Source organism: Triticum urartu, chromosome 1A (assembly GCF_056163025.1).
Source record: "Triticum urartu cultivar PI428250 chromosome 1A, HENAU_Tu73, whole genome shotgun sequence".
NCBI lineage: Eukaryota > Viridiplantae > Streptophyta > Magnoliopsida > Poales > Poaceae > Triticum > Triticum urartu.
This window is the reverse complement of record NC_141873.1, coordinates 340,273,784-340,345,872: the sequence shown is the minus strand read 5'-3', so window position 1 is coordinate 340,345,872 and position 72,089 is coordinate 340,273,784. Positions and strand designations below refer to the sequence as shown.

At 44.3% G+C, this 72,089-nt stretch overlaps 2 protein-coding genes across 2 annotated transcripts; one reads left to right on the top strand and one right to left on the bottom strand.

Annotated features, from left to right (window-relative positions):
- The first annotated feature begins 32,399 nt into the window (after positions 1-32,399).
- Positions 32,400-33,614, top strand: LOC147991140 (protein FAR1-RELATED SEQUENCE 5-like). The gene is made up of 3 exons (XM_087538537.1): positions 32,400-32,690; positions 32,814-33,090; positions 33,205-33,614. Exons 1-3 carry the CDS (start codon positions 32,400-32,402, stop codon positions 33,612-33,614), a joined length of 978 nt encoding a protein of 325 aa, XP_087394663.1.
- A 1,925-nt stretch (positions 33,615-35,539) lies between these two features.
- On the bottom strand, positions 35,540-47,483 carry LOC147991139 (uncharacterized). Its single transcript, XM_087538536.1, has 8 exons — positions 47,466-47,483; positions 47,057-47,337; positions 46,760-46,929; positions 46,079-46,263; positions 36,474-36,554; positions 36,244-36,300; positions 35,685-35,891; positions 35,540-35,557 (listed from the first exon to the last, which is right to left on the bottom strand). Exons 1-8 carry the CDS (start codon positions 47,481-47,483, stop codon positions 35,540-35,542), a joined length of 1,017 nt encoding a protein of 338 aa, XP_087394662.1.
- Between the last annotated feature and the right edge of the window lie 24,606 nt (positions 47,484-72,089).

Below are 72,089 nucleotides of genomic sequence, written 5' to 3'. Positions count from 1 at the left end.
GAAGCATATGTTCGGATGAAAGAAGTGACTTCCTCTAATTCATGTGTATTTGATGCAAGTTGCCGCCATGGATTCGAGAAAGATTATTTTTGTTTCCTCTGGAATCTTCCCAAGTTAATCCCGCATATGTGCGAAGTACTCTATGGTTTGATAGGTTGGCCACCTCCATTCTATATGTGTTTCCTAGCACACCAATCCACTGATTGATTTGTTCAAGGAGAAGAAGTTCCTTCTTAAGAATCATGACTTATGTTAGGACTTCGTTATCCTCGATGACGGTTCCCCAACCTAAACTTGGTAGTATTTTATTATAAGACTACCACATGGTCACGCTTGTCTCGGACAACGTGTTCACCTGTTTGTAGCAAAACCAACTCATATTTTGGAGCTTACTACCGTAGTCCATTTCCCGAGAATCTCGCAATGTCGTTTCGTCGATTTGTGTCGCAAACTATCATTTTTCTTTCTAGACTCGATGAGTCTGGAATATCCTGACACCAACCAGATCTGAATCTCAGGCAGATATGATGGTTGGAACGTTTTCCCAAGAACTATAATATTGGTCTCTGTGTAACCCGGTAAAGTGGATGTCGTGGAAGACACACCCAGTCGGAAGACCTAATATTGTAGTATCTTGATTGAAGAAGTTGGCCACCCCCATAAGGATTTCGTAGGATTTACTCCAGAAGTTGTTCCTTATGGATTCTTTGTATTTCGAAGTCCGACCACTACTTGATGGCTATGTTGATGCTTTAAATCATGACCATGGTAACCAGTACATCAAGGAGAACATTAGAAGCGGAGTGCTAAATGTCTCTCGGTCGATCATCCAGATTTCGTTCCCTTGGCCTCGCTAAGGTGAAATCTGAGAAAGGGTTGTCTTTCTATGTATCTACATTGTCCATCACTATTCGTCAAGGTAGTAAGATGTATTGCCAGGATCCTCGACTCGGATGTTGGTAGAACCTTGATGAATATGGAAATGCTCAAGTTCTTGAGAGCACGTGCAAGCAAAATCATCCCTTGCGTTGTCTTCAACAAGGTAGTTCACATCATCCATTCTGGCCCGAGTATGTCATTCTTTCGATCCTTTATGAATTGCCTCAGGATGGTATGGAGAGTTTCAATGATCTATGGATCAAAAGTAATTCTTTTTGCCACTTAAGGGAATAATTCTACGAGTCACCTTCCCTAAGGTGCCCCATTATGGAATCATGGTGATTATTTCATCGCTATCTTGAGATCTTGCCCCACCCTCTTCAGCGTGGGCTTTTTGCCTACCAGTAGAACCTTGTCATCTACCTCTTTCCATCACTCCTGATGTGTGCTTCACATCTCAGCTCGTAAGATGTATCTATGTCTCATTCTGTGAGTTAATCCTGAGTTGTTCGATCTTCGATAAGATCGATCCTTCTAGAGTTTTCTCTTTCCTCTCATTGTCATGTTAGTTGGAGTTCTCGGGGCAAGACATCGAGACAATGATGGTGATCGAATCAACGGTATTATGAAGTGCCACCTGGATCATGAAGATTGTGTTAGTTTGCGTTTCCCTTCCATCTTACCCTATGCTTGAATCTCGAGACGAGATTCTTGCTTAGTGGGGGTGAGTTGTCAGATCCCTAGTTCTGGTATGCTCTGAGCTAGCTAGTCATGTGTTACATCATGTTTAAATTCTTTTGAATTTGAATTGGGGATTGTTAAACCCTAGCACCAAATGAAATGCAACTAGGATAAAAATAAAAATATTTTCAATGACCCCAAAATGCCCTCTGAAAATGTTCATGATTTATGATAAAGGTGAAAACCTCTGCCAAAAATGATGAGCATATTTCTTGGCCACTTATGGATTTTTGAATTAATTCATATTGTATTTGAGTTGGAGCAAATAAAATCTATAACTAATTTTATAGCTCCAAATATTTTGGAGGTAATTGTGGATCGCTGGTATATTGCAGAGAGCTCCCACAAATAATCTCAGAATTTATATAAATGGTTTAGTTTTCAAACTAAATCAAAATAGAGAAAAATAAATAGAAAAATAGAAATAAAAGAGAGAGAGAAAGTACCTGGTCTCACATGTGCAGTCCACTACTGTGCGGCCCACTGGCCCAGCGCCAGTCGTCGTCCTCCTGGCGCTAGTGGATAGGGCGCGTGCCCGAGACGCGCTCGCTCCCCGCGCGCCACGCCACCTACCCGCCTGGCCGCCCGAGGCCAGCACGACGCCGCGAAACACCTCGCCGCTGTCGTCCGAATCGCGTCGACCCGCTCGTCTCTTTCCCCTTGCCCCTCCCTCGTCGTTTCCCACCTCACCGAACGCGCCCTCCGCCATCGACTAGCACCACCGCGGCCATCGCCTCTCCCTCGTCCCCTTAAGCAGTCCAGAAGATCCGCCTCGTCGCCCTAGTCCTCTCCGCCAAGCCACGCGGCGCCAGACGCCTCGAAGCATCGTCCCCGACCCCTTCATCCTTCTCGGGTCGCCGGAGATCCGCCTCGCTGCCCCGCCGCGTCTAGCCTCGCCGGCGTCGAGTCGCTGGCGGGTTTGACTCGTTTGACCGGGGTTTGACCTCCCCTGACATGTGGGCCCAAGCCCCTGATTAGTTAACTCTAGATTAATTAGAGCTAACTAATTTAGTTAACTAAACAAGTCAGTGACATGTGGGCCCCGCCCTGCTAACAGCCTGGTTAGGGTTAGTTTAGCACTAACTAACTCAGTTAGTGGACTGAGTCACTGACCAGTGGGTCCCACTGGTCAGGTATGACCTGGTCAACACCTTTGACCGGCTGACATCACCCCGACGTCATGCTGACGCAATAACTCTTTTTCTGGATTTATTCTTTCACATGAAATTCCAGAAAATGTTTTAAACTTCTAAAAATCATATAAAATCAACCGTAGCTCAGAATGAAATAAATTATATATGAAAAATGATCAGAAAAATTCAATCTATCCATCTGTACCATTTTCATGCATGTTAGACCAACTTATGGCTGCTGTTTAGGCCAAATCATATAAATGGCATTTAAACCCTCACATATGGAGTTTGAATTTGAACCTAGGGTTCAAACCAACCCCATTTAACATGTTGCTAGTTGCATTAGCTCAAAACACAACATATTGACATGTCATGATCATGCATCATATTGTGCATTGCATTGATTGTGCTCTCCTTCTCTGTTGCCGGTAATTGTCCCCTCTCGATAGACGTGCTTCCGATGATGAGTTCGATGACACCGATGAAGAGCTATACTATCTTCAGAAGTGCCAGGCAAGCAAAAACCCCTTGTTCGTTTCGACACCATCCCACTCTCTCGCTACTACTCTCTTTTATTGCATTAGGACAACAATGATTCAACTGTTATATGCTGCGGTAGCTGAACCCCTTTTCCTCTGCATGACCTGTCATTGCCACAGTAAATAGATGAAACCCACTAGCATGAGTAGGAGTTGTTTGATCCCTGATGTGCCTACTCATTCATGCTTGTTTTTCATGCCTGCTACTGCTTAGAGTTGAGTCAGGTCTGATTCATCGGGGATGAATTGGAATAGTGATGAACATGTCCTACTATGTGTGAGCTAAGTGTGTGAACACAATTTGGTAAAGGTAGTGGTGAGAGGCCATGTAGTAGTACATGGTGGGTTGTCTCATTGAAACCGTTCTCAGGAACTGAGTTCTGTGTTTGTGATCCATGAACAGCTACTACCACACATTAGGCCCGAAACCAATGGACCCTCTCGACTTATTAACTGCCCTTGCCCTCTGTCCAGGAGTTGCAACTAGTTTCTGGTGTTTGTAGGATATGTGTTGGTGGCCGTGCGTAGCGCTGACCCTAGGGGTGGGCTATGATGCGGTAGATACACCGTGGCACGGTGTAGCAGACGCCCGTTTGGTGTCTCGGGAACCCTGCACACATTGTTTGGGGCTGTGAGCTAAACTCCGGCTGGATCTCCTCGCGGATGGAACCCGAATAGGCGATAAACCTGGAGTAGATACTTGTGTGGTTAGTCAGGTCATGGCCGACTCCCTCACCAGGCTTCCACTTGAAGGTTGCCGAGATACACAACGTGTACATGGTGGTAAGTGGCGAGAGCGTGTGTGAAGGAGTACACCCCTGCAGGGTTATAAATGATCTATTCGAATAACCGTGTCCGCGGTAAAGGACTTCTGGGTTGCCCGTACAGTTCATAGATAACTTGAAATGGATACTCTAAAACTCGCAAGATAAGTGTGAGTGCTATGGATGGCCTTCTTGTAGGGAGACGGGAGTGGATCCATAGTGGTGTATTGAATGGTGAATATGTGGACTCATGTGCGCCACCTCAAAAGAGTTGCTTGCAGTCGTAGTTCAGGTTAGCCACTGAGTCAAAGCTGGCTTGCTGCAATTAAACTTCACTACCCCTTTGTTGATACTAATGCATATGTAGTTAGTTCTGATGTAAGTCTTGCTGGGTACATTTGTACTCACGTTTGCCTATTTTATGTTTTTGCAGAGAGACTACAGTCTCGCTAGTAGCTCCGTGTGTACTTCGACGTTTAGCTCGTTACCTCAGCTACGATCTTGTGCCCTCGGCAGGATCTGGTAGATAGTCAGGCTTCTCAGCCTTTTTCATTTGTAGATGTCTGTACTCAGACATGTTAAGCTTCCGCATGTGCTTTGACTTGTATGCTTTGAATGTTGGGTCATGAGACCCATGTTTGTAATATCTGGCTCTTCGGAGCCTAGTGAATAAATACTTCGAGTCGTAGAGTTTTGTTGTGATGCCATGTTGTATTTGCACATACCGAGCATATTGTGTGTATGTTATTGAAATGCTTGGTATGTGTGGGATCCGACAATCTAGTTGTTTATCCTTGGTAGCCTCTCTTATGGGGAAATGTAGTCTGGTGTTTCCACTGAGCCTTGGTAGTCTGCTACAGCCCGGTTTACCGGAGTCCTACTAGCCTAGTACTATTGCTCCGGAACACTTAGACTGGCCGGCATGTGATTCATTTGTTCCTATGTCTGTCCCTTCGGGGAAATGTCACGCGGTGACTTCTGGAGTCCTGCTAGCCTGCTACAGCCCGGGTTCCCGGAGTCCTGTTAGCCCAGTTGCTACAGCTCGGATTCACACGTTGATGACCGACAAGTTCGATGTTGTTTCATGTATGCCTGTCCCGGTAAGTTAGTGCCACTTTGGGTTCACGACTAGTCATGTCGGCTCGGGTTCTCTGTCATATGGATGCTAGCGACACTATCATATACGTGAGCCAAAAGGCGCAAACGGTCCCGGGCCAGGTAAGGTGGCACCCGTGGGAATACCATGCGTGAGGCCGCAAAGTGATATGAAGTGTTACATGCTAGATCAGTGTGACTTAGGATCGGGGTCCTGACACCAGTTTCGACATTGATGGCCTTGTTCACCAAGGTGGCGAAATCAGCAAAGTCATGCACTAGAATGCGAGCTTGATGTCAGCTTGAAGGCCATCACAGAACTTCTCCTGTCTGCGTGCATCAGTTGCAATGTCTTCTTCAGCATAGTGGGACAAGTCCAGAAACTCCCGCTGATAAGCTTCCATGGTTTTGTTGCCTTGGGTGAGGTTGCGGAACTCACGCTTCTTCCGGTCCATGACTCCTAGAGGAATGAAGTGGGCACAGAAAGCAGCTTGGAAGTCTGATCAGGTGATGATTGTTCCAACCGACAGAGTACGCCTATGGCTGTCCCACCATTGAGCAGCGGTGAAAGTGCTAGTGATCGACTAGAGCGGGGGGGGGGGGGGGGTGAATAGGTGATTTTTATGAAAGTCTTCAAAACATGGAAGTTTTGAAGACAAACGATCGAAATAAACCTATTACCTTGCAGCGGAAGGTAGACTACACTAAACAAGCCATAGTCAAGTATTCAATGAAGTGAAAGCATAATGACTAATAACAGCTAGGCAATATAGATCAGGTAGGAAGATAGTGTGAAGCCAATCAGAACAAGCAGTCACTCAGTGAAGACAAAAGATAATGCGATCATACAATGACTTCACCAGGGCCAACAGTAAGTAAAGGAAAGGGGAGGATGAAACCAGTGACTCGTTGAAGACAATGATTTGTTGGACCAGTTCCAGTTGCTGTGACAACTATACGTCTGGTTAGGGAGGCTGAGATTCAACTCAGAAGACCGTGTCTTCACCTTATTCCCCTTGAGTTAAGGACACCTAGTCCTCGCCCAATCACTCTGGTAAGTCTTCAAGGTAGACTTCCGAACCTTCACAGACTTCGTTCACCGGCGATCCACAATGACTCTTGGATGCTCAGAACGCGACACCTAACCGGCTGGAGGATTCACAGTCCTCAAGTGTAATAAGTCTTCAGATCACACAGACAGGAAGACTCAAGTGATGCCTAACACTCTTTGGCTCTGGGTGTTTAGGGCTTTTTCCTTGCAAGGAATTCTCTCTCAAAGGCTTTGAGGTGGGTTGCTCTCAAACGACAAAAGCCGTACACTAACTCTGAGCAGCCAACCGTTTATGGTTGTAGGGGGTGGGCTATTTATAGCCACTAGGCAACCCGACCTAATTTGTCAGAAATGACCCTGGGTCACTAAGGAACTAACACGTGTTCCAACGATCAGATTTCAAACACACATGGCAACTTTACTTGGGCTACAAGCAAAGCTGACTCACCCAGCTCTGGATATGTTTTGCTCTCATTGTCTTCGCTCGAAGACATAGGATTTTGGTTAAGCATCACTTCAGTCATTCTGACTGGTTCACTTGGACCCCACTTAACAGTACGGTGGTTCCTACGACTCAACAAAGAAGAAAAAGAACGATGAAACAACTAAGTCTTCGCGCTCCATAGTCTTCACACGTTGTCTTCTCTTGTCATAGACTTCAATGTGAATGTCTTCACATCCCACCTTTGACTTCAATGTCTTTATACATTTTTAGGGGTCATCTTTGGTAGGAAAACCGAATCATTGAGGGACTTCTACTTGTGTTATCCTGCAATTCTCACAAACACATTAGTCCCTCAACCAGGTTTGTCATCAATACTCCAAAACCAACTAGGGGTGGCACTAGATGCACTTACAATCTCCCCCTTTTGGTGATTGATGACAAACTGGTTGAAGTTTTCAACGGGGAATAAAATATGTGAAATTGTAAAGGATAGGGTATTGTCTTCATAAGTTGCAAGGGCTCCCCCTGAAGATGTGCATATAAGTAATTTGCTTTTGGAATGCAAATGCACATGGAAGGTTGTTCTTGTGGAGATCCTCCTCAACCTATGATGACAATTCATCATGCATGATATGATGTAACGAAGATAATGACATCTGCAAAATGATCTAAGTGCGGAATTTATCGTCGCACATGCGGAATTTGTCATCGCATCACAGAATAGCAAATAAGTAGCAGACGACCATCGAGTTTAAGTGTTACAACTCAAAGAACCAAATGTATCAAAAACAAGAGTTGTAAGCACTTGGCAAAAGTAGCAAAAAGTAAAGCATCCACCCATATTGACCTGCTTGAAGAATATCAACTCATATGCTTCTCCCCCTTTTGTCAGTGAGGACCAAAAAGGTTTGAAGACATAGAGCGCCTACTCGTTCCCATGAGGTGTAGGTGAGGCAGCAGGGTCGTCGTTGAGATCCGGTGGTGCAGAAGAACTTGGTGTAGTGTTGACACGCGCTGAAGTTGGAGGAGGTGAAGTTGCATCATCTTGGTCATCGATGACTCTGGCATTGACGGTCGCAACTGAGGACGAGTAGCCAGAGTCTTCAAGTGAGGGAGTCCGACGCAAGTGAGCATTTCTGGGAGGAGTTGAGTCAAACTTGAACCGTTCGGTGAAGCCATCGTCTTGCAGATCGGCTTCAGCAGTAAGTAGGGTCAAACTCTTCCACAACCTCCGACATGTTTCATGAGTGACAAAGGCATTCTTGGTGGCAAGATTGCGAATGCGGTTGACATCCACCAAGAGGCTTTGCATCTGACGCTTAAGCCAGTCGTGATGTTTGTCCTGTTTCTGATGCAGCGCGACGAGAAGCTCTCGGTCATTTAGGACACGAGACCGTCTTCGAGGCCTTTGCACAATGGTGCTACCAGTGGCGTCAGTCTGAGCGCGAGGGGCACGTGTGTTACCAGCAAGAGGATAAACACGAGAAACTGCTGGAACTCCTTCAATAGGCTGGGTGAAGCTTTGGTGATCAGCATTGTGAAGATAAAGGGGATCCTTAGCCGGCTCTGGGTAAATAGCTTCAACTGACAGATCAACCTTTGGCAAGAATATGAGATGATTGCGCGCAGACGGCTGATAGTTGAAGGCGGAGTTACGCTTGATAAGACGCATGACCCATGGAGCATAGAATTTCAACCCAAAGATGTCGGAGCCAGATGCAGCCAACTACCTGATGAAGAAGTCTTGAGCATTGAAGCTGATGCCATTGAAGATATAGAAAACCAAAGTCTTCATTGCTCCTTCAAGCTTCGCTACAGATGAATGTCCTTTGACAGGCCATAGAGTCTTCCTGATGATATGGTAAATGGTGTGAGGCAGGTACTCTAGGTCTTCAACAAAGAACTCAGATGGGTATTCAGCGTCATGAGGCAGAGGCTTCATCATGCTCAGCATTTGACTCATGTTGGGTTCGGGCTTCTGAAAGATGCTTTCCAAGGCATTTTGGTGTTGTTGACAACCTGGTTCATAGTATTCACCAGGAGTGGGCAGGCCTGTGAGCTCAATGATATCAAGAGCTTTAGCTTCATGATGGACATTGTCTGTCATCCACTCAAGGACCCAAGTCTTTGGATCCCTGTTGCAGCCTCGAATGTGGAGAGTTGCATAGAACTATAGCAGAAGCTCTTCATTCAAGTGCTCCTTATCTGTGACAAACTGCAACAGTCCAGCATCTCTGAAGCAATCCAACGCTTCTTCAAGGCAGAGCAGGCCAGCTATAGCTTCAGAGTCGAGGCGCATATGTGGAAATATGTGCTCTTGATTGTATAGGATGCATGAATAGTAGTTGCGCTGCTGATAGCTCCAGAACCGATCTGATGAAATGCGAGGTCTTGTATAAGGGTTCTTGGAGCTGTTGAAGAAGGTGTTATGTGCCACGAAGCCATTCACATTGAAGACCCCAGGAGAAGTGGTAGTGCCTGGGAATCATGGAAGTCTTGGCTTGGGCTTTTGGACTTGAGGTCTATGCTCGACATGGTACTCAAATTGTGGACCCGCAGCAGGTGGAGGAACCAGAACGGGCCAGCGGACCATAACTGGCTGACCACGATCAAATACCAGCTCAATTGTATGAGGTCTTGGAGGGGGAACAAGAGCATTGGCATTGTCTTCATGGGCTTCAGGGGCCACATTGGGTTCAGGTGCTTGTACCTCAGGTGCTTCAGCATTGACTTCGGGTGCAGCAGTGGCTTCAGATGCTTGGACTTCTAGCACCGTATTAGCTTCAGCCATGACGACGTCATTGGCTTCAACGGTGATGTTGGTGGTCGCCTCAGGGCTGTTAACCTCCACTTCAGGAGCTGGAGGGTCGGACACGTTCTCCTCTAGAACAACATCTTGGTGGGACGGGGGTGTAGCAACTCTTTCAACTCTTGGTGCTTCTTCTTCATCGGTTGATGCAGCCGGAATATCTTCAGCCATTTTGGTTTCGGACTCAGACACGTGCATAGTGGGAGTGACTTGGGGCTTTGGTCCTTTGCGAAGCCTGCATAATGCTAGCGACGCTTGTGGAGATGGAGTGTGCTGGTCCTCAAAGTCATCGTCTTCTTGCACTGGTGGGGTAGCTTGCGGTTGGGGAGAGCTTGGAGTGTCTTGTCGTTGTGGGTGATCAGCCCATGATGCATCCTGAGCAGTTGGCGTCAGAGGACGACCAATGCTGATGAGTTCGCTGTGCGTGAGCACAGGCGATGATACCAATTGGTGCTCGATCTGAGGAATGACTTCATCATCTTCAACATTGTCGTGAGGACCAATGTCTCCAGCTGCGGTGGGGTCAACAACTGGATTGTCTTTAGCTTCAGGAGCCTTTGCAGAAGCAGGCTCATGAATTACCACTTGGCGTTCTTGATTTTCAGACACAGGACGAGCCACTGAGATTGGCTCGACATTAAGGGGCTCTGTGGGAGCAGCCCGATCTCTCTTCTTGGTTTTGCGTTTCTTGGTTGGAGGAGCATCATCAGTAGTTCCCTTGGTTTTGCGCTTTCTGGCTTCAGCTTCAGCAGCCCTTATTTTCTTCAGTTCAGAAGCCACTGTGGGGACCTTAGGCTTCGAGCCTGTCATACTAGCTGGGAAGACAATTGGATGTACTTCCTGCCTTGGTGCTTCGGGTTCAGCCACTGCTGGCTTCTTCTTCTTCTTCTTGGCTGCCATTCTGGGGTCGATTCCTGGTCGCCCCAAGGCCTTGCGCTTTTCAACCTCATTGTATCCTTGGACACATTTAGCGGCAAGATCCTTCATGCGCTCACGAGAACCTTTGGCTTCTTCTCGTTTGGTTCAGAATGCTTCCTTAAGCTCATGCATCATGGTCTGGAAGTTTTGAATGTCTTCAACATTGAGCTTGGCCATGTGCTTCTTGAACCGAGCCTTTTCATAATCTATCTTATGCTTCAGTTCAACAATCCTCTGAGCTAGAGCCAGCTCAGCAGCAATGGCTCCGTGGAAGGCGATGCTTAGGCCAATCGGAAGCTGAAGATCATCAAAGCTGACATTTGGGCTGTCAAACCACTCATCAATGAACGTGTTGATGATTTCAACATCAAAGAGAGGAAGGTCATTGAAGATTTCTGCCTCTTGCTTGCTCTTGATCAACTGCTCAAGAGCATCATCGCCAAGATCGTCGTCGCTGGACAGATCAATGGCGTCATTGCGCAGAATAGCAGCAGCAGTCAGTGCTTGGCTAGTGGGTTGCAAGGGCATCTTCACTTTGGAGGGCTTGGAGATGCATGACAAATCTTCAGACTGCACACTGTGTTCAGGAGGTGCAGTGGCCAGAGGCTTCGCCCCTGAGACCTTTGGTGCTGGGGCAGGCTTTGAAGCTTTAGGCTTCTTCAGCTTCTTTGGCTTCAGTGGTGCAGGTGCTTCGTCAGATTCAGCATTATCTGTAGGTTGATCCACGACTACCCCTTGAACCATAATATGAGTGATGAGACCTTCTAGGTTGTAGAAGGGCCCAACCAGATTGGGTTCAGCTTCTCGTGTGCCGTCAGCACGTGGCACAGAGGGGTGTGGGTTGAAGTCTAATCCCAATGACTTCTTGTTTTCCTTGGCAGAGTTCTGTGCAAACTGATAGTTGCGCTTGAAGAGATTGTCTTCGCGACACCATAACAGAGAGGATGGGTCGGCATTAGCAGGCTGAGGTCCACAAAGCATGCAGGGGTAAAGGCCTTGAGCAATAGCTTCAGATTGTGATTTGGGCTGAAGACCTTTGTATATGATATCTCCCCAGGGGCCCTTGATGGCACTCTTCTCAGCATATTCGTCGGTCATGAATCTGTACTTGAACCATTCCTCTGCCCAATGTCTTCGAATCCATTGGATTCGGTTCTTGCGTTCTCCATAGGTCTCTTCTAGATCTGACTTGTATAGCTCATAGAGATCTGGTGGCAGGTCCTTGGCAGTGTTTCCACGGCGCTGTCTGCCTCCCTTCCTTGCAGACTTTTCTGATGCCATGAAGTTTAAACTGAAAGGCTTCAAAACTGTCAAAGTCTTCCATCTACTGGTCAGACAAGAACTGGCTTCAGGAGAATTTATATGATGCTGTAAGAATTCGTATAGGAAATATTAGACCCAGACACGGTGCACAATTATCGTGGCGCTCCGAAGTCAAATTCCACGTTAATATATTCACACTCAGAATGTAAGTCTTCATTGTTTGAAGATATACTTTAATTCGTGTGTTGCACATCTAAGTCGTCAACATGCTTAAGTGTTAGGATGTGTGCCTGATCACAGGACATTTGAGGATTCCAAGATATTTAGCTCACACCGTAACTTGCAAAACCTCTTCTCATCCAAGGGCTTGGTGAAGATATTTGCCAATTGCTCTTTAGTGTTGACGTGAATGATATCAATATCTTCCTTCATAACATGATCTCTGAGAAAGTGATGACGAATTTCAATGTGCTTTGTCTTCGAGTGCTGAACTGGGTTGTTGGCAATCTTGATGGTGCTTTCATTGTCGCAGTAGAGTGGCACTTGCTTTAGATGAATGCCATAGTCTTTGAGTGTTTGCTTCATCCATAGAAGCTGAGCGCAGCAAGATCCAGCAGCAATGTATTCAGATTCAGCAGTGGAGAGAGATACACAGTTCTGCTTCTTTGAAGACCAACATACAAGTGATCGTCCTAGAAAATGACATGTGCCTGATGTAGACTTGCGATTCACCTTGTCACCAGCATAATCAGCATCCGAAAATCCAACAAGATCAAACTCTGAGCCCTTTGGATACCATAATCCTAATGTTGGGGTATGAGCCAAATATCTGAGAATTCGCTTCACAGCTAAGTGATGCGATTCCTTTGGTGCTGCTTGGAACCGGGCACACATGCAAACACTAAGCATGATATCTGGCCTAGATGCACATAAATAAAGCAAGGAACCAATCATGGAGCGGTATACCTTTTGATCGAACTCTTTACCATTATCGTCGGGACCCAGATGGTGTTTGGCTGGCATTGGCGTCATGTAGCCTTTGCAGTCTTGCATTCCAAATTTCTTCAGGCAATCTTTGAGGTATTTCTCTTGAGATATGAAGATGTCGTTGCGTTGCTGACGTATTTGAAGACCAAGGAAGAACTTCAACTCACCCATCATGGACATCTGATATTGCTCTTGCATCATATATCCAAACTCATCACTGTATTTCTGATTAGTGCAGTCGAAAATAATGTCATCCACATATATTTGGCACAAAAATAGTTCACCATCATATGTCTTCGTGAAGAGAGTGGGATCGAGAGAACCAGGTTTGAAGCCTTTGCTCTTCAGGAAGTCTTTGAGTGTGTCATACCAAGCCCGAGGGGCTTGTTTGAGGCCATACAGTGCCTTGTTGAGCTTGTACACCATGTCAGGATGTTTTGGATCTTCAAAGCCAGGCGGTTGTGCAACATACACTTCTTCTTCAATCTTTCCATTGAGAAAAGCGCTCTTCACATCCATTTGATACAGAAGAATGTTATGATGATTTGCATAGGCCAACAGTATGGGTATAGCTTCAAGCCTAGCCACAGGAGAAAATGTTTCATCGAAGTCAATCCCTTCAACTTGAGTATATCCTTGAGCAACGAGACGAGCTCTGTTTCTGACAACTTGACCATGCTCGTCTTGCTTGTTGCGATATATCCATTTAGTGCCTATTATATTGTGCTTGCGAGGATCAGGACGCTTAACCAGTTCCCATACATTATTCAGCTCAAACTGTTGAAGCTCTTCTTGCATAGCTTGAATCCATTCAGGTTCCATGAAGGCTTCATCAACTTTCTTGGGTTCAGATATTGAGACGAATGCGAAGTGCCCACAGAAGTTTGCTAGCTGTGTTGCCCTTGAACGAGTGAGTGGACCTGGTGCATTGATGCTATCAATTATCCTCTCAATCTGTACTTCATTTGCAACACGAGGATGAACACGACGAAGATTTTGCTCTTCCTGATCATTGTCATCGTTAGAAGGATTGTCTTCAGGCTGAGCATTGTCTTCAGGTTGATCAGGTGCAGAGATGATAAGTTCCTCTTCAGGCTGAGCTTCAGATGGTATGATTTCTCTAGTTCCCATAAGTTTGATTGATTCACTGGATGGAACTTCATCTAGCACATTTGGCAGCTGCTCTCTTTGCGATCCGTTAGTCTCATCGAACCTCACATCCACAGTTTCAACCACTTTATAGTGAAGGAGGTTGAAGACTCTGTAGGAGTGCGAATCCTTTCCATATCCAAGCATAAAACCTTCATGTGTTTTCGGTGCAAATTTTGAAGTGTGATGTGGATCCTTGATCCAGCACCTGGCGCCAAATACTCTGAAGTAACTGACATTTGGCTTCTTGCCAGTAAGGACCTCATAGGATGTCTTGTTCAGAAGCTTGTGAAGATAAACACGGTTGATGATATGGCATGCAGTATCAATGGCTTCAGGCCAGAACTTTCTTGGAGTCTTGTATTCATCAAGCATCGTCCGGGCCATCTCAATAAGTGTTCTGTTCTTGTGTTCCATGACGCCATTCTACTGCGGCGTGTGCAGAGCTGAGAATTCATGTGTGATGCCCAAAGTATCAAGATAAGTATCTAGGACAGTGTTCTTGAATTCAGTGCCATTGTCACTTCTGATGTGCTTGATCTTGACGCCATAGTTGTTCATGGCTCGATTGGCGAAGCGTCTGAAGACATCCTGCACTTCAGTCTTGTAGAGGATTATATGCACCCAAGTGTATCTTGAATAATCATCAACAATGACAAAACCATACAGACAAGTAGTACTAGTAAGAGTTGAGTAATGAGTGGGACCGAAAAGGTCCATGTGGAGCAGTTCGAAGGGTTGAGTCGTTGTCATGATTGTCTTCGAGGGATGCTTGGCCCTTGTCATCTTTCCTGCTTCACAGGCACCGCATAAGTGAACCTTCTTGAACTTGACACCCTCGATGCCTATGACATGCTTCTTCCTTGCAAGAGTGTGCAAGTTCCTCATGCCAGCATGCCCTAGCCTCCAATGCTAGAGCCAACATTTAGAAGCTTTTGCTAGAAGACATACGGCAAGCTGTGGTCCTGCTGAGAAATCTACCACGTACAAATCATCTTTTCGATACCCTTCAAAGACTAGAGACTTGTCAGATTCCATTAGAACAAGGCAACGATATTTTCCAAACATCACAATCATGTTCAAATCGCAAAGCATTGAGACAGACATTAAGTTGAAACCAAGGGATTCAACAAGCATGACTTTATCCATGTGTTGATCCCTTGAGATTGCAACTCTACCTAGAACCAGTACCTTGCTTTTACCAGTGTCAGCAAATGTGATGTGACTTTTGTCAGATGGACGTAAGGTTGAGTCCATGAGAAGACTTCGCTTGCCAGTCATGTGATTAGTACACCCACTATCAATAATCCATTCTGAAGCAGCTGGTGTCGTACCCTACAGTGCAGTTAGGGGGATAGGCTTCACGAAGAGAATTTTGAAGCATAAACATTTGATGAGCAAGTGGATTATGAAAGCTTAGATCGAGGTTAGGACTGATAGGGCAAGTAGCAAGCGACTCAGGAACAAAATACATAATAATACCATTTGGGCATTTGATCTTGCGCCCTACAAGAAGTTTAAGGTCCCCAGCAATAGCTTCAGAAGAATCTGGTTTTCGGCTGGAGACCTTTCCCTGCAAAAGAGAGTTAAGCTTTCTTAGCCACCCACATCTTCAAGGGTGGCTTCGAAGCAATGAGTCTAAGTGCAGCATCTGAGAATTTTGGCTTTGGAGCCCTAGCAAAAAGTCTTGCAGGTGGACAATAGTACTCATAAGAATAAGTAGAGTAGTTCTTGGTCTTATGAACATGGCAGTTTGATGAAACGCGCTCATATTCACAGGCCTAAGTATGGCTTCCCTGCAAAACATTTGCATTAGTGCGACTCAGGTGAGTCCTTTGTCTGTATGAAGCCTTTGGACCATATGAAGCCTGTGGTCTGGGGTTTGTCTTCTTCACTTGTGGTGTCATGACGACATTCACATGAAGATTCTCCAACACCCTTTTCGGCACCCAGACTTTCTTCATAGGTGTCCCATTCCTGCAGTTAGTACCAATATACCTGGCAAACACTTCACCATTCTGATTCTTAAACAGTTTATAGTTTGCATCAAAGGATTCATCAATAACAATGGGATTAGCACAATTGAAGCCTGACAGAGTGGATGGATCCATTGAGGGTTCCTTTGCAGCAACCCATGTGGTTTTGGGGTACTGCTTAGGTTTCCAGTAAGAGCCATCAGCATTCATTTTCCTTTCAAACCCAAGACCCTCCTTTCTAGGGTTTCGGTTCAGGATCTGCCTTTTGAGGACATCACATAGTGTCTGATGCCCTTTGAGATTTTTGTACATCCCTGTTTCAAGCAATGTCTTCAACCTAGCATTTTCATCAGCAATTGCAGTGGTATCCTCAGCAGAGGGGTTAGTTACCACATCAACAGTTGAAGATATTACAATAGTAGCAGCAGTAGAACATCCAGGAACAGAAGTAGTGTTGTCACACTCAATGCATTTAAGACATGGTGGTTCAAATCCTTCCTGAGCGGGACTGATCTGTTTGGCGCGAAGTGACTCGTTTTCCTTTTGAAGATCTTCATGAGCCGCTCTCAATTTCTCAAGATCTTGCTTCCTTTGAATATAATCATAGGAAAGCTTTTCATGAGTTGTTGAGAGCGATTCATGACGACTTTCAAGTTCCTCATACTTAACATGAAGATTTTTTATGTCTTCAGTTAAGGACTAAGATCGAGTCATTTCAGCGTCTAACAGGTCATCGCTTTTGTCTAATAGTTTTTGAATATGTTCCATAGCTTTCTGTTGTTCATTTGCAATTTTAGCAAGTGTTTTGTAGCTGGGTTTGGAACCACAATCAGAGTCATCTTCACTGGATGTTTGATAGTGAGTAGTGCGTGTGTTTACCTTGGCACCGCGTGCCATGAAGCAGTAGGTGGGAGCGGAGTAGTCCTTGTCATTTGCATCGGTGTCGGTGATGAAGTCATTGTCTTCAGTGTTGAAGATGGACTTGGCAACGTATGCTGTAGCCAAACTCGCAACGCCAGAATCGGACTCCTCCTCAGACTCCACCTCCGCCTCCTCAGAACAGGACTCCTCCTCTAAATCTATTTCCTTGCCAACAAACGCACGAGCCTTGCCAGATGAGCTCTTCTTGTGTGATGAAGACTTTGAGGAAGACTTGGAAGAAGACTTTGAGTATTTCTTCTTCTTCTTGTCGTCAGAATCATACTCCTTGCTCTTCTTTTTCTTCTTGTTTCTCATTGTCCCACTGCGGACACTCAGAGATGTAGTGGCCAGGTTTCTTGCACTTGTGGCATGTTCTCTTCTTGTAGTCATGAGCAGAAGCTTCATCATTCCTTGAGCTTGATCGTGAAGACTTTCTGAAGCCTTTCTTCTTGGTGAATTTTTGGAACTTCTTCACAATCATAGCAAGCTCCTTTCCGATGTCTTCAGGATCATCAGAACTGCTATCAGATTCTTCTTCAGATGAGGAGACAGCTTTTGCCTTCAAGGCACGAGTTCGCCCATAGTTGGGACCGTAGATGTCTCTTTTCTCAAAAAGCTGAAACTCATGTGTGTTGAGCCTCTCAAGTATGTCAGACGGATCGAGTGTCTTGAAGTCAGGACGTTCTTGAACCATCGGAGCTAGGGTGTCAAATGAGCTGTCAAGTGATCTCAGGAGTGTCTTGACGACTTCATGCTTGGTGATCTCAGTAGCGCCGAGGGCTTGAAGCTCATTTGTGATGTCAGTGAGTCGATCAAACGTGAGCTGGACATTCTCATTGTCATTTCTCTTGAAGCGGTTGAACAGGTTGCGAAGGACACTGATTCTCTGATCTCTTTGGGTTGAGACACCTTCGTTGACCTTGGAGAGCCAGTCCCAGACTAGCTTAGATGTTTCCAAAGCACTCACATGGTCATACTGTCCTTTGGTCAGATGACCATAGATGATGTTCTTCGCAGTGGAGTCTAGTTGAACGAACTTCTTGACACCAGCAGCGGTGACACCTTCACCAGCCTTGGGAACGCCATTCTTGACGACATACCATAGGTCGACATCATTGGCTTCAAGATGCATGCGCATCTTATTCTTCCAGTAGGGATATTTAGTTCCATCGAAGACTGGGCACGCAGCGGAGACTTTGATTATCCTTGCAGTCGACATAGCTAAAACTCCAGGTGGTTAAACCGAATCACACAGAACAAGGGAGTACCTTGCTCTGATACCAATTGAAAGTGCTAGTGATCGACTAGAGGGGAGGGTGAATAGGCGATTTTTATGGAAGTCTTCAAAACATGGAAGTTTTGAAGACAAACGATCGAAATAAACCTATTACCTTGCAGCGGAAGGTAGACTACACTAAGCAAGCCATAGTCAAGTATTCAATGAAGTGAAAGCACAATGACTAATAGCAGCTAGGCAGTATAGATCAGGTAGGAAGACAGTGTGAAGCCAATCAGAACAAGAAGTCACTCAGTGAAGACAAAAGATAATGCAATCATACAATGACTTCACCAGGGCCAACAGTAAGTAAAGGAAAGGGAAGGATGAAACCAGTGACTCGTTGAAGACAATGATTTGTTGGACCAGTTCCAGTTGCTGTGACAACTGTATGTCTGGTTAGAGAGGCTGAGATTCAACTCAGAAGACCACGTCTTCACCTTATTCCCCTTGAGCTAAGGACACCCAGTCCTCGCCCAATCACTCTGGTAAGTCTTCAAGGTAGACTTCCGAACCTTCACAGACTTCGTTCACTGGCGATCCACAATGACTCTTGGATGCTCAGAACGCGACCGGCTGGAGGATTCATAGTCCTCAAGTGTAATAAGTCTTCAGATCACACAGACAGGAGACTCAAGTGATGCCTAACACTCTTTGGCTCTGGGTGTTTAGGGCTTTTTCCTCGCAAGGAATTCTCTCTCAAAGGCTTCGAGGTGGGTTGCTCTCAAATGACAAAAGCCGTACACTAACTCTGAGCAGCCAATCGTTTATGGTTGTAGGGGGTGGGCTATTTATAGTCACTAGGCAACCCGACCTGATTTGTACGAAATGACCCTGGGTCACTAAGGAATTGACACGTGTTCCAACGGTCAGATTTCAAACACACACGGCAACTTTACTTGGGCTACAAGCAAAGCTGACTCACCCAGCTCTGGATAAGTTTTGCTCTCATTGTCTTCGCTTGAAGACATAGGATTTTGGTTAAGCATCACTTCAGTCATTCTGACTGGTTCACTTGGACCGCACTTAACAGTACGGTGGTTCCTATGACTCAACAAAGAAGAAAAAGAACGACAAAACAACTAAGTCTTCACGCTCCATAGTCTTCACACGTTGTCTTCTCTTGTCATAGACTTCAATGTGAATGTCTTCACATCCCACCTTTGACTTCAATGTCTTCATACATTTTAGGGTCATCTCTGGTAGGAAAACTGAATCAATGAGGGACTTCTACCTGTTTTATCCTGCAATTCTCACAAACACATTAGTCCCTCAACCAGGTTTGTCGTCAATACTCCAAAACCAACTAGGGGTGGCACTAGATGCACTTACAAGCGGGTCCTTTCAGGAAGAAGGAAGCAAAGGTGACATAGTTGGCAGGGGCTACATCAGCAGACTCCATCTCATAGGTGATGTCACAGAGCCAGTCATCAGCATCCAGGGGCTGAGTTGAGCTGCGGTACACAGTTGGGTTGAGGCGCATGAAATCCTGCAGAGTCACTTGGGCTGGCTGCTAGTTCATATTGGGGCGAGGAAACTGAGCCAGAATATTCTCCATGAACTGGCGATTCAGCTCAATCTATTGCATCATCCCAGCAATGTACTCAGGCGGTGGTGGGGGATGGCCACCACGATCACGACCACCTGGTCTAACCATCCTGCTAATTTATAACATGGGTAGTTCAGCATTGAGAAATTGCAAGGACAAGAATCATTCATGATGAAACATGCATAATGAAAGGAACACGATAGATACTACATACTAGTTGGCATTTCTTACAAAAGAGATCATGCATAGAGTTCGATACACAGAGTTCAGTACATAGCCTAAGAACATCATAGGCGGCACGCAGGCTCGCGGTGAATGCATCTAACAATAACAAGCAAGACTACATCAGTCCCAGGAGGAACTGTGGAGGTAGGTGTAGCCTGACAGCTGGTAGCCTGGGGTTCACGGATGCTCTAGCGCGGAACCCGATGCGCAGGTGGCAAAAGAGGACCAAGTGCGGGAGAGTAGCCTCCCACATCTGGCCAGCCGACGCCCTGGGGCATCACGATCCTGGCAGGGTAGATCACAGAACGCGACAGATCACCAGATCGGACAAAGGGTTGCAACAGTGTCAGAGCATGGTACAGGTGCTGACGGGTGGTGTACAACTCGTGGCGAAGAGCTCGGTTAGCTCTATCCAGCCCATCAGCATGGAGAACCAGGTTCTGATGGTAGAAGGGCTCTCGGGTGACAGTGGAGTAGGCAGCAACGTAGTATCCCTCCGCACCAACATCGGATGCGATAGCAATGTGCCTGAAAGGGGAGGTGTCTAACTCCCGATACTCCCCACGAAGACGTGTCAGAGCAGCATAAGCAGCATCATGGACCGCCATGTCGATAGTCACTCCAACACCATGTGCCGTGTGCAGCACGGTAGTGGAGTCATACTCCCGACAGGAGAGGTGGACGATGGCACGGTACTGCTCCTGGTTAAACTCCTGGTACTCCTCGTAGACGGTGTACTTAGGGTGCCAGCGATAACCCAGATAGGTCATCATCTCAACCAACACATCAGGTGATCCCGAGGCACCAATGGCCGTCGTGTGGCACACGACCTGTCTCGTGGGTTCCATCTGAAAACAAAGATGTGTTAAAGGAGTCAAATGACAGTGTGGATAATGTCCAAAATACCACTCTAAAGAATAACTAGGGCTTATCCAACTTTGGTGTGAACGTGGTCACAGGATCCTAATGTTAGAGTTAGTAAATTCGTTTAACCCAAGTAGAAGAGAGTTCAGAGTCCCAGAGCAAGGATCGAGGAGTAAAAGATCCTAATACCACCCAAATGGCGACGTGGGCCCGTAAGACACACAGCCATGTTAGTAAAAGTTTTGTAATGTCTAGACTCAACTTAGGCCAAGGAGTGTGGAAGAGGGATTCCTACAGACAGTCGGCTCTGATACCAACTTGTGACGCCCCCGATTCAATCATACACGCAAACGTGTACGATCAAGATCAGGGACTCACGGGAAGATATCACAACACAACTCTACCAAATAAAATAAGTCATACAAGCATCATATTACAAGCCAGGGGCCTCGAGGGCTTGAATACAAGAGCTCGATCATAGAAGAGTCAGTGGAAGCAACAATATTTGAGTACAGACATAAGTAAACAAGTTTGCCTTAAGAAGGCTAGAACAAACTGGGATACAGATCAAAAGAGGCGCGGGCCTCCTGCCTGGGATCCTCCTAAACTACTCCTGGTCGTCGTCAGTGGCCTGCATGTAGTAGTAGGCACCTCCAGTGTAGTAGGAGTCATCATCGACGGTGGCGTCTGGCTCCTGGACTCCAACGTCTGGTCGCAGCAATCGGGTATAGGAAGGGGAAAAGGGGGAGCAAAGCAACCGTGAGTACTCATCCAAAGTACTCGCAAGCAAGGAGCTACACTACATATGTATGCATTGATATCAAATGGAAAAGGGGTAACATATGTGGACTGAACTGAAGAATGCCAGAATAAGAGGGGGATAGCTAGTCCTATCGAAGACTATGCTTCTGGTAACCTCCATCTTGCAGCAGAAGAAGAGAGTAGATGGTAAGTTCACCAAGTAACATCGCATAGCATAGTCCTACGCAATGATCCTCCCCTCGTCGCCCTATGAGAGAGCGATCACCGGTTGTATCTCGCACTTGGAAGGATGTGTTTTATTAAGTATTCGGTTCTAGTTGTCATAAGGTCAAGGTACAACTCCAAGTCATCCTGTTATCAAAGATCACGGCTATTCGAATAGATTAACTTCCCTGCAGGGGTGCATCACATTTCCCAACACGCTCGATCCCCTTTGTTCAGACACACTTGTCTGGGTCATGCCCGGCCTCGGAAGATCAACACGTCGCAGCCCTACCTAGGCACAATAGAGAGGTCAGCACGCCAGTCTAAATCCTATGGCGCAGGGGTCTGGGCCCATCGCCCATTGCACACCTGCACGTTGCGCACGCGGCCGATGAGCAGAACTAGCCTCCCTTATACAAGAGCAGTCGTTCCAGTCCAACCCAACGTGCGCCGCTCAGTCGCTGATGTCACGAAGGCTTCGGCTGATACCATGACGTCGAGTGCCCATAACTGTTCCCGCGTAGTTGGTTAGTGCATATAGGCCAGTGGCCAGACTCAGATCAAATACCCAGATCTCGTTAAGTGTGTTAATTACCCACGGACGCCGACCAGGGCCAAGCCCACCTCTCTCTTAGGTGGTCTCAACCTGCCCTGTCGCTCCACCTCAAAGTAACAGTCGGGGGTCGTCAGGAACCCAGGCCCACCACTACCTGGGTGGAACCACCTGCTCCTTCAACCCCCAACATCAGAATCACTTGCGGGTACTCAACGAGCCGACCCGACTTTAGTCACAACATGTAATATGTATAAATTATATAATATATACCTGTGATCACCTCCCGAGTGATCACGGCCCGATAGTATAGCATGGCAGATAGACAAGAATGTGGGTCCACTGATGATGAACTAGCATCCTATACTAAGCATTTAGGATTGCAGGTAAGGTATCAACAGCTGTAACAACAATGATAGGCTATGCATCAGAATAAGATTAACGGAAAGCAGTAACATGCTACACTACTCTAATGCAAGCATTAGAGAGAAGAGTAGGTGATATCTGGTGATCAAGGGGGGGGGCTTGCCTGGTTGCTCTGGCAAGTAGGGGTCGTCAACAACGTAGTCGGATGGGGCACCAACAACGGCGTCAGTCTCGTAGTCTATCGGAGAGAAGAGGGGGAAGAAACAATGAATACAATGCAAACAGATGCATAATGATGCATGACATGTCAAGTAGCGGTGCTAGGTGTGCCCTAACGCGGTATGAGGTGATACCGGTGAAGGGGGGAAACATCCAGGAAAATATCCCCGGTGTTTTGCGTTTCCGGACAGATGAACCGGAGGGGGAAAGTTGTGTGTTCGCTATGCTAGGTATGTGTGGCAGACGAATGGGCTGCGTATCCCGATTTGTCTCGTCGTTCTGAGCAACTTTCATGTAGAAAACATTTTAATCTGAGCTACGGTTTATTTTATATGATTTTCTAAAGTTTTAATCATTTTCTGATTTTAATTATTTATTTAAATCCAACATTATCCAGAATAGTGAACAATGACGCAAGCATGACATCAGAGTGATGTCAGCGGGTCAACCGGTCGGTTGACCAGTCAAACCGGACAGGTGGGTCCAGTGGGACCCACATGTCATTGTCAGGGTCATTAACAGGGGGTTTAGACTAACTAAATGGGTTAATTAGCGGGTGGGTCCCAGCAATCAGTGAGAGATTAAGGTTTTAATTAACTAATTTAATTAATTAGCAATTTATCTATTTATTTTTATTCATTTATGGTGTGGGGCCCGCATGTCATAGACACAGGGGAGCCACGTCGGCGCTATTGACTTCGGTCAACGTGGCCAGTTGGGGCCCCTAGGCCCACTGGCAGTGGCCCAGGGGTGGCCCCAGGTGTGCCAGCTCAGCGGAGCCGCCAGAGTAGCTCTGGCGAGCTCGCGCGCAGCGGCCAAACACCGGCGAGCGTCGGGATTCGCCTATGGGACACCAAATCGAGCGCCGTCTCTTGCCTTTGAACAAGGAGAGTGCCCCGCATCTATCTATGGTGTCAGAACATGCAGGGGTGGCCGAAAACAACGCCGATGACGAGCGCGGCGGACAGCCATTCGGGCGCGCACGGGGATCGCGCTACGGGGCTCCGTTTGATGCGTGTTTGGGACCGAAAAGACGAGCGCGTTGAGGCACGTCAAACGGTGGAGAGGGCTTGGCCGGAAACGGCCGGAGACAGCGGTGGCGAGCGGCGGAGCGGACACCGGAGCTCGGGCGAGTTTGATGACAGGGTTGTGGGGCACGGTTCGCTGTGGGGCTAGGTGCGTTCGAACGCACGTGACAGAGCGCGTCGAGTGGCAGTGGTCGCAAGCACGGGGGTGGCCGGGGTTGAGCGGTGCTTCGAGATCCAGCGACAGCCGGAATCGGAGCTCGACGGGGACGGAGCCAGGAGCAGCGAGAGGATGCGCTAGAGAGAGCACCGGTGTTGCGGCGTTGTAGGGAGCACGATTATGCAGTCGGACGCGAGCCGCGCGTGCGGTGACCGCGACAGCGAGCTCGACGCCGGAGCCATAGCTTGGCAATGGTGGTGCGTTGCGCACGACTAGCTACGGCACGGAAACGGAGCAAGAACGGGGAGCAGAAGGGGGTGGAGCTCACCGAGCGGCACACACGGTGGCCCTTGGTTGGTTTAGTAGCAACAGGGGATGACGAAGATGGCGGTGGTCACCGACGACGAAGAAGACGGAGACGAGCTCGATCCGCGTGATGTCGAGCCCGTCGTCTCAAGTGGCTCGGCTCAGGCGACACAGCGGAGGGCGGCGAAGCTCCGCGACATCTCGCCGGGGCTCGGTGTCGTCGGAGAGCTTGGGATCGACGGCGGCGAGCGGCGGAGGCTAACGGGCGAGTGGGGGGAACGAGGGGAGAGGGAGAGGCCAAGAGGGAGCGCGAGGTGGAGTGGGGGAGGAGACCCGAGGAGGCGCGGCGCTGGAGATCTTATCATCTCGACATGATCGGCGAGGTGGTGCCACGGAGACGCGCCCCTGTTCCTCTTGCTCATGGCACGGTCGGGGGAACAGGGCGCGGGGAACGGGGGGAGTGGGCCGATCCGGCTGGGCCGGTTTGGCTGTTGGCTAGCTGGGCCAGTTGGCCCAGGGGGTTTGGGGCGGGGTTTCTTTTTCCTTTTTCTTTTTTTTCTGTTTTGTATTTTCTTTTCAAAACAAATTACTTTTGTAAAATATACAACTTGCACCTAAATTGGTATTTTAAATTTAGGCCACTGCCACAAAAAGGTTGGCACTCCAAATATTAGTTTATATTTTTATAACTTTATAAAAGGCATTTGATTAATTGTTTTTGCTGTTGTTTTATTTGTTTTAGGGCAGTTAAGCATTTTATAAAAAGGTGGTTTCTTCACCATGTATAATTATAGTTTATTTGGCAAACCAGAACATTTTGGTTTTAATGTGTGAAAACTTTTACTGTTTGACTTTATTTTAAATTTGAATTTGAATTGGTTTTGAACTAACCCAAGATGGACTACAGTGACAGAGGTGACGTGGCATCGTTAACGTGGGATTACTGTAGCATGATTATCCGGGCGTTACACAAGGTTATATATGTGAATCCCTTAGTCCTTGTGCTGTTCTTATTATTCTAGTGCCGAAAAAGGATGGTACATCGCGTATGTGTGTTGATTGTAGAGGCATTAATAATGTTACTATTCATTATCGTCATCTTATTCCTAGGCTAGATGATATGCTTGATGAATTGAGTGGCTCTACAATATTCTCCAAAGTTGATTTGCGTAGTGGATACCATCAAATTCATATGAAATTGGGAGATGAATGGAAAACAACATTTAAAACTAAGTTTGGATTGTATGAGTGGTTAGTCATGCCTTTTGGGTTAACTAATGCACCTAGTACTTTCATGAGATTAATGAACGAAGTTTTACATGCTTTCATTGGATGATTTGTGGTAGTCTATTTTGATGATATACTAATTTATAGCAGATCTTTGGAGGAACATTTGGAACATTTACTTGCTATTTTTATTGCTCTACGTGATGCACATTTGTTTGGGAACCTTGGGAAGTGCACTTTTTGCACCGACCGAGTATCTTTTCTTGGCTGTGTTGTTACTCCACAGGGAATTGAAGTTCATAAAGCCAAGATTGAAGCTATTGAGAGTTGGCCGCAGCCCAAAACGGTCACACAAGTGAGGAGTTTTCTTGGCCTCGTTGGATTCTATAGGCGTTTTGTGAGAGATTTCAGCACCATTGCTGCACCTCTCAATGAGCTTACAAAGAAGGATGTGCCTTTTGTTTGGGGTACCGCACAGGAAGAAGCCTTCACGGTATTGAAAGATAAGTTGACACATGCTCCTTTACTCCAACTTCCTGATTTTAATAAGACTTTTGAGCTTGAATGTGATGTTAGTGGAATTGGATTAGGGGGTGTGTTATTACAAGATGGCAAGCCTGTTGCATACTTTTCTGAAAAATTGAGTGGGCCTAGTCTGAATTATTCTACTTATGATAAAGAATTATATGCTCTTGTTCGGACTTTAGAAACATGGCAACATTATTTATGGCCCAAAGAATTTGTTATACATTCTGATCATGAATCATTGAAACATATTAAAAGTCAAGGTAAACTGAATCATAGACATGCTGAATGGGTTGAATTCAATGAGACTTTCCCTTATGTCATTAAACACAAGAAGGGTAAAGAAAATAATATTGCTGATGCATTGTCTCATCGCTATACTATGCTTTCACAACTTGACTTCAAAATATTTGGTTTGGAGACCATCAAAGATCAATATGTCACTACCGCAGGATGCTGCTAATGCGACACTATAATCAGAGACCCTTCGAGAAACTGTGTGCGATGCCATAATCGCAAACGGTGCTGTATGAAAACCGTCAGAAATGTGTAAAACGTTTGTGCTAGAGGACGCATCAAACACAGTTCAGATTTTATTTGCGTGTGCGATGAAGGGCATACGGTTCAGTTCAATTAACTGTTTATGGTGAGGAGGAACAAAAGAAACAGGCAGCCAGATGAAGGCGTGTGCGATACACAGCATATGGTTCACTCGGATGAACTGTTTGTGATTAGCCAACACAAAAAACGGGCGGCCAGATGAAGGTGTGTGCGATATATAACATACGGTTCACTCAGATGAACTATTTGTGATTAGGCAAGAGAACAGAAACGGTTCAATATAACAAGATGTGTGTGATACACGGCAAACAGGTCTGTAATCAGAAATGTGTGCGAAGACCGATAATAACGCAGACGATTGCTTCTAATAAGACGTATGTGATATGATCTGTCTACACAACATCTACTGGCCATTGTGGGATGGGCGGCCATTCGGATACACCATAAGGATGTGAAGAGGCATTCCTATCAGCAAGGACCAGCTGTTCCACCAGTAGCTCATGTAAAAAAACTATCAAGTTAAGTGTGCTCAGGCTGGAGGTCCTTATTTTTTATTTTTTAACACATGTTAATTAAAGATGGTTTACCGCATTACTTTTTGACAATTTGCGATACGTGGCATACAGTTCATCCATCCGACCTATTTGTGATGGAATAGGCCGTGTGTGTTGTGGGCAAACGCTTGCTAGTATTCAACCATTTGGGATTGATGAATTCATCACTGACGGGTTCCCTAGTGTGGTCCATGTTCATCTGATCATCATCTACGACTTGTGCTAGCTCGATGCTAAGTTTCCATTAATTGATGATGTTTTATGAACATGCCACCGTTTCCCACCATTTCCTCACCTGTTTCCCGCCACCCTGCTATATTGCGCATAGGGGGCGCGCGATGCACGGAGGCGACAAGCGCAGCCTGTAGCACATCCACCTTTTCCAAGCATGCCAACCCACAAAGCATCGCCTCTGCCATCAACCTCGTCGACAAGGAAAACGAGCAGGCGCCACGGCCCGTCGAGGCCGAGGCGCTCCCCGGCAACGCGATGGACGACGCCGTGATGCGCGTCATCACCAGGGTTGAGCAGACCTTTGGCGCATGGCGCTTGAGCGTCGCGGATCAAGATAGGCATGTCAGCGCCAACAGGCTGCAGCTCACCGCACAACATGATCGATGGCGCGCCGTAGAGAAAGCTAGGCGCGTCCGTGCCGATAGGCTGTGGCTCACCGCACGGCGAGCCCATTGGAGCTTTGCAGAGCGAGAGGCACGGCGCGCCGCACAGCAAGAGCAGATCCATTGGCGCTTGCCTGCCGTCGACGCGGCATCGCAGCTGGGTACACGTCCCGTCAGTACCCCCATTCCTTGCAAGGAGTGGGCAGAGGCCCTCAGAGCCGTACTTGCACCAGAGGCCGGCCGCGCCGTACTTGCATCGGACGCCCACCGCGTCGTTCGCGTTGGTGCTGCCATTCACCTTTTCCGCGGCCCGTTGGATGCCAATGCGCTGGTCCATAGGCTCGACCGCCTCCTTGGCCCAGGTGTCCACCTGGGCGCAGTAGAGGAACATGGCCGTCGCATCCTCGAGCTGGTGATCTCCGATGAAATAGCTAACTTGGAGCTCGAGATCGCGCTCCAGATGTACCGCGAGCATGTCGACTGCTTGGACGAACACCTGCACGAGTTCAGGCAGAGCCAAGAGCTACCCTAGGCAAGAGCTGCTGGTCATGGTCTCATGGACGCGTTTTATTTTGGAAAGTCGTTTCGACGTGGATAGCTATGTACTCACAACAATCATAGTATTGCTCTGTTTCAATGTGCGTACTTTATTTTCCATTCTTATATATTCTGTTTCAATGTGTGTATATACGCTTTCCATTCTGTATATGTGGATGATAACAGCTAGATTCAAATTAGTATACAAAAATAGATAGAAAATGGAATTCATAATATATATATATATATATATATATATATTAATTGTTCATTAGATCATCACAAGATATATATATATATATAGGACAACACAATTCTAATCCCAGGATTAGAATAGTTATTTGGATCACAGCAGCCCCTATATAGGGCCCGACAGGGCCCTCCCAAACTTCCGAACTGCCGCCGGCTCGACAGGATCCACTAGATCCCGAGGCCCTCCCGACAGGATCCACTGGATCTCGAGGCCCTCCCGACAGGATCCACCTGATCCCTATCCCGAGCCGCCCCAGCCCCCTCCTCCCCTTGATCCCCCGACCTCCCCCTCCTCGCCACCGATCTTTGCCAGATCCGCCGCCTCCCTTCCTTCCCCAGCTCCTGGCCGGCCGGATCCGCCGCCTCCCCTACGTCTCCAGCTCCTGGCCGACCACTGGCGCGGGCGAGTGAGCGACGGCGGACGCCGGCGCGAGGGAGCCCGCGTCGCCTGGACGCGGCGAAGCCACCATGGACTTCAGGAAGCCGCATCCTCGTCCCATCGTCACCACCCGAAGCCTTGGCAGACCAGATGACGGCCCCGATGCAAGCTACGGCGAGCGGCGCGAACAACGGAGCAACTCCTCCGCGGAGGCGGCATCGGCTGCGCCCTCAAATTCAGCGACAAAAGTACATGAACTTCCTCCCAATTTTTCCTTTTTCTTCAATCTTGCCTTCTCTGACCTTCTTGCTTCGTGCAGATGAACTTCGCGCCCCCTGCAAGACATGGATTGCCATGGAATTCCTCTCCTACCTCCACGATGAATTGTTCTCAAGGTGGCCTATCAGCTGCTGGAAAAAGGTTGGCCGAACTTCTAGCCAGGGTATGGTTGAACTTCTTACTTTCTTTGGTTTTTTATTTGCTTACAGCCATGTGAAGTTCAGGTGGTGTGTGAGCATCAGTCCAGACTACAAACACTATAAAATCTGCCTGCATTCACATTCACATGTGGAAAAGCCATGTGAAGTTCAACTAGTAAGTGTGCTAGAGTTCAGGTTGGTATGTATCTGGTTCTGTGCAAAAAAAAATAAAAGGAAAATAGAACATGCATGTGATATCACATGAAGGTCAGGTTGGTATGCACTAGCAGTCCAACCATTCAAACTCATGAAGGTTCAGGTTTTTTAACCGTAGACAGTATTTCCCCTTTGCAAAAAAAGAAGTCCAGGTTGTGTACAGTGCTCAGTTCAGGTACATATAAGTAATCAAATATTGTAGAATTAAACAGGATGTGACGTTCATTCTGTGAAGGGTGCTCAGTTCAGGTACAAAAGTATTGGCAGATGCTCAGCTCAGTGCATAGTGTGATGGCTATCACCACTTTTATATGAGAAGTTCAGGCTGTGAATAATGCTAAGTTCAGTTACAAAGGTATAGGCAGATATAACTTGTGTGCTAATAGACATTTTATTCTTTTATGTCAGCAAGACGAGAGACGCATGAAGAAGCTTAGAAGTTCCCAGCAGCAAGTACACAATCCAAAGCCTATACGCGTTGCACCACCCCCTCAATGGGTCACACCTCAAACGCACCAACAACATTACCAACCTGCTCCAGACCAAAAATGGATGACACCCGAAACACACGAGACTTCCAAGATGCTGGGTCACAGCCCTATCCGCACAACTTTGCGCCTCCACCTAATTGGGTGACGCCGGAAATCCCTCGCAGATTCTTTGTATCCACTAGCAGACTCCCAAGCACGCCGATGGAGGAGGGGGTTAGCTCAAGTCCTGCATGTAACTCTGGAGGTTATCCTGGTGTACCTCATCAATGCCAAAGCGAAGGAACTAAACCGGATCCCAGGACAAATCCAACAGGAACACACACATGGAGGAGAGTGCTCTGCACACTACCACCGTTGGATCCTGCTGCTGCTGCTACAGGTCAGAATGGTATGGGGCATAAGGTAGATGGACTGCTTCACAAAACAAAAGAGCAAACCAAGACCAGGATCGCAATACCTCCACAACCACCTCAAGCAAAAAGGACACAAACAAGAGAGAGGCCATCTTCAGCCCTCCTTCCTCCTCGTGATCCACTCCTGCATCCTGCTATGATTCCTCCACCGTGCCCCATCCCAGAGGGACACCAGCAGACTCCGGCAGAGTTGCAATCATACATGCACGTAAGTGAAACAAAAAATATTTATATACGCATCTTGTATTATGTGCAAATTTTCTGCTCCCTCTAGGATAACAAGTTCATAAAACTGCATTTTAACGTGCTGTTTGGATTATTTTTTCTTTTTCTGCATACGCCGGATCTACCGGATTATCTAATACCAAGACTAAAGATGTGATTCAAAGATGTAGAGAAAGCAAGGGAATTTTATAACAGATACGCCAGACATGATAGTTTTGGAATCAAGAAGACTGGGGGAAATGACAACCACAAGTATTTTGTTTGCGCCTTCCAAGGGATACACACATCTTCTGTTTCAGAGGCCAACAGGAAGCAAAACAAAACATCGCAGAGGACAAGCTGCAATGCAAGAATGAAAGTGAAGGTGCAGGAGGATAAAACATGCGTGGTAGTGGACATTGAGTACAATCATAATCATGAACTCATGCAAACTGATGACATGCTCGTATTCTTGCACTCACACAAGAATTATGACCCCACTATTTTGGAGTACGTAAAGCTCCTGCAGTACCATGATGTCAAGCACACAACAATCATGTCCATCCTATCTGAAAATGAAGATGGAAGCTACTTCCTAAGCATGACCGGACGAGACCTACTAAACCAGTAAGTATTCAAACATCCACATACTGCAAAATGTAAATAGCATCCTAGGTCACAACCCTTTGAAAGAAAAAATAACAAATGCATGTTTGCATGTGATTTGCAGGAAAGCCATGAATGCAAGGAAATATGATTTGGATGATGTATTGAAACTTGTTTCATTCTTCAAGGACATGAAGGCAATCAATGATGAGTTTTTCTATGACATACAAGTGGACAAGGACAAGTCAATTAAAAACATTTTCTGGTCCAATGCAAGCTGCCGAGGAGCCTATCAAGACTTTTGCGATTGTGTAACATTTGACACAACATACAAGACCAACAGATTTCATATGCCTCTGGGAGTGTTTGTTGGAACAAACCATCACTTGTAGTCAGCGATATTTGCTGTTGCCCTTATCAGAGACGAAGATGCAAACTCATTCAAGTGGTTATTCGATACATTTGTATGGTGCATGAACAACAAGCACCCAACTTGCATTCTAACAGGTGAGTTCAAAAAAAAACTCTACAAGTTTCATCATCTTTTCAGTCCATGGCTCTGTATTGGGTACATTAGTTTTCTCTAAAAAATAATGTAAAGCAAGCAGTTCAACCATTGTTAGCACAGAAGTCTAGCTAAACAATACAAGCAAGCAAAAATATCTGTCACATATTTAGAAAAAAATTAGTTATGGATGTGAAGTTCAAATACAGGAATCATAGAAGTTCAAGGACAAAAGCTGTAAGAAAAATATATGTAACATGTTCAGAAAAATATAGTTATTTATGTGAAGTTCAAGCACTGGTACCACAGAAGTTCAACAACACTCCTATAAGAAATTTTTTGAGTGTGACACTACTAGTTAGTCCTACTACTACCTGTGAAGTTCAAGCACTGGTACCACAGAAGTTCAGCAACACTCCTGTAAGAAAAAAATACATGTGACATTCTTAGATAGCCATACTGCTAGATGTGAAGTTCAAGTACTTGTACAACATAAGTTCACCGTCAGTGCAAAAAAGAAGCAAGTTTCATTTTTTTAATTCATGCAGACCAGTGCCCATCGATGGAGAAAGCTATACCACAATCATTTCCAAACACCGTCCACAAGCTATGCCATTGGCACATCATGAAGAAGTACAGGGAATACCCCGCGTTGCTGTACAAAAAGTATAAAAGATCAAAGAGGATTTCACATCTATATTAAACTGGCCGCTGATGCCAACGGAGTTTGAAGATGCCTGGGCTGAACTCGTGCACAAGTACAACCTGGAGAACGACCAGATGATGATGCAGCTCTGGAGTGATAGGAAGATGTGGATTTCAGCATATTACAAGAACATTTTATGTGCTAGAATGACTTCCACACAACGAAGCAAGAGCATGAACCACGTCCTCAAGAAAGGTTTTGTCAAGGGGACCCAGAACCTACACAAGTTTGCTAGGCGGGTCAATGCTTGCATACAAACTCAGATGCAGAAGGAGAACAAGCAAACAATGACCAGCATGGTACGATGACAAAAAAACACCCCAATCATGTTCTGTTTACCTTCAACATGTGCACTTTGAATTTTAAAAAAATGAAACCCATGACTTTGCTATGACTAATATCTTACTTTTTGACATGTGCAGACCAATCCTGTGACAAAAACAACTTACGGCTACGAGGAAGACATGTCTATCAAGTACACGAGAGCCGTGTACACCGAGATGAGGAATAGGATGAGAAAAGCCACGCTATTTCACGCAAAGCGTACAACAGAGCCCACTAAGTACCTTGTGTACTACCACAACAAGTCTGGCCATGATGATGAAGAAAGATTTTCCTGGTCAAAGCATGAATTCCAGGTTGTAGCTGACCCAGAGAATGAAATATACGAGTGTGAATGCAAGCTCTGGACACACACAGGTGAGTGAAAAAACAAACTCATTAAATAGCTAGACTAGTAGTATCATATCAAAATTTATGAAACTCATTGCTGGCTCACAAACTATGTATTCTGTATTCATCACAAAAATGCAGGCCTGTTCTGCCTTCACATCATGAACATACTGGACTACCTCAAGCCTGACAAATTTCCAAACAAGTATATCCTCAAACGGTACACAAAGACTACAAAATCACAACCAACCTTTGATACAAGGGACTACAACACAACCGCATCGGATGGCAGCTCAAGGCTATCGAAGCAAGACATCTTGCTGCAGCTGAATTTGATGGTTAACAAGAAAGAGATGAGATGTGACCAGCAATATGACAGAGCCTACTATGTTCTCAAGAGGCTCGCGGAAGAGCTTGATGCAATACATTCAGTAAATCAAGTAGATGCTGACGAAAGGATGGCTGAAGAGGACGCTGAAATTGAAGATGACCTTCATTATTATGCAGCTGAAATGCTCAACGCCGCCGCTGAAGCCAACCGATGCAACTAGGGTGATGGCCAATCAATGGAGCAGCGACAGCAAGAGACGATGAAACTGCTGCTGTATTTTGAAACAAAGGGTAGGAAGAAAATTACTGCAGCAAAGAAAAGTGACAAGAGAGCTCAAATAAAGGCACCACCAGCAGGAAGAGTCGTCGTGCTCGATGAGAATGGAGTGCCACTTGGACACATGAAATGTAGTGTGTGCAAGCAGGTTGCGGGACGCAACAAGCTGACCTGTCCAACACTCTTGGAAAGAAACAATGATGAGGAGGTCAAGCAACCCAAATCTCAAAAATAGCAGCCCAAAGTTATGGAACAAAAGAATGGACCACACCCAAAGAAAGCAAGTAGCATACTTTGTAGCATATGCAAGGAGTATGAACCACATAATGCAAGAACATGCCCGAAGCGAGCAGATGCTGAAAAGACAAGCAAAAAGACAGAGAAGAAACATAAAGCAAAACCTAGAGCCATCAAAAAGAAAGTGGTGGAAGATGAAGAGGAAGACGAAGATGAAGACACCATTGAAGAAGAGGAAGACGAAGAGGAAGATGAAGACGATGATGAAGAGGAAGAGGAAGAGGACGATGAATAGGAAGAGGTACATGTCAAGTAAAAATCTCTACCACCAAAGCCTAGGAGGAGCGCAAGGTTGATGAACAGTTAGAATAGGTCAATTAACACAATGCAAACTTATGTCATGTCAATGTGCAGAAAAATATTATGTCATGCCCTTTTTTTGAACTTTCAAAGAAATTATACACTAGAAGTCCTGGTAAATATACACTGTGAAGTTCAAGTAAGATTACAGTGGAAGTTCTGGTATATTATGAGAGGAAGTGTTGTGCTGGTCATGTATTGCATGAAAGTGCAAGCAAGAACAAAAATGAAAAAAAATACACTGTGAAGTTCAAGTAAGATTACAGTGGAAGTTCTGGTATGTTATGAGAGGAAGTATTGTGCTGGTGCTGCTTGCATGAAAGTGCAAGCAAGAACAAAAATGAAAAACATACACTGTGAAGTTCAAGAAGATTACTGCAGAAGTCCTGGTATATTATGGCAGGAGGTGTTGGTGTTGTATTCCATAAAAGAGCAACCAACAAATAATCATACATTTTTGAAGTTCAGGTCAGCTTACAGAAGAAGTTCTGGTATATAAAATCGATGTAGGAAAAATATACTTAAAAAATAAAGTTTCGCCGCATAAACTAAGGTTAGCAAAGCCTAAGACAACGCGTTCAAATGTGAAGTTCTTCTTGGATACGTGCATAAGTTCATGTACAATGCCGACAAAAGATAAAAGAAACGTCAAGAATATTTTTGCACAAAGTTACAGCTGAAATACATTCGCACTTGAAAAAACACAAATAAACAAATATAGATTCAATGCAAAAGCATACATATTGGTTGGGTTGAAAATTACCAATACATTACACGACACAGAATATCCTATCCATCTGAAACCAGCAGCCCAGCCACATCTCAAAAGCAGAAGTTCAAGTCAACGATCATATGTTGGGGACCAAAAATTAAACAACACAAAAAAATCAAGCAGTTCAGCCATAACCAAGGGAGAAGTTCAGGTACATCTGTTGGGGCAAAAACATGCAACACACGGATACTGAAAACAATCCAGTACATTGAAATTCACAAAGCCAAATCATTCTTCACACGAAATACATTTTATCGACAATATCATAAGTAAATAGTGCTGCACCTATAGATACACAAATCACTAAAACATTCTTACAAACCAAATCTTTACGGGATTGTTCCAATCATTATCAAACCTAAAAATCTGCATGAAATCAAATCTACAATGAAACTAATGCTTCGAATTCATGGGCCAAAGGACTGGATATCTTTAGGGAGCTCTGAACGAATGACTTCATTCTTCTCGCTAAACATCAGAGTGTGCATGAACTCAGCCTTCTAGTCATCTGCAGCAGCCTGCAAACAAAGAAAATGAAACGATGGTTTAGTAACGGATAACTAAAACCAAAAGCAGGAGCGTCTCCGCAAAAACACACAAGAAAAATGAGAAGGATGATCAGACAAGAACAAGGACGGAACATACTTCCACATCACCAAAATCTTCAACAATATCATTGCCATCATATGAAGAGCAGAACTTCATGGCAAAGAAACCACAATCATTATTCTTCTGCTTCGAAACATCGATAAAAGTCGGCCTCTTGGCAATAGTCACCCAGTTAGGCTGCTTGCTCGCTTTGTAGGCAGCCTTGCCATACACCTCCTCGAGCAACCCAACAAATCTCTTGATCTGCCAGAAATAACAAAATAAGATGAAGTCAAAAACATGTTAACCAAAATAGTTAAGTTCAGGTACATAAAAAGCAACACTTGCATAAGATCCAGCTAAACAAAATGGTAGAAGTTCAACTTCCAAATCATAGTCAGTTCAAGCAGTATTACCAAAAAACAGAGATAACAACATATTTTGTCAACACAAGGCATAATAAACTTCGTGTCAAACAAGAGAATGTGAAAGGAGGTTCAGGCTAAGAAACACTCATGATATTTTGGCAGTCCCCGTGGAAACTCGTTCACGACGTTTCCATATTAGCATAATAAAGTGAATCAAGGATGTCAATGCTCCCACGATATCTATTCACCACATACACACTGTAGTGCGCCATTGTGCCAATTGGCTTGAATAGTATCAAGAAAACCTGCCAAGAATGAAAGGACCGGTGAACACAAACTATAAAAGCATATGTACTAAAGAACCGGTATGAACAAAAACTTCTTGACAAACTTAGCAAAAGGATGCACATGAAATTAAAAAAAAAGAGTTATGAAAACCTAACCAGCTTTCGTTAAGAAGGTCTTCTTCCTTGCGAACAAACATTGGGAGGAGACCAGCAGATTTTTTTGCATCAAACTTTGGAACTGCTGCAGCGTAGAAATCATACTCCAGGCAGTACTGTGCATTCACAAAAACACAATTAAAAACACCTCCCAAATGCCACTACAACAAAACCAATGCAAAAAAGGGAGATAGGGGTGCAAAGAACTAAAACATATATGAAGTAGGGACTAAGAACAACCCTGTCAGTGTTGGGGAACGTAGTAATTTCAAAAAAATTCCTACGCACACGCAAGATCATGGTGATGCATAGCAACGAGAGGGGAGAGTGTAATCTACGTACCCTCGTAGACCGACAGCGGAAGCATTAGCACAACGCGGTTGATGTAGTCGTACGTCTTCACGGCCCGACCGATCAAGCACCGAAACTACGACACCTCCAAGTTTTAGCACACGTTCAGCTCGATGACGATCCCCCGACTCCGATCCAGCAAAGTGTCGGGCAAGAGTTCCGTCAGCATGATGGCGTGGTGACGATCTTGATGTTCTGCCGTCGCAGGGCTTCGCCTAAGCACCGCTACAATATTATCGAGGATTATGGTGGAAGGGGGCACCGCACACGGCTAAGAAAATGATCACGTGGATCAACTTGTGTGTCTATGGGGTGCCCCCTGCCCCCGTATATAAAGGAGTGGAGGAGGGGAGGGCCGGCCCTCTCTATGGCGCGCCCTAGGGGAGTCCTACTCCCACCGGGAGTAGGATTCCCCCTTTCCTAGTCCAACTAGGAGTCCTTCCAAGTAGTGGGAGTAGGAGACAAGGAAGGGGAAGGGAGAAGGGAAGGAAGGAGGGGGCGCAGCCCCTCCCCCTAGTCCAATTCGGACTAGGCCTTGGGGGGGGCGCGCGGCCTGCCCTAGGCAGCCCCTCTCTCTTTCCCGTATGGCCCAATAAGGCCCAATACTTCTCCCAGCGAATTCCCGTAACTCTCCGGCACTCCGAAAAATATCCGAATCACTCGGAACCTTTCCGAAGTCCGAATATAGTCGTCCAATATATCGATCTTTACGTCTCAACCATTTCAAGGCTCTTGTTCATGTCCCCGATCTCATCCGGGACTCCGAACTCCTTCGGTACATCAAAACTCATAAACTCATAATATAACTGTCATCGAAACCTTAAGCATGCGGACCCTACAGGTTCGAGAACAATGTAGACATGACCGAGACACGTCTCCGGTCAATAACCAATAGCGGAACCTAGATGCTCATATTGGCTCCCACATATTCTACGAAGATCTTTATCGGTCAGACCGCATAACAACATACGTTGTTCCCTTTGTCATCGGTATGTTACTTCCCGAGATTCGATCGTCGGTATCTCAATACCTAGTTCAATCTCGTTACCGGCAAGTCTCTTTACTCGTTCTATAATACATCATCTCGCAACTAACTCATTAGTTGCATTGCTTGCAAGGCTTAAGTGATGTGCATTACCGAGAGGGCCCAGAGATACCTCTCCGACAATCGGAGTGACAAATCCTAATCTTGAAATACGCCAACCCAACATGTACCTTTGGACACACCTCTAGAGCTCCTTTATAATCACCCAGTTACGTTGTGACGTTTGGTAGCACACAAAGTGTTCCTCCGGTAAACGGGAGTTGCATAATCTCATAGTCATAGGAACATGTATAAGTCATGAAGAAAGCAATAGCAACATACTAAACGATCGAGTGCTAAGCTAATGGAATGGGTCATGTCAATCACATCATTCTTCTAATGATGTGATCCCGTTAATCAAATAACAACTCTTTTGTTCATGGTTAGGAAACATAACCATCTTCGATTAACGAGCTAGTCAAGTAGAGGCATACTAGTGACACTCTGTTTGTCTATGTATTCACACATGTATCATGTTTCCGGTTAATACAATTCTAGCATGAATAATAAACATTTATCATGATATAAGGAAATAAATAATAACTTTATTATTGCCTCTAGGGCATATTTCCTCCAGTCTCCCACTTGCACTAGAGTCAATAATCTAGTTCACATCGCCATGTGATTCAACACTAATAATTCACATCACCACGTGATTAACACCCATAGTTCACATCATCATGTGACCTATACCCAAAGGGTTTACTAGAGTCAGTAATCTAGTTCACATCGTTTATGTGATTAACACCCAAAGACTACTAAGGTGTGATCATGTTGTGCTTGTGAGATTATTTTAGTCAACGGGTCTGTCACATACAGATCCGTAAGTATTTTGCGAATTCTATGTCTACAATGCTCTGCACGGAGCTACTCTAGCTAATTGCTCCCACTTTCAATATGTATCTAGATCGAGACTTAGAGTCATCCAGATCTGTGTCAAAACTTGCATCGACGTAACTTTTTATGACGAACCTTTTTTCACCTTCATAATTGAGAAATATTTCCTTATTCCACTAAGGATAATTTTTACCGCTGTCCAGTGATCTACTCTTAGATCACTATTGTACTCCCTTTCTTAACACAGTGTAGGGTATACAATAGATCTGGTACACAGCATGGCATACTTTATAGAACCTATGGCTGAGGCATAGGGAATGACTTTCATTCTCTTTCTATCTTCTGCCGTGGTCGGGCTTTGAGTCTTACTCAATTTCACACCTTGTAACACATCCAAGAACTCTTTCTTTGACTGTTCCATTTTTGAACTACTTCAAAATATTGTCAAGGTATGTACTCATTGAAAAAAAACTTATCAAGCGTCTTGATCTATCTCTATAGATCTTGATGCTTAATATGTAAGCAGCTTCACCGAGGTCTTTCTTTGAAAAACTTCTTTCAAAACACTCCTTTATGCTTTGCAGAATAATTCTACATTATTTCCGATCAACAATATGTCATTCACATATACTTATCAGAAATGCTGTAGTGCTCCCACTCACTTTCTTGTAAATATAGCCTTTCCCGCAAGTCTGTATAAAACTATATGCTTTGATCATCTCATCAAAGTGCATATTCCAACTCCGAGATGCTTGCACCAGTCCATAGATGGATCGCTGGAGCTTGCACATTTTGTTAGCACCTTTAGGATTGACAAAAACTTCTGGTTACATCATATACAACTCTTCTTCCAGAAATCCATTCAGGAATGCAGTTTTGACATCCATTTGCCAGATTTCATAAAATGCGGCAATTGCTAACATGATTCGGACAGACTTAAGCATAGATACGAGTGAGAAACTCTCATCGTAGTCAACACCTTGAACTTGTCGAAAACCTTTTTGCGACAATTCTATCTTTGTAGATAGTAACACTACTATCAGCGTCCGTATTCCTCTTGAAGACCCATTTAATCTCAATGGCTCGCCGATCATTGGGCAAGTCAATCAAAGTCCATACTTTGTTTTCATACATGGATCTCATCTCAGATTTCATGGCCTCAAGCCATTTCGCGGAATCTGGGCTCATCATCGCTTCCTCATAGTTCGTAGGCTCGTCATGGTCAAGTAACATGACCTCCAGAACTGGATTACCGTACCACTCTGGTGCGGATCTCACTCTGGTTTACCTACGAGGTTCGGTAGCAACTTGATCTGAAGTTACATGATCATCATCATTAGCTTCCTCACTAATTGGTGTAGTAGTCACAGGAACATATTTCTGTGATGAACTACTTTCCAATAAGGGAGCAGGTACAGTTACCTCATCAAGTTCTACTTTCCTCCCACTCACTTCTTTCGAGAGAAACTCCTTCTCTAGAAAGGATCCATTCTCAGCAATGAATAACTTGCCTTCGGATCTGTGATAGAAGGTGTACCCAACAGTCTCCTTTGGGTATCCTATGAAGACATATTTCTCCGATTTGGGTTTGAGCTTATCAGGATGAAACTTTTTCATATAAGCATCGCAACCTCAAACTTTAACAAACGACAAATTTGGTTTCTTGCCAAACCACAGTTCATACGGTGCCGTCTCAATGGATTTAGATGGTGCCCTTTTTAACGTGAATGTAGCTGTCTCTAATGCATAACCCCAAAACGATAGCGGTAAATCTGTAAGAGACATCATAGATCGCACCATATCTAATAAAGTACGGTTATGACGTTCGAACACACCATTACATTGTGGTGTTCCAGGTGGCGTGAGTAGTGAAACTATTTCACATTGTTTTAACTGAAGGCCAAACTCGTAACTCAAATATTTTACTTCTAAGATCATATCGTAGAAACTTTATTTTCTTGTCACGATGATTTTCCACTTCACTCTGAAATACTTTGAACTTTTCAGACTTATGTTTCATCAAGTAGATATACTCATATCTGCTTAAATCGTCTGTGAAGGTCAGAAAATAATGATACTTGTCACGAGCTTTAATATTCATCGGACCACATACATCAGTATGTATGATTTCCAACAAAATTGTTCCTCGCTCTATTGTTCTAGAGAACGGCGTTTTAGTCATCTTGACCATGAGGCATGGTTCGCAAGCATCAAGTGATTCATAATCAAGTGATTCCAAAAACCCATCAGCATGGAGTTTCTTCATGCGCTTTACACCAATATGACCTAAACGGCAGTGCCACAAATAAGTTGCACTATCATTATTAACTTTGCATGTTTTGGTTTCAATATTATGAATATGTGTATCACTACGATCGAGATCCAACGAACCATTTTCATTGGGTGTGTAACCATATAAGGTTTTATTCATGTAAACAGAACAACAATTTATTCTCTTACTTAAATGAATAACCGTATTGCAATAAACATGATCAAATCATATTTATGCTCAACGCAAACACCAAATAACACTTATTTAGGTTCAACACTAATCCCGAAAGTATAGGGAGTGTGCGATGATGATCATATCAATCTTGGAACTACTTCAAACACACATCATCACTTCACCCTTAACTAGTCTCTGTTTATTCTGCAACTCCCATTTCGAGTTACTAATCTTAGCAATTGAACTAGTATCTAATACTGAGGGGTTGCTATAAACACTAGTAAAGTACACATCAATAACATGTATATCAAATATACTTATGTTCACTTTGCCATCCTTCTTATCCGCCAATCACTTGGGGTAGTTCCGCTTCTAGTGACCAGTCCCTTTGCAGTAGAAGCACTTAGTCTTAGGCTTAGGACCAGACTTGGGCTTCTTCACTTGAGCAGCAACTTGCTTGTTGTTTTTCTTGAAGTTCCCCTTTTTCCGCTTGCCCTTTTCTTGAAACTAGTGATCTTGTCAACCATCAACACTTGATGCTCTTTCTTTATTTCTACCTTCATTGATTTCATCATCATGAAAAGCCTGGGAGTCGTTTTTGTCATCCCTTGCATACTATAGTTCATCACGAAGTTCTACTAACTTGGTGATGGTGACTAGAGAATTCTGTTAATCACTATCTTATCTGGAAGATTAACTCCCACTTGATTCAAGCGATTGTAGTACCCAGACAATCTAAGCACATGCTCACTAGTTGAGCGATTCTCCTCCATCTTTTAGCTATAGAACTTGTTGGAGACTTCATATCTCTCAACTCGGGTATTTGCTTGAAATATTAACTTCAACTCCTGGAACATCTCATATGGTCCATGACGTTCAAAACGTCTTTGAAGTCCCGATTCTAAGCCGTTAAGCATGGTGCACTAAACTATCAAGTAGTCATCATATTGAGCTAGCCAAACATTCATAACGTCTACATCTGCTCCTGCAATAGGTCTGTCACCTAGCGGTGCATCAAGGACATAATTCTTGTGTGCAGCAATGAGGATAAACCTTAGATCACGGATCCAATCTTCATCATTGCTACTAACATCTTTCAACACAATTTTCTCTAGGAACATATCAAAATAAACACAAGGAAGCAACAACGCGAGCTATTGATCTACAACATGATTTGCAAAATACTACCAGGACTAAGTTCATGATAAATTTAAGTTCAATTAATCATATTACTTAAGAACTCCCACTTAGATAGACATCCCTCTAATCCTCTAAGTGATCACGTGATCCAAATCAACTAAACCATGTCCGATCATCACGTGAGATGGAGTAGTTTCATTGGTGAACATCACTATGTTGATCATATCTACTATATGATTCACGCTCGACCTTTCGGTCTCCGTGTTCCGAGGCCATATCTGTATATGCTTGGCTCGTCAAGTATAACCTGAGTATTCCGCGTGTGCAACTATTTTGCACCCGTTGTATTTGAACGTAGAGCCTATCACACCCGATCATCATGTGGTGTCTCAGCACGAAGAACTTTCGCAACGGTGCATACTCAGGGAGAACACTTCTTGATAATTAGCGAGAGATCATCTTAAAATGCTACCGTCAATCAAAGCAAGATAAGATGTATAAAAGATAAACATCACATGCAATCAAAATATGTGACATGATATGGCCATCATCATCTTGTGCCTTTGATCTCTATCTCCAAAGTATCGTCATGATTTCCATCGTCACCGGCATGACACCATGATCTCCATCATCTTGATCTATATCAATGTGTCGTTACATGGTCGTCTCGCCAACAATTGCTCTTGCAACTATTGCTATCGCATAGCGATAAAGTAAAGCAATTATTTGGCGCTTGCATCTTATGCAATAGAGAGACAACCATAAGGATTTTGCCAGTTGCCGATAACTTCAACAAAACATGATCATCTTATACAACAACTTATATCTCATCATGTCTTGACCATATCACATAACAACATGCCCTGCAAAAACAAGTTAGACGTCCTCTACTTTGTTGTTGCAAGTTTTACGTGGCTGCTACGGGCTTAGCAAGAACCAATCTTACCTACGCATCAAAACCAGAACGATAGTTTGTCAAGTTGGTGATGTTTTAACCTTTGCAAGGACCGGGCGTAGCCACACTCGGTTCAACTAAAGTTGGAGAAACTGACACCCGCCAGCCACCTGTGTGCAAAGCACGTCGGTAGAACCAGTCTCGCGTAAGCGTACGCGTAATGTCGGTCCGGGCCGCTTCATCCAACAATACCGCCGAACCAAAGTATGACATGCTGGTAAGCAGTATGACTTATATCGCCCACAACTCACTTGTGTTCTACTCGTGCACAACATCAATGCATAAAACCTAGGCTCTGATACCACTGTTGGGGAACGTAGTAATTTAAAAAAAATTCCTACGCACACGCAAGATCATGGTGATGCATAGCAACGAGAGGGGAGAGTGTAATCTATGTACCCTCGTAGACTGACAGCGGAAGCGTTAGCACAACGCGGTTGATGTAGTCGTACGTCTTCACGGCCCGACCGATCAAGCACCGAAACTACGGCACCTCCAAGTTTTAGCACACGTTCAGCTCGATGACGATCCCCGGACTCCGATCCAGCAAAGTGTCGGGGAAGAGTTCTGTCAGCACGATGGCGTGGTGACGATCTTGATGGTCTACCGTCGCAGGGCTTCGCCTAAGCACCGCTACAATATTATCGAGGATTATGGTGGAAGGGGGCACCGCACACGGCTAAGAAAACGATCACGTGGATCAACTTGTGTGTCTATGGGGTGCCCCCTGCCCCCGTATATAAAGGAGTGGAGGAGGGGAGGGCCGGCCCTCTCTATGGCGCGCCCTAGGGGAGTCCTAGTCCCACCGGGAGTAGGATTCCCCCTTTCCTAGTCCAACTAGGAGTCCTTCCAAGTAGTAGGAGTAGGAGACAAGGAAGGGGAAGGGAGAAGGGAAGGAAGGAGGGGGCGCAGCCCCTCCCCCTAGTCCAATTCGGACTAGGCCTTGGGGGGGCGCACGGCCTGCCCTAGGCAGCCCCTCTCTCTTTCCCGTATGGCCCAATAAGGCCCAATACTTCTCCCAGCGAATTCCCGTAACTCTCCGGCACTCCGAAAAATATCCGAATCACTCGGAACCTTTCCGAAGTCCGAATATAGTCGTCCAATATATCGATCTTTACGTCTCAACCATTTCAAGGCTCCTGTTCATGTCCCCGATCTCATCCGGGACTCCGAACTCCTTCGGTACATCAAAACTCATAAACTCATAATATAACTGTCATCGAAACCTTAAGCATGCGGACCCTACAGGTTCGAGAACAATGTAGACATGACCGAGACACGTCTCCGGTCAATAACCAATAGCGGAACCTAGATGCTCATATTGGCTCCCACATATTCTACGAAGATCTTTATCGGTCAGACCGCATAACAACATACGTTGTTCCCTTTGTCATCGGTATGTTACTTGCCCGAGATTCGATCGTCGGTATCTCAATACCTAGTTCAATCTCGTTACTAGCAAGTCTCTTTACTCGTTCCGTAATACATCATCTCGCAACTAACTCATTAGTTGCATTGCTTGCAAGGCTTAAGTGATGTGCATTACCGAGAGGGCCCAGAGATACCTCTCCGACAATCGGAGTGACAAATCCTAATCTTGAAATACGCCAACCCAACATGTACCTTTGGAGACACCTGTAGAGCTCCTTTATAATCACCCAGTTACGTTGTGACGTTTGGTAGCACACAAAGTGTTCCTCCGGTAAACGGGAGTTGCATAATCTCATAGTCATAGGAACATGTATAAGTCATGAAGAAAGCAATAGCAACATACTAAACGATTGAGTGCTAAGCTAATGGAATGGGTCATGTCAATCACATCATTCTTCTAATGATGTGATCCCATTAATCAAATAACAACTCTTTTGTTCATGGTTAGGAAACATAACCATCTTCGATTAACGAGCTAGTCAAGTAGAGGCATACTAGTGACACTCTGTTTGTCTATGTATTCACACATGTATCATGTTTCCGGTTAATACAATTCTAGCATGAATAATAAACATTTATCATGATATAAGGAAATAAATAATAACTTTATTATTGCCTCTAGGGCATATTTCCTTCAGTCAGCACTAGTGTATATCTTAGAGGTCTCCGGATTATCCTTCCACAAATTTATGAGAATTCATTATGTCTCCTTCCATCTGCTTCCCTTCACCAAAAGGAGTATAAAGGACACGTCCTGTGAGGTCAATCACATTCGCAGGGATGGTAAACATGAAGTAGATTGTCCTGCAGAATACAAAAGGTTGGTAAAAAATATATTAGAAGTTCAGATACAACTACAAAGAGAAGTTCAGATACTATAACTCAAAAAGCAAGAGGAGACATAAAACAGAAGTTCAGATACTTCAACAACGGCAGTTCAGACAATATAACAACAAAAGTTCAGACACTATAACTCCAAGGCAAGGGAGAAAATGAATAGAAGTCCACATACTACAACAACAAAAGTTCAGACACAGAGTAGCATCTCTAGCAGCAACAAAGTTAAGAAGAAGAAAACTCACTCAGAATACTTCTCCAGACCCTCTTCACTAAGCACATATTGTTTCAACTTCCAGGCCTCGGATAGATGAGGGTAACTATATTTTTCTAGGGGAGCGACAGGACAACGCCACTTCAAAGGCAATCTTGATGCTCTCTTGGAGGAAGTAATGTTGCTAGACTCAACTGTCGGTTTCCTCCTGGTGATGACAGCATTCTTCCCACCTCTACTAGCAACAGTACTAGCGGCACATTTAACATTCTTCGGGTAAGCAATCTTCTCAAAATCATCATCAGACGAAATAAGTTCTGCTTCGGCTGCTTCGACTGCACCAACCTTCCTGGAGCAAGGGATTTTTGGAGTACCACGAATACCACCATCCCGCTTCCCCAACTTGGAAGGAATAAGGGTTCGAGGTCTATCATCTTCTATCGGAGCTGTACTCATCGATTCCTCCCTAGGCTGGTATTCCTGTGACCCGAGGAATGAGTAGTGGTAATCACTCAAGTCCAATGGATCCACTGTCAAAGAAAAAGGAAGAGAAAACATCACCATTAAAATACAAACTGAAGTTCAGGAACAACACAATGTGCAGTCCAACTAATAAAGATGACATGGTTACTACTCAAGCTGACCTAAAAAAAATTAGTTGCAGTAAAAAACTAAATGAAGTTCAGGCACAACCAAAGGCACGGTTCAACATAAACCGATGAACTAGAAATCATTCAACTACAACTAACAAAACCATAGAAAGGCATCATCTCTGAAGTTCAATTAGAAAAGAAAATGCTCATGTCCAAGTAAGCAATGGAAGGAAAGAAATTACTGAAACAAAACACACAAGCAAAAATAAAAAAGATAGAAATGAAGTTCATGTACAAAGAAAATGCTCCTCTCCTTGTGAAACCATCTGCCCAGCCAGATCTCAAGCAGAAGTCCAAGTTCAGAGAAAAATATGAAGTTCAGGTAGAATAAGAGATGCAGTGCAGGTAAGTAGTCCAAGTTCCAAATACTTACATGTGTAGTAGCCAAACAGAGCTTGGAAGTTTGTTTCAAACAGGTTAGAAGAAGTGATTGAGTACAACCACGTCTTCCTGATATCCGCGATATTCTCATGGGAATAATTTGCAAGAACCCCGTCATGATATGAATTAACATTCGTAAGCATGAAGAATCCGCAGTCGATACTGACATCAAACGCAGTAAAAGAATAGTGTTAGAACAGAAAAAGAAAGCCAACGAATAAAACACGTCGCAGCTTAAGTACAACTACAGTTAAACAGATGTGATAAAGAGAAAAAGTGGAACTCATACTTGTTTTGCTGCTGGGGCACGTCAATCCAATCCAGAGCGAAATGGTCGATGGTAAGAGGACTGAAGGGTGTCTCCCTGTCGTTGCTGGCATCCTTCCAAAGCCTCTTGATGTTGTCGGTCATCCGCCGAAACAGGCGTACCGCACATTCATCGCCTGGTCCATAATAGGAGTTGAGAAGCTGGAACCTTGAATTCTTCAGGTCAAGAAATATCGAAACCCAATGACCAACACCACCCATGGAAGCAGGAATCTCAGGCGGGTCAAAAGTGGGGAAAACAACCTGAAGCATCATAAACACACGAATCATTTAAAAATGAGAATTAATATCAAATGGTACAAAGAAAAAATAAAACAAATATTAACACAGTGGACCGCACTGCAAAACTAATACAGAGGCAAAGAACATACCGAATCATGTGCATCCATGCTATCTGGACCACTCGCCATGAAGTACTTCCTCACACGGGAATCAAATTGACCTCTGAAAATCTTGTCCTAAAATAATGCAGACAACACAAACATATGAAAAAAAATACAAAAATGAGACAAACAAGTTTTAACTAAAATGGTAAGGAACAAAACAAAAAAGAAATCACTATATGGTTGACTTACACAAACCCAATACGGCAGGATGAGTTTATCCGATCCCTGGTACTTCGCACGTAGACAGTAGAGTGCACACTCAGCCACATTAGATCGAAGCATTCCACGAGGACCAAAAGATATTGCAACATCTTCAACGGAAGCTTCACGCTCCTTGTTTTGGAACATAATCGTTGATCTAAAACAAGCAAATAGAAAGTAAAACAAGCTCACCAGCAGGAACTCACGAAGTTCATAACACATGTTAGCACAAAAGTTCAGCTATATCACAACAGGCAGTACGGTACAAAAGGAGGCCAGAAGTTCAGCACCATAGAAGTAAAAATAAGAAGTTCAGGTACATATAGTGGAGAAGTTCAGGTATGAAACCACAGGCAATTCACAGGGGGTTCATGAATGATGTAAAATATTGACCAGCTGCACTCACCTCTTGGAACGATTATGCTTAAGCCTAGTTACACTGTAATAAAAGTCATCAATCTTCTTTCGGACGACAGCAAGGTCGCTATCTGCTCACCAAAAAGAAAATAGCAATTAAGAGCAACACTCAAGCACATAGATTCATGACAGTTTCAATTAAGACCAACATTCAAGCACAAACATTCAAAACATAAGCACATCTCAGCTGCTACATCAGAAAAGATAAAACCACAACATCATACACATCACAACCCATGCATTACAAAACCTTCACCCACATAGAAAACAGGTTCACTTAACATTCTTTACAACCCACACGACAAACAACAAATCCTGAAGTTCAACTTAGACCACACAGGAAGTTCACATGGGATATCATGGACTAAACCAAACAACAAAAGTGAAGGGGATGGGGAAAGAAGAGAGAAACATGCTCCTCTCTTCATGGATCCTTGCCTAGACCAGCGGCAACACTGGAATGATCAACCTCCTCTCCATAGCTATCGCTTTCGGTATCTTCATCGTCGTCTCCAGTAGACGTTGCAGCATCGTCGGGAAGGACACCAGCAACAGCTGGAGCATCTGGAGAATCTGAAACAAGAAAAACTTTTGGTTGTGCCTGTACAACATCAACATCAACTTATGGCTCTGCTGCAGGAGACTTCTCCGGGCTTGCAGCAACACTACCACCAGTTTCAACAGCAGACTCAACAGGATCTTTCTCCAAAATGATGTCTACGGTTGTCTTTCCCCGCTCAGCATCAGAAACCTCAGCGCCAATGGACGACTGAGGTTCAGTCAGGACCACCCCATCGGAGCAGCCAGTGCCTGAGACGGACTTGTCTGCAACCTTCTCTGGAGGAACACTAACATCATCATTCTGCTGCTGCAAAAAGAAACAGAAAGTCATTAGAAAGGGCTGACTGAACCTCATGCACAGGGGCAGCAAGTCCGTCTAATGAGAAACAAGACAAATGGACAAGAAAAATGGTACCTTATTTTCACTGCCATGAACCTCATCAACTATTACGCCACTAGCGGGAGCAGGTTCATGCACAGGGGCAGCCTCATGCACAGGAGCATCTTCATGCACATGTAAAACATCCTCCTCAACCCTAGCATCATCATCAACAGCCTACAAAAAAATCATGTAGAAAACAAATACCTAATCAGCAGAAGTTCAGATTGCATAATCAGAGAAGGTCAGCTATCACAACTGACACATAATGTAAGTCCAAATACAGTAAACATAGCAGGTCAGATATCAAACTACTCTAAGATACAAAAAGGGAACAAAAAAGGGCCAGTCATGGAAGTTCAGGTGCCGTAGCAGTTGAAGTTCAGGTTCTATAAACAGAGAAGGTTACCTAGGAACACTAGTACTAAAAAGAAACAGTTTACGACACATGAAATCAATAACGGTCGTCTAGGACTACAAATAGTAATAACTAAAAGCTAACATTGAACATTAGTGCAAAGAAATATCAAAAGCCAACATAAACAAACCTCTTTGGTATGCTCCACGTGGCCTCCTTCATGACCCAAACGAACAGAATCTTGCCTCTGAATCTGTCTCACAACAACACTTGCCTCATCTTCAAAAGGCTTGCAATGAGCATCCTGCATTTCCTTGAACAACACAATGCTAGTCCGGAGGTGGGAAGTGCTCTGACAAAGCTCTTCAAGAAATCTAGCTTCAATAGATAAGGCCTCCTTCGAAGACTCAGCATCAAAACCATGTCCGGGAGGAAGAATCCCATCAACGCGACTAAGACGCTCAGTAGTTGAAGGAACACGAGCCAACTCCCCAAAAACAGTTTCAAGAAGACTATCAATCCTAGCCAGAGAAACATTGTCGGCTTCAAACAAATTCTCGGAAGAAACGCCACCTGCAGCACTCACACGGGCAGAAGAACCTCCTGGATCTATAGGGGGGCACCGGTATTAACATCCCAGGAGAATTCAAATCTTGGGGAAGTTCCACTCCCTAGGCCGGCAGAACGAGGCATAGTTAGAACATGACGTTCAATAACCCTAAAGAACACAACCTCAACCTGTGTCTTCCACTGCATACAACAACAAAAGTCAACGCGTCAAAAAACAAATGAAGGAACATGGGAACAAAAAAATATACAAGACAATACCAGAAGTTCAAGTTAAACTACACAGGAAAGAATAATGCATAGAAACACTCACACGCAGTCTCCCAAACACTTAGTTGGCTGGGTCATCATCACCCTTCGTGACCAAGTCAGCCACAGCAAGCTCAAGAAGCTTGGCCTGATCCATGAAATTGATGCGAGGGGTCCTCAAGTCAATATTAGGCGTCTTGCCAATGATAAGGCAGTCCAGATACATAAGAAGCGGCGCGATGGCACAGCCTGTGACAACTTTTCCTCTACTAGTACCTTGCTGATACCTAACAACAGCACTCCGAATATCGTCAACAACCAACTGGCAGTAGTCCATGTCTGCCATATCCTCCAACACAAGGTTCTCGGCCATTGCTGCCTCCCTGGACACTCGTGTAGACGTTTCGGGGATAACCACCTTCATGAAAACAATAAGGTAAAACACCTGCAGAGCAAGATCATCCTTCGTCTCATCCTTCACAAGTTCAACAAGGATATTCCGCAAATCCTTTGTCTTGATGTCGTCACTCCTAGCATACCCAAGCTTTCCCTTCAACCTCATAGCAGCATCATCGAAACCATCATTCGAGGGCCTAGGGGGGTACGATTACCTTGAGGGAACCCAAAGAGATGGTGAATAGCATCACTTGTAATACGTATAACCTTGTTCGCCTCACCCATGTCCAAAATCATGGTTGAAGGGTCAATCCTCGTGTAGATGTTGCCCATCAAAGGACAAGAAATGTTGGAATCAACCTTCAAGTCAAACACACAACCAAAACCAGCCTTGATAACCCTCGTCTTGTGCCTAGCTTGTAGCATTTTCGCACACGTCTTGACCTCTTCTAGTGAGAAGCGAACCGTCTTGTTAAAACGTTTCGCCTCACCTCCTCCTTGGCCACCTTCTTCAGGCGCTTTTCCTCCTCTCAGGCCGCTCCATAAGCTGATACTGAAAAAAATACATTGACAAGGCAAAAAGGCAGAACAATGAGACACACAAGCTTCACCAAAATTCCACTAATGCCTACATACGCACTACATCTGAGAAGTCCAACTATGTTTACATAGGCAGTACAACCATGTATGACCAGAAGTAAAAGATGCTTTTCAAATTGTTGCAAATTTACAAAGCAAAAGTTCAACCATGTATACCAAGGCAGTAATCAAACATGTATCTCGGAAGTCCAACTATGTGTACATAGGCAGTAGAACCATGTATGACCACAAGTTAACATGCTTTCAAAAATGTTGGAAATTTAAAAAGCAGAAGTTCAACCATGTACACTAAGGCAGTAATCAAACATGTATACCAACAAGTTAAGCTAATTTCTCCATGTATATACCCAGAAGTCCAACTATGTACACAAAGGCAGTAATACCATAAAAGCAAAGCACATCAGCTAATTTATTTGTCTATATGGAGCAGAAGGTCAGCTATGTACGCCAAGGCAGTGCTAAAAACAAATAAAACTACAGCAATAGCGACAAATGCTCTAAAAAACAGTAAACATGAGACATTCATACCTGATTAGCGGCAGCATCATCATCGTCGTCGTCCTCATCATCATCATTGAAATCAGCATCATCCTTGTCCTCTGGATTAACACGAGAACGCTTCTTCACACCCTTGTTGACCTTTGCAGGTGGAACCTTGCGCTTCACGCCGCATTTCTTCCCCTTACCAGATGCACCAGCACCAAGCGAAGAAGGTGTAGGCGCGGCAGTGGCAAGCACACGAGGACTACGGTGTGGCATACCACCAAGGCCTAGCCCTTCATCTTCAACAACTTCTGCAGGCCTTGAAACACGTGGGATCCTCCGAGGAGTAACTTCACCAACTACTAACTTCCTCGCAGCGGTCTTCTTGATTTTCTTCTTAACAGGGACAACCGTGCCACACGGCACGTCTTCCTCAATAGTGAGCTCAGCTGCATGAACAGATCCAGGAACATCAGAACCTTTCTCAAGGCGGGCCACCCTCTTCTTGTCAAAATCTTCTTGCTTTTTCCTCTTACGTTGGTCCTCCAGGAGAAGCTGAAGAGGCATATCCTCGGGTTGCGTCACATGTTCAGTGCCATCAATAGACTGCGGCTGCATATCTGACATCTGAAGAGAGCACAAAGGATCCGGAACGGAATCAAAACCTTTAACTGACGAAGCCCCCTCCTCAGCAGCAGCAGGGGTTTCTAATAAACCCAACTCAGATAAAACATCGTTGATGGTGTTCACAGCTTCCTCCTCTATGGACACATCTGCAAAGAACACAAAAAATCGAAGCAAAAAATAAAAAAAGTCAAGAACAAAAACAAAAACAACCGACATGAACAAGCTAAAAAAACATGGTTCAAAACTTTAAAATGAAAAGAAAAGAGGTTTCACATACTAGGTGAAGCAAGAGCTGCAGAAGCAAGATCCTCGAGGCTTGAAAAATTCTCAAGGCTCGAAGCAACCTCGGTAATCACAGTCAAAGGGATCATGGGTGATTTAGCCGCATCAGATATTGGAGCATCAGTATTAACCTCTGAAGCTCCATCTTGATTGCAGGCATTTTTTCAGAACTATTCAACTCATCACCAACTACAAAAAATGCAAGTAAAAAAGGCAGCTGAGTTCTAATGCACAATCCTACACCAAAGGGACTTCTACTTTGACAACAATGTCCAATACCCAGAAGTTCAACAATACCTAACAAACCAGTAAACACAACAAACAAACTAAAAATCTACAAACTAAAAATAAAAACAATCTACACCACAGGGGCTACTACATGTAACATGAATGTCCAGAAGTTCAACGATATATAACAAAGCAGTAAAACAAAATGTGCATAACAGAAGTTCAACCAAATTTCATTATAAACAAACAATAATTAAAACCAGAAGTTCAACTATGTGACCCAAGCAAGTAGCACATAAAAAATGTAGCATGACCACAAATAGTATTTCACAGGCAAACTAAATATCAATACCATCAACATGATAACAAAAAAACAAAGATATACACTACAAAAATGAAACATCTGGGAAGTCCAACAACACTTGGTGACATAGTTTCACCTGCAAAATCATCAACTACAAAGTAAAGCAAACACTATTCTAACTCAAACTAATGGTAAAAAAGCATACACATGACCTTTCCTACAAGTTCACACTATTAAGAATGGCAGTCCAACATGAATACTAAGGAAGATATGGGCAGACATATATAAGAATAATGTTATTAAAAATACAAGATACAACTACATTAAGATACCTGGAGAAGGTTTTGAAGCCATGACAACACAACCGGCTTGATGAATGCAACTCCAAACACTAGAACAACCTGCTAAAAACAGGGGATTGATTGCATATAGTTAGCAAGTACAGAATCATACAACAAAATACAAAAAGAAACTGAATCAAACCCTAGAATGAAACAACCAGAACATACCAACAAGTATAAAAAGATGAACAGTAGCACATCTAGGCAAGCACAAACAAAAAGAATCCATAAACTATCTAGCATGTGAGAGACACAATATAGACTTCGAAATCAAAAACACTAAAACAAATTAGATACATCAGATCCAGCATCACACCACACCCCCTCTTACATGCATCTGAATGCTGAAATCAAGATAGGGGAAATGAAATCCACACAAGCCTGAAGGGACAAATAGCACACAAAAGCATCACATAGACAAATCTGACCACGGGGGAATGCAATCCACTACCACACGCACAAGAACCCTACCTAATCTACCACCAAACCATCAGAAGAAGGGGGTAGAGCGGCAGACGCGAGAGCACACAGGAGGCGGACTCGACAGATCTGGCGAAACTAGAAGCGAGCATTAGGGTGGGGCAGCACTTGTACCTGTCCAGACGACCCTCGCACGCACGAATCTGCGGCGGTTCTTCAACTCCCCACGACGCCACGCGCACCTTGCAACCGCGCAGGCAGTTGCCGCCCTTGCTTCGAAGCAGGAGAGAGCATCTGGGCGAGGGAGATCGGGGCATGGGGGAGAAATAGGAGCTGGGGCGTGCGCCGGTTACTCCACTCACGAGGGTAGGGGACAGGGGCGGAGAAATCGGGAGGAGTTGCAGACGACGAAGGCAACGGAGCGACGGATAAGGGGGATAGAGCGAGCGACAGGGGAAGAGGGGTTTTCTGACAGGAGGTGGCGAGGGAGATGGTCAATTAATTACTCTCTGTCGTGGGACTTGCAATGCAGGAGAAATTACAGTTTTACCCCCCAACAGCTAAAAAAGTAAATACATCTATAGATAAAATGAATGCACCATTTGAATGCATCTACTATAATGAGATAAGATCACACAACAGCACTGCTGATATCCTTAAAACCAAAAATAGATGGCAAATACACTACCAAAGGAAGAAAAATACATACATAAATATGCACCTAAAAAAACAAGAGAAAGAAGTTCAAAAAAAATAAAGAACAGAAGTTCAAGTACTCTAATAAAAGAAGTAAAGAAATAAGAATAAATAAACCCAAATAAACAAAAAGAAGTTCAAGTACAAAAACAGATGAAGTTCATATCTAACTAAAACACGCACCCTACACCCTAAAAACCCTAAGATAGCTAGTGGGGTCACGGATGTGACGGACTCGCCTCCGCAAGCGACGATGCGGCACGCTGCGTCGTCGCCTGCTCCGGCTCGTTCCTGTCTCGGCCTCGCAGGGGGAGGGGAGGGGGGTCCCGACCCCCCTCCCCCCTACTCGGCCTCGCGCTACCGCATTGCTGCGCGCTAGGATTTGACAGGACGCAATGCGGTTATTATGTTTCCACCCCCACCGCACGCACCCTAAAGCCTAAAAACCCTAAGATAGATAGTGGGGTCACGGATGTGACAGACTCGCCTCCGCATGCGACGACGCGGCACGCCGCGTCGTCGCCTTCTCCGGCGCGTTCCTGTCTCGGCCTCACAGGGGGAGGGGAGGGGGGGTCCCGACCCCCTCCCCCTCCCTGCTCGGCCTCACGCTACCACATTGTTGCGCGCTAGGATTTGACAGGACGCAATGCGGTTATTCTGTTTCCACCCCCACCGCATGCACCCTAAACTCTAAAAACCCTAAGATAGATAGTGGGGTCGCGGATGTGACGGACTCGCCTCCGCATGTGACGACACGGCATGCCGCATCGTCGCCTGCTCCGGCTCGTTCCTGTCTCGGCCTCGCAGGGGGAGGGGAGGGTACATACTAGAAAAAAAATAAAAAAATATGCATATCCATCGCCCAATTACATGGCTGTTCATGGGACTAAGTCAAAAAAATCCAAACCAATGCAAAGAATGAAAAGTAACATAAAAAAAGAAGGAAATACAGAGGACTTGCTTTATTACTTTGCAAAAGAGGGAAAAGCAGAAGTTCACGTATAAACAGCATAGAAGTCCAGCTTCTACAACGACCCTTACATGATCTGGAATAAGTGCATGCATACTTGGGCAAAGATCTTGTAAGTTTCACGTTAAACACATACTGAAGTTCTACCACTGTTCGAAGTATGCAATCATGTTACAAAAAAAAAGTAAGATATGCATTTATATTTGGGAATAATCCCATAGTTGCCCACAGAACAAACTCAAACCTAAGTTAGAAATTTGAAAATTACAAAAAAACAAAAAGAAAAAAGAAAAAATAGAGCGCGATGCTGCACCGCCTAGCAATGTGGAAACCAGGAAGTTCAATCACTGGTACCATAGAAGTCCAACTAATACCACAGAATGTGGATGATCCAAAAAAACGAATCCCAAAGATAGAATAAATATAAAAAAGATGATTTGTGTGTCTATGGACCAGCTCCACATTTACGTATTATGAGTACTCTGAAAAACAAAAACGACGGAAGTAAAAACATGCATAAAACGATGGAAGTTCTAGCACAAAAGGTGCAGAAGTCCAATTCGTAAGACAGACAGTAGAATCATTGGAAAAAAAGCTAACGAATTTGTTCTTTAGATTTAATCACTTGGGTGACTACACCTTCTCAGTCCGCGACCTCGAACGATATCCTACTACGCCCAAACATCAAAACGACAAAAGCCACCAAGCTGTCTCATCGAAGAACATGAACCAAGACGGGCGGACACGAGATCCAATTGTCCGATTTCAGGGGTGTATTCGCCTGCCTGATCAAATTAACAATGCATGAACGGTCCAATCTCACTACTGCAATCAAATCCGCCCTCTATATTCAAAAAAACAACAAAATCCACAGAAGCCGCGGAACCACTCCCGCGGACGAAGAACACAGAACCCGGAATCAAATCCGTTGAAATTAACGACAAATTGTCCATGAAACTCGTAACTACACCAAATTCCCATCATGTTAGAGGTTCTAGAACATCCAATGAACGCATTAAACTTGTAAACAGACACAGGTTCATCCGCCCCGAGAGTGAATCCGCCAAAATGCAAAATTACGAATAAAAACGAGCATTTAGATGCAGGTATGGGTATCTGGATTACAGTCACATCCCAGACAACACAATCGGACAGAATAATTCGTGAGGGAAGCCACGGTTGCGAAGATAGCCCGAAGTTCGGGTTCGTACACTGGGAAGTTCAGGCGCGTTACTCGGGAAGTTCAGGTTGTGATCAGAATATTATTCTGACCCCGTGATCAGAATAGAGTTTATGTATATATATAATATCATCACATATACGTGATGATACTTAACTACTAGGTACAATGCATAAAACTGAAACGATCAATACTAAAACTAATAATCTCTCCTGGGGCCAGTATTCCGGCAGCCCCTCGCTAGCAGCTCCCTGGTGCGCGGCGTCTTCCCATTGCGGAGGCAGTACTCCGACTCCTCCGCCTCGCAGCGCTTGACGTACCGATCTGCCTCTTGCTGGTGGACGTGCGTGGCCGATCTTGCCATTTCGTTGGGAGCCCACCGGAGCTCCTCGTCGGTGGCATGCTGGAGCTTATCGGCCCACCTCCACACAGCGACGAGGCACCCAACGCCTTTGACCTTCCTCGCGAAGTACCCGTCTTCGTACACCTCCTCGGCATGATGACGCGCCTGCCCCCAAAGCTCCGTCGCCTCCTTTTTCCAGGCGGCATCATGGGCTTCATAGGCCGCCTGGTACCTGGCTTCCTCCTCCGCCATCTCCTTCTTGAACGCCACTTGCCTGGCTTTCTCAGCCGGTGGCAGCGACTTCCACAGACAAAGATTGTACTGGCCCCAAAACCAATCCAAAGTTGGGGGGTCCGACGTAACCTCGTCAGGCGGTGCGTAGGGGTCCTCGTCTCTGCTAATCAAGTGAGCGTCCGCGGGGGGCGACGACTCCTCGTCGGCGCGTGGGTAGACCGACAGCGCCATGGCAGAGATTTGAGAGAGAGAGAGAGAGGGTGAGCGAGGGGAGGATGTAGATGAGAATGCAGGCGGGACGACGTGAGCAAGGTAGTATTTATTGGCGGCCGGAATATAGATCGACGGGGATAGTACACACGCCAGTCGCCGAAATTTATGAGTACTGTAGTTTGAATTACACACGATTCCCGCAGCAAAATCTGTGTGTGAACATAATAGCCAAAATCCATGTGTGAACATAATAGCTGATGGTTTCCAATGCAGAACCGTGTCTGATTAATGATCCCCGCCATTCACCTACCAAACCTCGAGCCGCGAGATAGAGTGCCAATCATGTGGGGGCCGGTTGTCTTGCCAGATCTTTACATTTTCTTTTTTGAACAACAGATATTTACATCGTCTGATGATTTTTTAAATTGCACACAAGTACACAAAAAAATGATTTTTCAAACCGTTTTGGTTAGGCGTTGCATGTAGATGTAGTTCAAATTTGAATTACGGTCATTAAATGGTTAGAAAATCACTTAAATGTCTTTAAAAGGTCGAATGACCCTTGAAAATTTCTAATTTTTCACATGACAATTGTATTAGTGCACGTTAAACATAGGAAAAAAAATTTGAAGGCTGTAAGAGGAAGCTATCTCCCGTCCGTCAGCAAACATGCATTGTTCCCTCTCGGAACCACAAACCTTCTAGTGAGTTGCTCTGGTTTGTGAGGGGCGTGTGTCCAAACTTTCATCAAACATGCCAATTTTTTTACCACATCATCTTGGTGGCATGACATTAAATCAAGCAAGGTTTCATGTTTTTCTGATCATTTTTTTATTTTTTGGAATTAAAATGCCATGGCATGCACTCCATGCATGTGCCCATGCCTTGACACCAATATGTTTGAAAATTCCTTCGAATTTACTGCACATGGAATTAACTCGCACATAAGTACACGAAAATATGATTTTTCAAACTGTTTTGGTTAGGCATTGCATGTAGATGTAGTTCAAATTTGAATTACGGTTATTAAATGGTTAGAAAATCACTTAAATGTCTTTAGAAGGTTAAATGACCCCTGAAATTTACCAATTTTCACATGATAGTTGCACGTTAAATGTAGGAAAAAAATTTGAAGGCCGTAAGAGGAAGCTATCTCCCGTTCGTCATCAAACATGCATTGTTCCCTCTCGGAACCAGGAACCTTCTAGCGAGTGGCTCCGGTTTGTGTGGGGCATGTGTCCAAACCTTCGTCAAACATGCCAGTTTATTTACCACATCATCTTGGTGGCATGACATTACATCAACCAAGGTTTCATGTGTTTCTGATCATTTTTCTAATTTTTTTGAATTAAAATGCCATGTCACTCCATGCATACATATGCATGTGTCCATGTTGTGAGACCAATATATTTGAAAATTCCTTCTAATTTATTGCACATGGAATTAAATCGCACACAAGTACACAAATATGATTTTTCAAACCGTTTTGGTTAGGCATTGCATGTAGATGTAATTCAAATTTGAATTACGGTCATTAAATGGTTAGAAAATCAGTTAAATTTCTTTGAAAGGTCAAATGACCCCTAGAATTTTCCAAAATTTCACATTACAGTTGTAGTAGTGCATGTTAGACGTAGAAAAAATTTGAAGGCCGTAAGAGGAAGTTATCTCCCGTTCGTCATCAAACATGCATTGTTCCCTCTCGGAACCACGAACCTTCTAGCGAGTTGCTCCGGTTTGTGAGGGGTGTGTGTCCAAACTTTTGTCAAACATGCCAATTTATTTACCACATCATCTTGGTGGCATGACATTAAATCAAGCAAGGTTTCATGTTTTTCTGATCATTTTTAATTTGTTGGAATTAAAATGCCATGGCATGCACTCCATGCATGTGCCCATGCCTTGACACCAATATGTTTGAAAATTCCTTCTAATTTACTGCACAAGGAATTAACTCACACACAAGTACACAAAAATATTATTTTTCAAACCGTTATGGTTAGGCGTTGCATGTAGATGTAGTTCAAATTTGAATTACATGCATTAAATGGTTAGAAAAATCACTTAAATGTCTTTAAAAGGTCAAATGACCCCTGAAATTTATCAAATTTTCACATGACAGTTGTATTAGTGCATGTTAAATGTAGGAAAAAATTTGAAGGCCGTAAGAGGAAGCTATCTCCCGTTTGTCACTAAACATGCATTGTTCCCTCTCGGAACCACGAACCTTCTAGCGAGTTGCTCCGATTTGTGAGGGGTGTGTGTCCAAACGTTCGTCAAACATGCCAATTTATTTACCAAATCATCTTGGTGGCATGACATTACATCAACCAAGGTTTCCTGTGTTTCTGATCATTTTTTTATTTTTTGAATTAAAATGCCATGTCACTCCATGCATACGTATGCATGTGTCCATGTCGTGAGACCAATATGTTTGAAAATTCCTTCTAATTTTCTGCACATTGAATTAACTCGCACACAAGTACACAAATATGATTTTTCAAACCGTTTTGGTTAGGTGTTTGATACGTCTCCGTCGTATCTACTTTTACAAACACTTTTGCCCTTGTTTTGGACTCTAACTTCCATGATTTGAATGGAACTAACCCGGACTGACGTTGTTTTCAGTAGAATTGCCATGGTGTTATTTTTGTGCAGAAATAAAAATTCTCGGAATGACCTGCAAATCAACAGAGATTATTTTTGGAATATATAAAAAATATTGGAAGAAGAATCCACGTCAGGGGGCCCACACCCTGTCCACGAGGGTGGGGGCGCGCCTACCCCCCTGGGCACTCCTCCTGCCTCGTGGGCCCCCTGACGCTCCATCGACCTCAACTCCAACTCCATATATTCATGTTCGGGGAGAAAAAACCCGGAGAGAAGGATTCATCGTGTTTTACGATACGGAGCCGTCGCCAAGCCTTAAACTCTCTCGGGAGGGATGATCTGGAATCCGTTCGGGGCTCCGGAGAGGGGGATCCATCGCGATCGTCATCATCAACCTTCCTCCATCACCAATTTCATGATGCTCACTGCCGTGCGTGAGTAATTCCACCGTAGGCTTGCTGGACGGTGATGGGTTGTGTCGTCGACTTGTCACGACAGATGTCCTAGTGTGAGGACTTAGTCGTGAGGTCAACACATCTTTGTAGTAGCTTGAGAGGGGTTGAGCGGAATTGAGAGACGCAACACAAGACAAGGATTTAGACAGCTTCAGGCCCCGTGAAACATCATCCGGAATAGCCCTACATGTTGTTTGTGGCGAGATCTCATTATGCTCATGAGAGAGTCGCCGCATAAGCCGGCTCCCCCTTTGTGTCTAGCCCTAGAGATTGTTTCTTCTTGCCCCTCCTTTGGGGAGTCCTGCACCTCCTTATATAAGTTGAAGGGGCGGGTTACATGACTAGTCCTAGTAGGATTAGGATTACTCTATTACAAGTGGAGTCCTAGTCTTGCTTCCTTTGTAGGAGAATATTCCTTATGTCTTCCTCTTAAGCCGACCCACCATAACATGAGCCGGCCTTCTGGGCCTTGGGCCTTGTCATCCATCTGAAACACCCTCCGGGTCACCAATGAGTCTGTAGGCTCGTGAGTCATCACACCAGTGAACCGCTAGACACATGAGTCGCCAATCTTCTGGCGGGTTTCCAATGAAACGCCAAGTCCGGCCGGGTCATACCGCAGGGTATATCCTCGACATTAGCCCCCAGTTTAATTTGGATTTATCCATGTTAAACTAATCTGCAATATAAACACAAGAACAAATTTGACAGGTTGTGCTCCGGGTTAAATATTCTTGTAAGCCAGCACCTGATCATCCTTAAGTCCTTGACATTTTCTCATGGAAAATCCGGGTCAATAGGACAGCTTCATAATCCATTTGCTGACATTGGCTCTTGTAAAGAAATATTATAAGAAAGAATCCATTTGAGTCGGCCTTCAATGCTCTGATTTGAAAAAATATTGGTCTTGAAATATTCAACTGATATTCAGTCGGCTTAAAGATGTAGATCTTGCCGATTTATGATTGCCAAAATTGTCGGGTTATAAACAAATGATGCCGGGTCATGTACTTGTTGCTGATGCCGGGTTAATCTTATGATGACGCCAGGTTATAAACTTTGCAGATTTCTCCGATAATAATATAATACCTGATTTTCTCAAAACTAAGAATTTGAAGTTATTCCTCCCTTATATGCATATCACCTGTAGCCCCCATGTGCCAGGTTGTCATGCTTGCAGCAACCTGGGACTTGTAATTGCCTTATGCTCATAAAAAATTCAACCAGTGTAGCCCCCAAGGGCCGGGTCATTATGCAATAATGAGCAGGGACTTTGTAAATATGATCATGTAAACTTGAGCAACAACGTGTAGCCCCCAAGGGCCGGCTCAATAAGATATTACTGAGCTGGGACTTTGTATATGATTCATTGATAATAACATCATATGATGTAATCTCCACCATGGGGCTTGAACCCACGTCCACAAGGTTAAGAACTTTGTATTCTACCAACTGAGTAGTGGATCTTTCAATATAATGGATTAAGGCTTGTGTACCTTGAATTTTTGACAGGAGCAATTGGTAGCCCCCAAGGGCTGGCTCATTTACAATGTGATGAGTCAGGTCTTCAATAAAGTGAGCAAAAAATGACTTTGCATTAGCCCCCAAGTGTCATGGTGCATGCTTGCAGCGACATGAGACTTGCATATTTGATGTAATCTCAATTTGAATAATGTAGCCCCCAAGTGCCGGATCGTAAGCCTGCAGCGACTCGGGACTATTCCTTACATTGTAGAATAAATCATATCCATTGATAACATAATAGCCATTGCGCTAAAGCGACTTTGAAAACCTTATCCATTGACAAGTAAATCCGGAGTTTAAATATCCGGCGACTCTTGGCCAATGGCGATTTAATACGCCTAATTATAAGCCGGATTTTTTATAACCCAGCGACTTATAGCCTTTGAGAAAATCCAGAACAGATAATCATTTTAAAGCATCAATTTTAATGATGAGCTTGGATTTAAGCATTTATATAAGTCATAGTTCTGCAAATCCTGTGGAATTAGCTCGTACTGCCGGCTTACATCGCCGCATCCAATAAAAGCAATAATCCAATGATTGATAAGCGCATAATTCCAATGCAATCCAAAATATACTGGCGACTTAAAGTCCATATCCACGACCGGTTTTAACATAATCATGTAAAAACAATATCATACCTGTGATATTGAATCGTACTGCCAGCTTATGTGACCCATCCAGTAAGGGTGATAACCCAATCTTTAGAAGCCAAAACTTCCAAATGTTTATGATTGACATATGGTGGCGACTTATCATCAAAAGTCGAGGCGGGTTAATAGAAACCACACATATATGCTTCAGATATGAGCAAAAAGTCTCAAGACATACCCAAAAGACTGTCTTCAAAAACTTAAGTCAAACAGAGAGAAAAATTTGAGGCTTTTGATTCGAATACGATCAGTAAAAGCGGACCAAGGGGTTAAGCTAGGATTCGAATACGATCATGTAGCCCCCGGTGGCTTTGGCGTTGCGCCGATCAAGAGGGTACCGACAGCTATGTTCTCTTTGGTTCGAATATGACCTATGTTTGAACAGGAAGCCCCCAAATGACGTTGAGAGTTTTTTAACGACTCTGATTTGAATACGATCAAAGTCAGACCCAAAAGGGGTTAAGCTATGGTTCGAATACGATCAAGAAGCCCCCTAGTAGATTTGGCATTGTGCTGATCAAGAGGGTACCGACAGCTCTGTTCTCTTTGATTCGAATATGACCTATGTTTGAACAGGAAGCCCCTAAGTGACCATATAAGTTTTGGCATTGCGCCGATCAAGAGGGTACCAACAGCTATGCTCGATGAGCAGGAAGCCCCCCAGTGACCATAATAAGATAAACTGTAAGGCAGGATACCCATGTTTGAATCACGCATCATGGCAGCAAGTTCTCTTTGGCAAGGTTTAATCTTTCTAAGAACTCGAACTTGCGAGAGATTAATTCTTTTTGAACAGGAACTTTAAACCGGATTTGAAAGCTTTGTGGGAAACATGTTTACCTTGAGCCGGATTTTAAACCGGATATTGAGAGCTTCAGCGCTTTGTGGGAGACAGATTTCCCTTGAACCGGATTTTGAACTGGAATCCTTCTTTTTAAGCCGGAAATTTTTTGACGGCCTTTAAATATTCGCCAATAAGGCAGTAGCCTTCGGGGCCGGGTTATTTTTCTATCCAATGACCCGGAGTGCTTGAATCTGCTTTAAACTGGCAATCATTTATTGAGTCATGTCATCATAGCCCTCGAGTCTTAAGACGACTCGAGAAGTTGGCTTGAGATTCTTCATACTTGGCCGTGATATAAACCGGCATGAGTTATTCAACAACTCAGTGATATAATAGTCTCTTTTGTAGTAGACAACTTGTCCTGCATTGAGAAACTTGCAAGCCAGAGTAATTGCTCCTTTAAAGAAATGAATATGTAAAAAATATACCGGATGCATTTCACCTGATACGTCAAGCCAGCAATTATTCATCATGAAGTTGATGATCACCTTGGTGAAGCTGAAATCAACCACGGGTGAGTCGGCCGCGGGAACAGACAGATGAGTCGGCCGCGGTGTTGTAAGCCGGTGCGGACGGGCAAGTCGGCTACAGGTGTAGTAAACCGTGCAGATGGGTGAGTCGGCAGCGGCGTTGTAAGCCGACACAGATGAGAGAGTCGCCAGCAGCGTTGGAAACAGCCCGGCCGCGGGCGCGGACGATGAGTCAGTCACGTGTGTTGATGTAGCGGGGGCGGCGACTTGCGCACATATCCATCGAGCATAACGGCACGAACGCGCTAGTGCAAAAATACTATTGACGCACACCCCTTTGCGACACCTTTGTAAGAAGTAATGGTCCTGCGAAAAAATATCATAGACCAGAGTAATTGTTCTCAAACAATTTAATATGTGCTAATAAAATATATAGAAAAGATAGCATCTGATGGTTTTATGGGATGTTGAGCCTGTCGTGATAACGAGACGACTACAAAGATGAATCTGTAGGTAGAATGAACCAACAACAATAGTGGGTCAACTGCTGTTGTAAGCCGGCTGTGACAACAAGGTGGCTGCAACTCATATGACAAATCAACTTCATTCACCGGACAGCCAGTTGGGCAGGCGTATCTATTGTATTTTATTATCATTTGAAGTGGACTAGTTGATGCCCAGGCTGATAGCTTGAGCCAGTTGGGAGAGAAATCTTGTTTGATTGTCACCCGTTGGCTGATCAACGTGTCGTCTGTGAGAAACAATCAGCTCATCCTCATCATCAAATTATGTTTGCACTTTGTTCCTCTAAGAACTCCAGACCTCAACAATTGTCTGTCCTCCCACTAAATATTGTTAGCAGTCATCGGCGATAACTTCTCTCTAAGAAAGGGTCATCAGACTATCATTTTTACGAGTCAATTTCTTAGGTAATTGTGCTTCCTTCTTTCTGTAAGAGCTATCATCTGCAGCATAATTACCACCATAGGTCACGGTGTTATGTTCTTCATAAGCATCCAATCATCCCAAGCACGTTCAACATTATAATCCATCTCTTGCATCTTTTCCTTGGTAATCGCATAATTCCTATCAGCATCTGGAGCCCTCACAGCAGCAGGCGAGGAAAAAGCACGATCCCAAGAGGATGCGTGGCGAGGAGGTATCGTTTGACTTTGGCTGCCATCGATGTGCTGAAAACTTGACTGAAATGAATCCTAGGTCCTCGAACTATTTTGATGGTGTCAGGTAAGTCCTTAAATTATGAAAAGTGTCATTCAGGTCCTCGAAAATACTTGAAGTGTAATAAGTGTGTATATATGTGATACCTTTAAAATAGTTTAAGGATCTACGTGACATCTTTGAAATAGTTTGAGGACCAGGATAACACACATATTGCACTTTGAAAACCTTGATGACGATTTTCATAGTTTGAGGACCTACGCGACACCTCTGCAATAGTTTGAGGACCTATGATACACTTCACTCTGAAAACTTTAACTTTACGGACGTGACGCTTGTGCTGGTGGGCGGATTGTCACCACAGTAGTACGGATTAGTACTAATATCAATATACTTGCTCGTTCTTGTTTCAACAACCGTCATAGCAGGCTTGCCGCAATCGGTCGGTCCAGAGCAAGAACCAAGCATGAGACGAGCACCAGAGTGGGCAGCAACTGACATAGACAGGCTCGGGCGGCCGCTCGGAGGCCGGGCAGAAGCGGTTGACTCAGAGCGAGGACATGGCGATGGAGTCGGTCGGGCCAGCGGCCTGGCAACAACACGAGATTGCAACGGTGATGGCGGCTTGAGCAGGTCACGGAGACGGCGACTTGAAGCAGCGAAGGCCACGGGGGCGGCTGGCGGCTTGAGGTGCCGAGAGGACGGCTTACAGGTTTGTACTGGCGATGACGGAGCGTGGTTGAACAGGCGAAGCGGCTGGCGGCGATCGCGAAGCAGGGCCACGGCCATGGAGGCGTTCGAGCCGGGGGCGCAGGCGCACGGGCCACAGCCGTGGAGAGCGGCGGGACGATTTTCCGGCGAGCGAACCCCGGAGGCAGAGCACTTGATTTTGGCCTCATGTGATTAGTACACGATCCCATTTGAACTAAAACCACGACGAGTAATTTGAAATGGAGGGAGTAGTATAGAAATAATAACTGATGGGTCTTTCCACTTGATCCGGTGATAGCTACTTTTTTTCCTCACGTGGATTTCGAACACGGACAGCCTAAGAGCATTACTAGTAGAGCCCTCAAACCCTCAAACCCCTAAAAATAACTGCTTTTTTACAGTTTTCGTCGAAAAAAAGCCATAGACTAGAACCCCTTAATCCTCAAACCCTTAAAAAAAATTTAAAGGTCCAACCCTCAAACCCTCTCCTAATCCTCAAAAGTAAGGGTTGGGGAGCAAAACCTACCCCAACCCTCATTTGGCGGTTATCCTCGCGCGGGAGGAAAAAATCCTCCCAACTCCCGCGCCCACGCCCGCGACCGTCGCTGCTAGTTGCCCCCGTCGCCGGCGGCTGCCCCGTCGACCTCCCGCGCGCAACGACAACGTCGTTCATGGAGAATATTCCGTTATAAGGGTTGGGTTTGAGGATTCTAATCTTTGCCCCTGTTTTTCAACCCGTAAAAGTGCACAAAAAGATCATTTTTGGACCCTTAAAACGCTAGTGAGGGTTTGAGGGTTCTACTAGTAATGCTCTAAAGCATAGCAGATGCCTGACCTCGTCCGAGTAGGATTCGCGCTCCACCGTACTTGAATCAGTAGCACAGAACTTGCCAGATCATTAGGCCGTGTTGGCGAGTCAATTATTGACTATGCGGCATGATATCGAATCCTCAAAACTACCATCCAATAGCTTTAGTGGCTTACCAAGCTTGTACAACAACTCAATGGTGCGAGTTTGAATCCTGAAAAGAGCTATTTTACTCCCGTCGTTTATTCTAGTTTTCCCACGTAAGTTGACTTGCCTTCGGTGATTGTGGTATGAATCTGTCTTGGGACCTGCTTTCGCCAGCTGCAACTTGTCAACAGCGGCTCGCAATTTGGCTGTAGTTGCTTTGCCGGACAAACCACTGCTGCCCTGGCGATTCATATGCGTCTTTTTAAATCCTGTTGGTCCAGACTTCGAGCAGCGGAGCCCCCGAAAACGATGTGGCTCCTGATTAGCAGATTGCTAGGTCACCTGTGGCGGCACGCACACGCAACCCTAGTCTCCTTGGAACTTAAATTTCATATTCCGAACTTTCAAAACTAATCAACAGAATTAGGAAACCAGCCGGCGGAGGATTTTCTGAAGAGCTTGGCAACTGTTTTCGACCCGGATTATCTTGCGTGATCGTTATGTGCCTACTTTTCTTCATCCGAAAAATAGCGAGCTTCCCGATCCCTGAGAGAGATCCCTCCAAGAACTCAACATCACCGTACGCGCGCCCCACGGTGGGCGCCAACTGTCGTGGACTTGTCACGACAGATGTCCTAGTGTGAGGACTTAGTCGTGAGGCCAACACATCTTTGTAGTACCTTGAGAGGGGTTGAGCGGAATCGAAAGATGCAACACAAGACAAGGATTTAGACAGCTTCGGGCCCCGGGAAACATCATCCGGAATAGCCCTACATGCTGTTTGTGGCTAGATCTCATTATGCTCATGAGAGAGTCGCCGCATAAGCCGGCTCCCCCTTTGTGTCTAGCCCTAGAGATTGTTTCTTCTTGCCCCTCCTTTGGGGAGCCCTGCCCCTCCTTATATAAGTTGAAGGGGCGGGTTACATAACTAGTCCTAGTAGGATTAAGATTACTCTATTACAAGTGGAGTCCTAGTCTTGCTTCCTTTGTAGGAGAATATTCCTTATGTCTTCCTCTTAATACGGCCCACCATAACATGAGCCGGCTTTCTGGGCCTTGGGCCTTGTCATCCATCTGAAACACCCGCCGGGTCACCAATGAGTCTTCAGGCTCGTGAGTCGTTACATCAGTGAACCGCTAGACACATGAGTCCCCAATCTTCTGGCGGGTTGCCAATGAAACGCCAAGTCCGGCCGGGTCATATATCCGGCCGGGTCATACCACGGGGTATATCCCCGACAGGTTGGATGAGATTTATCATGTAATCGAGTTAGTTTTGTTAGGGTTTGATCCCTAGTATCCACTATGTTCTGAGATTGATGTTGCTATGACTTTGCTATGCTTAATGCTTGTCACTAGGGCCCGAGTGCCATGATTTCAGATCTGAACCTATTATGTTTTCATGAATATATGTGAGTTCTTAATCCTATCTTGCAAGTGTATAGTCACCTATTATGTGTTATGATCCGTTAACCCCGAAGTGACAATAATCGGGACCATTACCGGTGATGACCTAGTTTGAGGAGTTCATGTACTCACTATGTGTTAATGCTTTGGTCCGGTACTCTATTAAAAGGAGGCCTTAATATCCCTTAGTTTCCAATAGGACCCCGCTGCCACGGGAGGGTAGGACAACAGATTTCATGCAAGTTCTTTTCCATAAGCACGTATGACTATATTCGGAATACATGCCTACATTATATTGATGAACTGGAGCTAATTCTGTGTCACCCTATGTTATAACTGTTGCATGTTCGATCGCATCCGACATAATTCTCCATCACCGATCCAATGCTCACGAGCTTTTCATATAGTGTTCTTCGCTTATTTACTTTTCCATTGCTACTGTTACAATCACTACAAAACCCAAAAATATTAATTTTGCTACCGTTACCATTATTATCATATTACTTTGCTACTAAATACCTTGCTGCTGATATTAAGTTTTCATGTGTGGTTGAACTGACAACTCAGCTGCTAATACTTGAGAATATTCTTTGGCTCCCCTTGTGTCAAATCAATAAATTTGGGTTGAATACTCTACCCTCGAAAACTGTTGCGACCCCCTATACTTGTGGGTTACCAAGACTATTTTCTGGCGCCATTGCCGGGGAGCATAGCTCTATTCTTTGAGTCACTTGGGATTTATATGTGCTGGTCACTATGAAGAACTTGAAAGACCAAAGAACCAAGATTTTTCCCGCAACTATGACGGGAGGTAAGGAACTGCCATCTAGCTCTGCACTTGATTCACCTTCTGTTTTGAGTAAACTTGCGACACCTACACATGCTATTGATTCCGATAGGTCACATGTTATTGATGATGCTACTTCTGCTTTGCATGATACTTATGATGAAACTACTTCTATGCTTGATAATACTGTGCCACTAGGTGAATTTCTTGATGAACAACTTGCTAGGGCTAGAGAGAATGAAATTATTGAAACTGATAATATTGATGAAAGTGATGATGAAGATTCTCCCCTAGATATGAATTGCCTGTTGTGCCTGAGGGTTATGTTATGGATGAAGAAGCTGCTACAGACTTCTTAGCTTGCAATGATAGATCTGATCTTAAGAAAATTATTAGCCAAGCTTAAAGAAAAGTCTTTGAATGCTAGAATGAAATATGACCCTGCTTTTGCTACTTCACCTATCTTTATTACTGATAAGGATTATGATTTCTCTGTTGATCCTGAGTTAATTACTCTGGTTGAATCTGATCCTTTTTATGGCTATGAATCTGAAACTATTGTGGCACATCTTACTAAATTAAATGATATAGCCACCCTGTTTACTCATGATGAGAAAACTCGCTATTACTTTATCCTTAAGTTGTTTCCGTTCTCATTAAAGGGTGATGCTAAAAGATGGTTTAATTCTATTGATCCTGGTTGTGTGCGTAGTCCCTAGGATATGATTTATTACTTCTCTGCTAAATATTTCCCCGCTCATAAGAAACAAGCTGCCTTAAGGGAATATATAATTTTGTGCAAATTGAAGAAGAGAGTCTCCCACAAGCTTGGGGGAGGCTTCTCCGATTACTTAATGCTTTGCCTGATCATCCTCTCAAGAAAAATGAAATACTTGATATCTTTTATAATGGACTAATCGATGCTTCCAGAGACCACCTGGATAGTTGTGTTGGTTGTGGTTTCAAGGAAAGAATTATTGATCAAGCTGAATTGCTATTGAATAATATGTTGACTAATGAAAATAATTAGACACTTCCTGAACCAACTCCTAAGCCAACTCTGAAGAAAAGGGGTATTCTATTTCTCAGTCCTGAATATATGCAAGAGGCAAAGGAATCTATGAAAGAAAAAGTTATTAAAACTGAAGATGTTAAGAATTTACCACCTATTGAAGAAATACATGGTCTTAATTTTTTGCCTGTTGAAGAAATAGATGGTCTTGATAACCCGACACAGGTACTAAAGGTAAATTCTCTCTATAGATTCGATAAATGTGAAATCCCATTTACTAAGTTTGCTAGCCAATGCTTGGATGAGTTTGATGACTTTATGGTTAAACAAGAAAACTTCAATGCTTATGTTGGTAGACAATTGAAACACAATGCTGATATGCTTAAACACTTGGGTGATTATATGGCTAGTGTTAAAGATGAACTTAAACTTATTAGTAAAGATGCTTCTACGGTCACCACTCAAGTAGAACAAGTACTTAAAGCTCAGAATGATTTGCTCAATGAATTAAATAGTAAGAAAAATGATAATGATGTTAGAGTTGTGACTAGAGGTGGTAAAATGACTCAGGAACCTTTGTATCCTGAGGGCCATCCTAAGAGAATTGAGAAAGATTCTCAGAGAATTAATGTTGATGCACCTAATCCTTCTAAAAGGAAGAAAAAGAAAAATGATAGGACTTTGCATGCTTCTAGTGAACTTGTTATTGACACACCTAAGAATCCCAATGGCATTTCTATTTCTGATGCTAAAACACAATCTGGTAATGAACATGAACCTAGTGATAATGTTAATGATGATGCTCAACCTATCAATGACAATGATGTAGAGATTGAACCTACTATTGATCTTGATAACCCACAATCAAAGAATCAACGTTATGATAAGAGAGACTTTGTTGATAGGAAGCACGGTAAAGAAAGAGAACCATGGGTTCAGAAACCCATGCCTTTTCCTCCTAAACCATCCAAGAAAAAAGATGATGAGGATTTTGAGCTCTTTGCTGAAATGATTAGACCCATCTTTTTGCGTATGCGTTTGACTGATATGCTTAAAATGAATCCTTATGCTAAAGATATGAAAGATATAGTTACTAATAAAAGAAAGATCCTGGAAGCTAAAATTTCCACCATGCTAGCTAATTATACTTTTGAAGGTGGAATACCAAAGAAACTTGGAGATCCAGGAGTACCAACTATACCATGCTCCATTAAAAGAAACTATGTTAAAATTTCTTTATGTGATCTCAGAGCCGGTGTTAGTGTTATGCCTCTCTCTTTATATCATAGACTTGATTTGAATAAGTTGACACCTACTGAAATATCTTTGCAAATGGCTGAGAAATCAACTGCTATACCTTTCGGTATTTGTGAGGATGTGCTTGTTGTGGTTGCAAACGTTACTATTTTAACGGACTTTGTTATTCTTGATATTCCCGGGGACGATAGTATGTCTATTATTCTTGGAAGACCCTTTCTGAATACTGCAGGGGCTATTATTGATTGCACCAGAGGCAATGTCACTTTTCATGTTAATGGTAATGCGCATACGGTACACTTTCCGAGGAAACAACCTCAAGTCCACAGTATCAATTCTATTGGAAAAATTTCAACAATCACTATTGGAGGTTTTGAATTTCCTCTTCCTATTGTCAAGAAGAAATATGATATTCCTATTGTTGGGTATGTGCACATCCCCGTTCAGGTAACCTAGTGTTATTCGAAATTTCTCCTGTTTCATGTTATTTGAAATGAGTTTGTTAACAAGACCTGATCAACCTTGTTAGTGGATTCCTTTTGATGAGCATGAGATGGATGAAGTTAGAAAGCACAACCTTCTGTACCCTCCTTTTACTGTTATTTATATTAAATAAAGCAAAAATAGTATTTTCTGTCTGTTTTCTGAATTATCCGTGCAATAAAAAATACCCTGAAAATAAAAAGTTCTCCAAAT

Coding starts and splice junctions, on each gene's coding strand:
- LOC147991140 (XM_087538537.1), top strand. CDS start 32,400: ATGCCAACGGAGTTTGAAGATGCCTGGGCTGAACTCGTGCACAAGTAC. Junction 32,691..32,813: donor AGCAAACAATGACCAGCATG/GTACGATGACAA, acceptor TGACATGTGCAG/ACCAATCCTGTGACAAAAAC. Junction 33,091..33,204: donor CAAGCTCTGGACACACACAG/GTGAGTGAAAAA, acceptor ACAAAAATGCAG/GCCTGTTCTGCCTTCACATC.
- LOC147991139 (XM_087538536.1), bottom strand. Junction 36,555..46,078: donor AAATCCCTTGCTCCAGGAAG/GTTGGTGCAGTC, acceptor GTGAATGCACAG/TACTGCCTGGAGTATGATTT. Junction 36,301..36,473: donor CTGGTCTCCTCCCAATGTTT/GTTCGCAAGGAA, acceptor CATTCTTGGCAG/GTTTTCTTGATACTATTCAA.